The sequence below is a fragment of the Gymnogyps californianus genome, chromosome 3 (genome assembly GCF_018139145.2).
Source record: "Gymnogyps californianus isolate 813 chromosome 3, ASM1813914v2, whole genome shotgun sequence".
Classification (NCBI taxonomy): domain Eukaryota; kingdom Metazoa; phylum Chordata; class Aves; order Accipitriformes; family Cathartidae; genus Gymnogyps; species Gymnogyps californianus.
This window is the reverse complement of record NC_059473.1, coordinates 28,412,872-28,484,960: the sequence shown is the minus strand read 5'-3', so window position 1 is coordinate 28,484,960 and position 72,089 is coordinate 28,412,872.

The following is a 72,089-nucleotide window of genomic DNA, read 5'->3' as shown; positions in this document are numbered from 1 at the left end:
GCACAGCTTATGCTCTTGTGGTTGTAGCCTCTCTGCAGGAGAAAACTTATTTGTGTTGTTTAGTCTTAAGTTTGTCTCTTCTCCTTTCTTTTATAAACTGAAATAAGGACTGTATGCTGTGGTCCTTGCAAAACCATTCCCATTTCCAGGGAATATATGATAACAGAGCTCAGCATTTAGAGTATTCCCCATTCCTTGCTCACACTTGCAGTATGGAGTATTGCACATGCTGTTATCAAGTAAAAAGTAAAGCATCAGCTGAAACGGAATGGCAGGAAAAGAGTTTCATACGTGGCTGTGATAGAAGAGCAGACCCTCATCCTGCTGAAGAGTAGCAGTATTACCAAACACATTTCTGGCTGCATCCATCCTGCTGCACATGAGCAAATGTTGAGGTTGATTTGCCCACTCAGAGACCCTTTAGGGCCAGAAGTTGGGCAACTCACCTGGTCTTTTGGGTGTTTAAAAAAAAAAAAAAAGTCTTGTGCCATTCAACATACTTTTCTTTTTTATTCCTGAACCTGTTGCCTCCGTGCCAACACAGTGGCTTAGAGTCCTTCCCAGAAGGAAGGAGAGGACCAGGCTTACCCCAGACTCCTGAAGAGCAGGCGCTGGGGGTGTCTGACATCAGCCCTAAGCTCCCCTTCCTGGCTGCTCAACTGAGAGAAGAAATGGCCTTTCCAATAGAAGCTTTTCAGGTGACTGTCTGCACCTTTATTGCAGTTTAAAGAAATATACTGGGATCAGGGTGTCAACAAACTGGTGAATTCTGTAGCTTACATTAAATAGATGATCATATGAGATCATCATAAGGATTCATACTAACCATAAAAATTGATGTCTATAAGACTAAAAAAAAATGCTGACTTGTATAGGAAAAAATGAATATGTAACACACAAACATATAAATACACATTATATATACGCATACATAGTGGTAGTAGTAATACCAGTAGTGCAGCAGAAAGCCTTAACTGTGTGTGTGGGGTGGAAGTGATTTAGCAGGCAAACTTTTTTCCCTGCGAAGTAACTTTTAAACCACTTCACATCGCTCAAAGACTGGGAATCAGTATCGGTGGGGAAGGAAAGAAATAAGAAATCTTTAGAAATACCAGTGTTTCCAAACATAAATATTTCCATTTCTGGTTTGATAAATCTGTTTAAATCCTTTCAGGTTCCTGTGGAGGAGTAAAACAGCCTAAAGGTAAGACTTATGATGTAAAAGAGTGTTTTCTGTGACCTTGGCAAACCTATGAGCTGACCAAGAAAGGTGATGGCTCCAGAGTGCACAGTGCATGTTTTGCTTTTCTAATGTCTAGAAGATTCAATACATCTGAAATCCAACAAAAAAATTTCCTGCAGGGCAGTGGAGATGTCCTACTGACAAGAGGGAGCTGTATTCTTTTCTCATCACCTCATAAACAGTGGGGGTCTGACTGAGGATGTTAGGTAATGCTTGCCATATACAGAACTCAAAGGGGGTATTACTTTCATTGTATAACCCTTTGAGATCTGAGGCAGTATTGTTTAACAAAGCATATTGTTTTTCCCTCTTGCTTTTACTGAGCTTTGATGCTGATTTTAGAACTTGACAGCTGTGTTTAGACTTGTCTTACCTCTCTCATACAGGGCCGGGTAAAATATAGATGTTTGGGGCAGCAGGCAACATAAACTGTGTGGAGGGGATGGGAGGGGAGGAATAGAGGCAAGATTTGCCTTGGCAAATTGTGGGATAGGTCCACAATGATGATCTTCTAGCCATCCTCCTTTTGGGAGACTCCTTAGAGCTGAATGGGGTACTGGTCCCTTACGCCCTACCCAGGAGAACTGTGTGCCTCGGAGAGGGACTCATTGCCACCTAACACCATTGTAGAAAGGTGTGAAGTCTGGCGAGGCACCATGCTTCAGAAGGATTTCTGTCTTTGCTTGGGATTGTGATCCAGAAGACCTTAGGAGACCCACAGGACTGTTTGATCTTCTCTGTAGTGCGCTTCATTGTGATAGGATTTAGGTATGAGTATTTTGTGTGGCAAAATAATTAGGGTGAAACAATATCTATTATGAATAGACTGAAAGAAGTCAGAACTTGTTACAGCTATTGTAATAAATGAAAAGAAAATAAACTTTTTATCATCACTTTCAAATCCCTAACATCAAACTAAAGTTAATTCTTGTAGAATATTAAGCTGCTAACCTGTTTAAGTTCATCCTTTATGGCATAAACAGAAGTGTAAAGAGTTCATATTTGTTCAATAGCTGAGTTTTTCAGATGGCCCATCTTTGAATAATTATGAATACCTTATTCAATATCTGAAAACTGTGATGTTCCACCATCTCTACAGATACCTGAGGAGATTGTCTTGAATAAGTCAGTGGGACTGCACACAGGGAACCAGGGATTGGGGCCAAAATAGAAAAAGAGAAGGAATCAAGGGACATTCAAAGCCCTCATAAAATACGTCGGGCACAATCCTGTTCAAGGTCTGAATAGCTCGTTTCTCTTCACTGTCCTATCTAATGATAGAAGACCCAAGAATATTAATTCTTCTCAACTTCTGTAAGACACCATGCAAACAAGGGCTCTTAATGAATTGTGTGTCACAATATTGTTTGTTTGTGTTTGTTTTTCCTTTGGAAGAATGATATTTCCATGGTGTTTGATTAAGTTGTAACACTCTCAGGAGAGGTCTCCTGAGTTTCAGAAAGATTATATCTAAAGGAAGATGCAAAACCCCAGGTCCCTTTAGATGTTTCTCTCAGGGCTGTTTATGTACATTCTTGTTTCCAAGCCGGCGTGAATCTTATGAGCACAGAGCCTTTGTAGCAACTTCTCTGTAGGAATGCCACCTCCCTGGACCATGAGCATGTCTGTTCTGTAAATACACATCCCCCACTCTGATAAGGGATGTCTTCACCTTTGTTTTCTCACCTTCTTTTCAGAATTTGTTTGCCTTTGGCAGCTGAGGGATGGGGCATGAGGAGCAATCAGTGCCACCCATTGCACACACTTTGGATTAATTTTTAACTGGGTATCAGAAGCAAGGATAATTTAATGGCTACCACTATTAACCATTTCACAACTGATCAGTTTAGCAGGAATGTAAAATCAGTATACTTCTAAGCCAATATAATATTGTCTGTCACTGGTTGGTATCATTTGTGTCCTCTATAAATGGAAATTAGCAGTTCATAGGCCTTACTTGGGCACTGAGCACAGAACCTGCATTTATTCTCATAGAATAAAACGTACTACAGGATTGTCACTTCTAACCTAAGATGTCAAACAAATATCCCCATAGCTTAGCCCCCAAATTTGGGTCATCTTAGAGAGGAAAAATCTAAAAGTTCTTCAAGTATTTTGCAATAATTTAGAGCCAGACCCAAACTTCATCGCTTGCGGTGTTCTTCAGTTCCAAACCACTGTGTCTGGTAGAAATGTCTGGAATGTGGAGTATTGTATTTAAAAACAAAGCAAAACAATCCTTAGTAGCCACTCTATCATTTAGCTAAACAAAATCCTGTACCCACACCTTTCTGGAAGGGGGGAGTGGTAAGGATGGGACAAGTAGTAGAAAAAAAAAAAATTGAAGTAAAACTGTGTACACAGTGACCAGAATTAATCACTTTGAGGTTTGGAACAAAGATGAAAACATAAATTAAACAAAACTGCCTTTATCCCATAAAACACTTAAAATGCTAGTTACAGAATTGAGAGGGTCCAGTGTTTAGTTCCAAAGAAAACTGTATGAAAGGCCAGGAAGCCACTTCTGCTTGGTTACCCTTGCACTAAGGATCAAAGCAGAAAGGTATCTCATTTCCATGTATAACTTTGAAGTATTTTATAAAGAAAGTCAGAAAATGGATCTTAAGAGTAGTTCTTACTAGGCTGCCTTGCATCAGAGCAATAAGGAAGAAAATTAAAATATCTCTTTGCTGGAAGATATACCAGTACTGTACTGTACAGCAAACTTCGTCTGTCTCTTGTAATTTTTGGTTTGTAAAGACCACGAAAAAGTCGGACAGGTTTTTTTATTGCCTTGGGATAATTTTTTTTTTTCCCCTCTGCTCTCATAAACCTTCCATATGCTTCTACATCCATGTCTTGTTTTCAATTTTAGTGAAGGTTTTTATTTGGAGTCTCATAAAATTCTAATTTATTGCAGCTTCTTTTTATAAAATGGAGCGAGGAGGAGGAAATATTGAGATAGCATGTGCAAGGCAGTCCCAAGGAATGCATTTGTGAATTTAAAACATCGGTCAGTTTATCAGCCCCTCCTTCAGTTACTGGCAAGTACTTTTCCTCACTCTCTAACCTATGATTGTGTGTTCTTACTGTGTGTATAGAAAGACTAAGTGACTATTTAAGAGTACTAATATACACTCATTTTTGGGGGGTACGGAATTCAAGTGGTGAACTTCTAAAACTCTTAAATAGGCCATACTGATGCATAATGTGTATACTGAGAGACGGTGAGGAGAACCTGCCCTCCCTATGTGCCACATCTGGCACTACTTGGTAATAACTTCTCATGCATTTTTGTGCATTATGGTCCTTGAATTCTACTTAAATCAGGAACAGGAATGTCAACTTATTGAGTAGCTGCTGGTTTCGCCAGCATAAAGGAGTGCATCTCTAGCACAGGGAAAGGCATAGTCTTTCCTCTTGTAGGGCAGAAGCCAGAGTGGAAAGTCCTAAGATGCCAAATAAGCGTACCAAAATCAACATCAAGACAGGTCTGAGGAACATCGAAGAGCACAGTGAACTCCCAGATCTATCTGCTTCTTGTGCACATGGACTCCTGCATACAAAGGGATGTCAAGAGACAGCCTAGCTGGATATGCCTGATGGGGAACAGAGCACCGAGCATGCTTGAATGTACGTGGGCTCATGCATCACTTGAATTGCATTTTTACATTCGCTCTTTACTTGGATAGCAAAACTGGTCTACAAACTCATATCCCTCTGCTTAAATAATAAAGTCTCCTTTTCAGTTGGCAAACTGTCTGCATCCACAGTAGAGTGAGGGGAAATCAGGTAGAAAAACCTCCCCGCTATATGGTGTGCTCCTATAGCAGTCAGTTCTCACTGGCCTGTTGGGGACTGACTTCCATCAGTGCACACCTTTTGTTGAATATTCATAAGAAATACCCTCCAAGATAGCAGTGGTAGATCCCTCTGGAAGTCACTGATGACAGCTGACCCTCTCCTAGGTCAGGAGCAGAGGGTTTGCATCTGAGGGAGCAGGAATACTACCCTGCTCTGTTCAGAATTGGATCGGGGACCAAACTGGGCCAGAAATCTTGTTCTAGAGCAAGATTTCTACACAAGGGAACAAAGTGCATTTCCTGCCAGCATAGTTATTTTTCTTTGCCCTTCTCCAGTGTTAAGTTGACCAACGTAAATGAAAACCTCATACTTCAAATAGTGAAGAATCGGGGCACTAATGTGTTACCATGGTTCAAAGTTACTATGAAATTTCAGGTAGTCCCTGAGTTCAGGAGAATGAGCACATCTTTTTTCAGCAAGGAACTATATCACTTTTACATAACCACATGATGCACTGAGATCACCTGTAAAAACAACTGTCCAGAGTTAATGGTATATTGCACCAGCACAACCTATATAGAAGGTGTTATCAGGCAAAATGAGTAGTTTAAGAATTTTGTGCAAATGACACACATACTTTTGCATATGTTGTATGTTTGATAGACATGTAAACATATATGTACACACACATGCAGGTATTCTCTGAACATATTCTTCTTTGTGAACCCCTTCCCACTCTGTACGCATTATCGTATACATTAAGATATGTCAGTAATACAATATTTGTGTTATTTAAATGTTTGGAGAGAAGACCCTCCTGGAAAAAGTTCATAGGGGTGGGTCAACCTAAGCACTGAAAGAGAAATCCAAGTCCCGTAGCACATTTGAAATCTGTTCTTGCAGAGGCTGTAAGGAAATATGAGAGAAGCTCTGCTGGAGAGAAACTGCTGGGCACTGGACTTTTTTTTCCCTCTAAAGAAAACATAGAATAGGCTTTTAACTGCCTTTTATCCCTAATAGCTACTTAACCCTGTTCACTAACATTAAGGAAAAAGAGAAAATTCCAAGCAAAATTCCTATTCAGAGTAAAAAATATAAATTAAAATGAAGTGCGCAATGCACACCCTTTTCTTTCCTTCCTGTTTTGTTTGGTGTTTTCTAGCTCTGCTTTTTGGACAGCTGAATGGGGGCTGGGAAAGTGTTTACAATATTTTCACATGATTGAGATGGCAGAGTTCTTGCACTCCGTGAAAGGCCTTCTGTTTTCAGATGGCATTGAAAGTTTACCGTCTTTCCAGACAAAAGGAAGAGAGCCCGTTGCCAGCGGATGAGTAATGGGCATGGCCTCCGCACAATACCTCCTATCCAGTCCTAAATCTACATGGTGTTCTTAGGCTTCCCGGCTTCTCCAAAGCAACCTTTGTCTCTGCTCTGGGAGACCAAAACTGCTCGTTGGGCAAGTGGGGATGCAGCCAAGAGGGGAAGGCTCAGTGACAACAGTTGCTCAGTGCTCACTGCCCAGTATCTGCCTTCTTACTATGCTACTATAATAGTTGGAAACCCATCAACAATTGGGCATCTTCTATACAAATATGTTGCAGACCATCTGTATAGTTTTCAGTTCCAGAAGATTCCAGTAACTCACTAAGTTTTAATACTTTTTTTTTTTTCTTTTTCTTGTTAATCTGATGGGCTGCCCTGAGATAAGTGATTAAAGCAAAAGCCTGCCATAATTACTTCGGAGCTAAAACTGCAGAGAAGTTGCCAATTCCTGTATTTGTTTTCTTACAAGCAACTTGAAGCAGGCATTTTCCACTGTTAATAATTTTTACGTTCTATTAAGTAATTCTTTTTTTGTCAGAAAAAATATTTTGGTGAAAATGATTGCTAACACATTCTTTCAAAATATTAGAATAGACAATTCTAAAGTTTTTCCAGAGAATTTGTGCACTTGTTGGCGTTATAGAGACGAGTAGGTAATTTTTTTTCTTGTTTCTCTTATAAAGTTTCCTACAGCTTGTCTGATTGGAATTTATCTATATGCATATATGTAAATGTAGACTACATATGTGTGGGACTTGTGTGTGTGTGAGCATGTCTTTCTGTCTACCTCTCTAAAAGAACTTGCATTTCACTTTCACGTACTTTAAAGCGCACTAAGAGCTTTGTAAGAATTAACTAAGCGTTCATTAACTACACTTAATTTTGACTGTGTGCTCAGCTAAAAATTGCCAGTATTAAGTTCTTATTCTTTCATGCTAATTTGATGTTGCACAGACACTGATTTATTGTTGTCAGGAAAATAGAAGCAAAGACGTAAGAGACACTGGATTTCTTAAGGGTTGGTTGTAGCTGGTATCAGCAATTTACTGATTAACCTGTAGTAACCTGTAGTGCTGACAGTCCTGGGTATACAAGCAATGCATTAAGGTTATTAGCAAAACTATTTTATAAATTACCTGAATAGAGCTTTCAAGCTAACTAATTCTGTTCTTTGGACTTTTTTTTTCTCTTTTTTTTTGAGGAGTTAACTGTTTAAAACAGCATTAAAATAATCTGGCTTCATTTCCTCTGCTGAAAGAGCAAGTCAGCTGAAACTTGGACTTTTTGCTGAAAGTGGGGAAAAAAAAAGAGGTAGTTTTTCTTTTAAAGGGCATGACCGTACACATTCCGCTCTGGTGCCTTTAAAGGGGACTTCCCTGTTTTAAATGCCCTCGAGCACAGAAATACCAACACCTCTTAATTGTTTAATATATTACAGCCTAAAACATTTACAGAAGTGCTTTCCAAGTATTTCACTGTTCCAGGTGCTTGGTCCTGCACCTCCTAAAATAATAGGCTATTTCCCCTCAGTTTTCATGCGCTTGGTGCCACAATGAGACATATGCTCTGTATCAAGGGAAGGGGAAGTGAGGGAAGTAAGTGGGACTGCCTGACATTGGTGCTTGCACTTGCGGCATACACAGACCTCTCTGTCTTGCATCACGCAGCTTGTAAAGAATGAGAAAATAACGTGGCTTGTACTTGGACTGTAAGATCCAAGGAGAAAAATATCATATTGTTAAGCATTTGAATGTCACTCTGCACAAAGACCCCCTATCACTGCGTCCTCTGAGCAGCATCACAAAAAGAATAATAATTCTAGTAATCAGCAGTGCTGAACATACATCAGTCCACGATACAGCCGTCTTGCAGCCATCTTAAAGCCATGCTCCAAACTGTATTCGTTGTTGTGTGGAGGTGACGTGAAGCTGAAGTCTGATGTCTGTCACATGCAACCATGCTTCAGACTGAGGAAAAAAATTTACTCCGAAAAAACCATGACACCTTATTTTGATTCAGTGGGGGCAAAGTAAGATGAAACAATTTGCTTGGCCCATGCTTAACTAATTTATTTTTCAACTTGTTTAGCCAAAATGAACTGGGACTTTTCCCCGCTCGAGAAATAAATCCCTTAACATAGAGCAGTTAGGGCTCCCTAGGCTTCTGTGAGACTCTACCCTGACACAACAGGATCCGAGCTACTCTGTCAATCTTATTGTCACGTTGTACTTCTGCTAAGAGTCTCGGATGCTGCCGGCTCACAAGCTGTGCAGTTCAGACATCCACATGCCACGACCACGGGTAACCTGAACACACTGTGATTCAGTGCATGGGTACTGAGTGAAACTGGGCGGTGAAGGGGACTTTGTCTGGAAATACCTGTTCAAAAAGTCTCCCTTCTTCTTGAAAATCCTCCCTACTCTGCAAATGCAAGCTAACGCAGGTGGTTTAAAGAGTTGGGGTCTCAAGCCCTTCTCCTAATAACTCCCTGTAAGGGAGCAGCAGCTGGACACAGTTTCCAGTAAGGAGCTGGAGGGAGGGTGGCTCTGGCTGGCCCGAGGGAGGAGATAATGCAAAGTTAAACAATTCTGTGAGAGTGGAGGACTGAGTCTTTCCGCGGCTGCAGTTTCAATCATGCACTTCCCCGCTAAGTTGCCTGCCATCCCTTTGAATCCACGTCTCCCATGTGACAGAGCAGTGATCTGGCTGCTGATCCACTAGACTAATATTGTTCTTTTAATCTCACAAAAATGTGTTATAAAAGAGTTTGATTCACATGAGAAATTAAGTATAAGATCTGTCCTCATAAAGACATTATACCATGAATGCTCTCTTTCTGCTGGCTGCAAGAATAGGTGGCTCAAGGGTGAAAGGGTAGCATTTACATTTAAATACACCTATTGGAATCACACAAACAGAAGGCTAAAACTACTGCTCCCTCTCTGAATGCTTTTAGAGTTTGCTGGCTTTTTTGCACAGCAGCATCTTTTTTTTTTTTTACATAATCAAAAATGGGAAACGCGATCCTTAAGATTCCATAAAATAAAACAAAGAAGGTCTTTGTGCAAGCAGGATAGATGGATGAACCTTTTCAAACTAATTATTTTACTTTTCATCTGTACGTGCCACTCAGGAGGCGAAATCCAGATATGAACTGGAGCTTTCTCTGCTGTTATGCTAACTGGTAGTGCTGGCTGGGTGTGATGCTGTTTACATTTCCCAGAGAAAGTGAAATGCACTTTTTTTTTGTGTCTGCCAAACCCAGATGTACCCCATGATAAAACAGAAAGCTCCTTACCACCTAGAGAAAACAGAAACTGAAACAGGGTGGAAAGAGCACTTGGTGCCAGGGTGGCCTGGCAGCCAGGGTGCAAGCTCAGTGAAACCTTTGAAATGTACCCGCTTGACCCAGGCCAGGGCTTCTTCCCTTTCCTCTCCAACATCATCCTCCCCTCCACACAGCGACAGAGGCTTACGGGCTGGAGTTGCAAAAACTCTGGGGTTGCCTTTGCTCTCTGGGACCTCTGATTGCAAAAAAAAAAAAAAAAAAAAAAGGGGGAGCTGTGTATTTTCCTTGAATTTTTCCTCACTTTTTTTGATGGCTCTTTTATCATGATTTTCCACCACCCAAACAAGGGCCAAAACCAAACAGCATGAATAAATGCCTTAAAATTACAATGTAGTTGGAAATCAGAAATCAGGAGCTGCATTCTGAACAATTCTTGCACACACTCCCCAGTTTGTATTAAATTACCACATAACATATAGCTAATAAAACTAATCATTAAATATGTTCCAGATGCCTCTGAACAGTGAAGAACTTAAAATCCAGATCTGGGTGTGGCAGTTTCTTAACATCTAGTTAATATTTTTTCCTTTGAATATGTATGTAAAACTGCTATCTTAATATATAACCTTGGACAGTGGTGAATCTTAAGGCATTTTTTACAAACTTAATGAAATGATATGGACTTTAGAATATCTTCTAAGTGCAGTGAAATGATCAGATCTTCAAAATGCATGCGAAGAAAGAAGAAGAAAGAAGTCCATATCTCCATGTTCAGTAGCCATCTGAGTCTTTTTTTTAGAGTATGTCTAATTGTGTTTTGTTTGGGTTTTTAATAGTTTTGGCCTTTACAACGTTGTGTGGCTGTATAAAACAAAACAGCGTGTCCCTTAGTCTTCCTAGTCTAGCATATTTTAGTCTTCCTAGTATGTCTTCCTAGCTTTTATGACAAATGCTGAATAATTCTTTCCTGTATACTTTCTTCATGATTTTTGTCATTTTATGTCAACTACTCATCAGTCATCTTTCTTCCAAACCAAGGAATCCTCTGCGACCTAAACTTTCCATGTAGAGAAGCTTTTCTACATGTCAGATAATCCTTGTTGCACCCTGTTGTAGCTCTCCTCCTTCTGCTATGCCTTTGTGGAGGTGAGGGGATCAGAGGTGTACTCAGTATTCACCATGAACTTATGAAACAGCAGAATGACATCCTCTGCGTTGTTCTCCCTTCCCTTCCAAAGGACTCCTGACATCCTGTGTGACTGCTACTGAGCATTAGGATGATGTTTTCATGGAGTTTAAAGGTCCCTTGTCAGGAGGAATTATTCTCCTGGCCCATGGATACATAGGGCCACATTACCTGAATTCAGAGGTTTTTATGTCCTCTGCAGAGCAGTTTAGACAACTTAAATTGCATATCTGTGTTTTGATCCTACATTGCAATGAAGGTGCCTCAGTGCTCCTGAGGGAGAAGTCCTTTCCAGCCAGCCAACAGTCAATATTATGCACCTCAGCCCACTGAGAATTTAGGCAAAAATTATCTTCTGAGGAATAAAATGTCAAGTAAAGACCATTTTTAAAAAGTGGAGGGGATGGTAGATGTTCTGAGGTTCTGGTTGTGGCCTCAGTTTCCTGTTTTCAATAATAGTGTAACATAAAATATCAAGTTATCCCCAAGATAAAGAACCAGAATCTATCTACTACCACTATCTGATAGGTAAGTCATCTCGCTTGTTTCCCTGGTGGATACTTAAGTGTTTCTGGGGAAATGTTGTGGGAACTTCCAGGTCAAAGAAGGAAGCCTGTAGTTGCTTTTGGGTTCTCATATCATTAGACTGTGTGGGCAGAAGATGGTCCAAGTTGCTGTTTGAGGTTAGAATCAGACACCTCCATTCCAACCCAGGCAATGCTATTGGATATGGGCCAACAAGTTCATGCTAAAAGTTTAGTATCATTAAGTTATATCAAGCATAGCTCAACTACAATCAAATACTTATTTCCTAGCTTGAGGCTCTCATTTCACACTCTGAATGAATAAAATATAGCCTGACCAAACAGAGGTTGTGAGACAAGTGCAAGCTCTACTTAGAGGTTAACAACCTGATTTCTCTCTCATACCAGTTTTACGGTCATTTAGCTCCATTGACTTTGGTGGAATGAGTCCTGATTTACAGCATTGCTTCAGAGCAGGTTTGAAGCTGTGTTATACAATAGCAATGCTGGTGCCAGGTCTTTGGGAGCAAAGCATGTTTGCATTGTGCATGCCACAGTACTATCAGTTCTGAAGCCCTAAAGAAAATGTTTATTAATTTTTGATCCTCAGAGAACAGATTTTCAAGAAATTATTTAGGTTTCTCATTTGTTGCCTTTTATGATTTACTATCAGTTATGGGGTTTTTTTTTCAGTGATTTGTCATTTACCAAGGTAATCCTGGGGTTTCAAATCAAATATATAGGTTAGAGGTTTACAGAGTCCATATTTGTGTGTATTTTTGGTTGGAACAGACACCCTCAACTTGAAATTAAATCTCAAAAATGCTGTCAAATTTAAAAACAAAAACCCAGCAATAAAACAGATAGAATTAGTTATTTTAGAAACTACTTGGAAATCAGTTTACCTCCTGCCACCTCTTTCGCACACAATAGACTACCATTTCTTCAGAGTTTGACATGCACCACCATAGGAGGTCTCCTGTGCTGCTTCTTACCTCGTATTGATTTCCTAGTGTAGAGCAGATAGGAAAAAACATCTGCGTGAATGCATCAGAGCAAGGAATGAGGATCTGTGTTCTTAGCTTGACTCATGTTGACACAAAATATTTTTACTGTGGGAAAGCTAAGCAAGCCGAACATGATAAACTTGCAATCCGCTTCACCGCTAGGTAGATACAACTACGCCTGCTAGAGCCCTCCTTTAGGAACTTTAGCTTACGTGCACATATGACATGGAAAAGCACATGTGCTTTTAATGTCTCTCTGGTGTGTCTCTTAAATTGCCAGAGCTCACCTTTCACAGTCCTTAGCAGCTGGTCTGTCACTGGGAAGCTGTAGAAGGATCTTACCTTCTTTGTGAGCTAGCCCTTATCTTCTTACCCAGTGCAATGGCCATGTTCTTTGGAGAAGAGATCAGCTAGCCTTCTCCTTTCTCTTTCCCCATAAAATAATCTGAAGTGGGGCAGAAGCATCAGGAGTGCAGTGCAGCGGTGAAAAGAAGGATTTGTTTCCTGAGAGATGTCATTGTTTCTCAGTTCCCAGCAGCAGAAACTTTAAACTAATGATCTTTGCAGAACATGTAAGCCAGCTGAGCCCAAGACTCATGTTCATGTTGTGAAGATCTGATATGGTGTTAGGAGTATTTCTAGCAGGGACAATGTTTTGCAACATCATATTAAGGATAATAATAAATAAAACCGTACTCCCTTGTCTCCCCAAAAAACAACCTCCACCATGGTTATTTATCCAATAGATCTTGAGGGCTTCAAGGTCTTTACAGATGGCAGGGTTAGTGCAAGACAGACTTACTGATGGAACCAGGTGGCTGTGGTGCCACCTTTCTACTTCTCTTCCTTTTCCCCTCAAAATCTTGGCTTTAGGGAGGGGGTAGAAATTTTTTCTTATGTGCCTGGCTTGCTGGGAGAGAGCCGCATAGCTGTGATCTGTTTGCTCAACATTAACTGTGCTGCCCGAGTGTGAAAGTAAGCATGGAGGGTAGATTCTCCCTGACTTCTGTGGTGTCTGGAGCAGATCCATGAAGAATGCTACTGCTTTCAGCGCTTCCCTTGCTCTGCCTAAGACCAGGCACACTGAGATATGAATGTTGTTGCAGCTGCCACATACTACATATAAGCCACATGTTGATGATTATTGCTTTAAATGAGAAGGTCTTCACTTAAAATGTTGTTTTCTTCCATCTAGAACCTACTGGGTTTTGTGTGATACTTGAGGTAAGAGTTTCTATTTTTAGTGTTGTTAACAGTGTACCTGGAATTTACATAATATGACCATTTGTATTTATAAAAAAGACTATCACGATATATATTTACTTATTATGTAGACAGCTTTACAGTAACAGAGATCTAGCCCCTAATTAATTGAAACAAATTGGCCTATTCATTCTTCAATTGTTTGTATCATTTTATGTTGTGGTTTGTTTATTACTTTTAGGTCTGCTTCAGTCCACTCCCCAAATAACAGTGTTTTTCTTTAAAATATAATGAACTGTGTTACATTTATGAGAGCTGCATGGTCAAATCATGTTACTCCTGTCACCCTGCTGAATGCAATGTCACACTGCCAGCATTTGGACTGAGCACTGACTGCTGGCTTCAGCAAAGACTGGAAAGGAAAGGAAGACCTGGACATACTGACTACATCTAAACTATTAAATAAAATTAGTCAGAGACTTTTCCTGGAGGCCAACTGGCATGAAAGAGCTTGCATTCACACAGCTAAACTCTCTTACCCTCCAAATCACAGTGGCCACATCCAAAATACCTATTGCAGATGGTCCCTGACCCAGGTTAATACCCAACCTATGCTTTGGCATTGTCTGGAAGAGCACAAGCATGCTTGGGCCAAAACTATGCCAGGGACCAATTTAGTAGTATGGATGGTTTCAGGCCCATGCCTTGCTGGTTCTGTTTAGTTTATTTTGTGTCAGAGTGAAACCTCAGTAATTCTGCCAGAAGTCAACAGAAAACCCCTATTGGCCCCAGTGACCAGAAGCCACTGAGAAGTATAATCATTAGTTTGTTCACCTCCTTCACATTTGGATTCTTTTTTCTCTCATTCTGTTTTTTACCAAATGAGTACTGAAATGAACATTTAAAAAATCTCATAGAGTAATAAAATTGGGTTGTTGCCTGCTCAAAACTTGTTGTTAGTTTTGAACTACCAAGAGATTTTTCACACAAGCTGAGGTTCTGGAAAAGCCAGCTTCAGCTCTCTTCCCTGATGGAGGTTCTCCTATGGCTTTGAGCAAGTAACTAAGATCTTCTGCGACTCAACACCCCATTTGGATAAAAGGGTTAAAAGCTGCGAGGTGTTGAGATACAAACACACCAGGTGCTCGAGGTCACATAAGCGCACTAAACTGATGTGAACATAAAACTGCCTTTGATTTCTGTGGCAACTTTTTTCACATGTCTGGGAAGGGAATTTATTTTAAACCCTGCAAAATGGACATGAGTGCGTTCACCCCTATATCATGATGTTTTCACAGTCAGAGTACTGGGGGTGGGTTTGGATAAGCCTGAAGTGTCCTATAGTGTGAGACAGTTTGGGGAGCTGGTGCTCTGTGTTTCTAGGGCTAAGTCTGTGCACCGGGTACCCCAATTATTCCATGTAACACTGTCCTTCACAGTACTATGTTATACTTCTGCCTGCAGCAATATAAATAAGAATCAGGCAATTCATGCTATAATCTTTTTCTCTATTCTAAAGATAAACGGCAGTGAAGGCCAAGTAGGTTTAAAAAGCTCATCATACAAAATGATTGTATTAGGCCATGCTGTATTACTGAGATTACAGAAAATTACCTACATGTATTGAATTAAACCATGATTTTCCAATGATCTCAGCAGCAGCAGCAGAATTGGGACATTTTAATCACTGCATTATCAGTTTGGTAGGTAACTACTATACTGAATTGCTGCTCAAAATGAAAAACTGTATTGTTTTATCCAGAAGGTTTCTGGTTTCTAGCACTAGCCTTTACTTTTCTTAGAGCTCAGACGTATGATTGAATTACTGAAGCTGACAAGTACTGATTTCAATGACATTTAAGCTAACGCATATTTTGCCTCAGGTTTGCTACAGGCTGAGAGTGTGCTGTTAATTAATGCGGTCATTTGATGTGCAGCACCTTGCTGAACTATGAGAACTTGATTGTGTGCTTTCACCCAATGTTCCTTTTAGGGTAAAAAGACCCTTTGTTTCTTAATTGACCTATTCATGGATCAGTCTCATAAAAGAGGCTACGGAGCCCGACATGTTCATAGTCATACCTGGCCCAGGCTGTGCGAATCTTATTTAATGAAGATGTTATGAAGACAAGAAGTTGCCCAGAATGATTTAGTTAGAAATCGATAATTTTTTTCTGAGCTGGATTTTGAAAAGCAGGAAGTATGTCAAAGCAGCGGAGAAACATTTGACCTAATCTACCTTTGGCTCCCTTTCCCTTCCCTTTCCGTGTTGCCCCTCAAGCCTGAAGCACTCTCCCACGGATGCTTGCATATGGCAGTGGCTCTACTCAGACCTAGTGAGACCATTGCATCAGTTAAGGTTTGCAAGGCCATAATGTGTTTATTTTTGTAGTCTGATCTTGCGAGAAGCTGAGGAGGGCTTGCATCTCCCTCCTACTGATAACGGAGGTGTTGAAAGTGCTCGGTGCGCTCCTGGGCAAAGCCATGAAGGCAGTGGGTTAGAGAGCTGCTGATGCTCCTTTGGAAGTACATGCAGATTCCATTGATCTTCACTGGGGGCAAGCCTGGCTCTCTATTAAAAAAAAACAAAACAAAAGAAAACAGCAAAAACCCAACACACAAAACCCCAACACAATGGTTGTAGTGGCCCAAATAAAACATAAAAAACCCAGTCTTAGCCCAAGCACCCAGTTTGGGGATCCTCTGGAATTAGACAGAGGCTTGAAGTTTGACCAAGGGACGAGTATCCCCATGGTCTTTTCATGGGCAGAAGGGTGCAGGCTCTGCCCATGTGTGAGTGGGCTGTGGTGTGCGAGGACATAGCCCAGTGGCCCAAACTGGTGTTCCCTGCCTGCTGGCAGAGGGTATCATCACAGGCTTGATGCTTATTTACACTGCACAGGCTCTGAACTGTGCTATGCAGCCATCACCCCAGGCTTCATCTCAGGCTCTTTTTGACCCTCTTTAGCTTTTTTAAAGCTGGATCCTTTCAGCTTATATTCTCTTTCTAACAAGTCTGTCTCTTTTTTTTTTCCTTTCTACTTCCACAACTGAGCTCACTTTGCCAAACGCCCCACTCCACCATCTATCCACCCCATATGTTTATATTTTCCTATTGCTGAGGCACGTTGTGCTGACCTGCCTGGACAGAGCTCCTTTATCACAGAGATAAACATGATGTCCCCCTCACATAGAGTTTCTATCATGTGTGACCTTTCATCTTGAACTGCCATGACCTTTTTTTTATTAATGCTGTACTGTGCTGCTTGCAGAAGCCAGGAAAGAAAATCTTTTGTTTCTAGATAGAATACTGCTAAAGGACATGATACGGTCTTGTTTTTAATCCGGCTAATTAAAATCTGCATGTGCAGTGTAACTGAGAACGCAGCCTTCGCCCACCACTTTCCCACAGGCAGGGAATAAAGGCCTTTAGTGCAGCAGCAGCTAGCCACCCTTGGATAACAGAGAACAGAGCCCACAATTCATCCCAGCTTTCCTTATCATATCCGCGGAGGGCTTTCCCCTCCCTCCCTCCCTCCCTCCCTCCCCCTTTCTCTCCATGGAATCACTTACTGTAGCTATGCGCCTCTATACATCACTTCAGAATGTAATCAAGTTAAAAATATGTTAGCTTGCATTTATCTATGTTCCAGCAAGCTCTGAATATAATTCATTTCTAGTAAAAAAGAGGGGAAAAAGAAAAAGCGAAAGAAAAAAGAGAAAGCGAAGGAAAAAAGAGAAAGAGAAAGAAAAAAGAGAAAGAGAAAGAAGAGAAAGAAAAAGAGAAAGAAAAAGAAAAAAGAGAAAGAAAAAGAAAGAGAAAGAAAAAGTGTCTATTTCTAATCAAATGTCAAACCTATTTATGTTAAAACTGTTCTGCCAAGAACTAACTGAATAACACAGTTTAGCAGTTCACACTTTCGTACGTTCATTATGTAGGCTTTTTTTGGATTTGCTGGATGGTTGTGGTTATTGCTAAGGCTGCCTTTTGTGTGTGTGTGTTGGGGAGACAGTGCCATGGAATTTTTTTTGTGAAACATTTCCTTGGTTAGTTTTTCACTTGTTGCTTTTTGTTGGGTAACTGAAGTGGGGGAGGGAGGAGGAGAAGGAGGGCAGCCGGGTGGGAAGAAGCAGCGAGGGCAGAATGAGAAGCACTAAAATTGAACCTCCACCTGTTTTCTTTTTCTTCAAGTCGTGTTTTATATGATGATGATGAAGTCAACAGGGAGCATAAAAATGTGCCAGGAGATTCAAAACTTGGAAGGAGATTGTACAACATGAGTAGAAAATACATTTCAGTGCATGTAAAGAAGCCCTCCCCCCCCAGTTACCCCAGTAAAGCACACAAACAGGCTTTCTGTGGGCATTCCCTGGTAACCCACACAAAGAGCTGTTCAAACAGCTGTGCCTTCAGCTAAACACCATCCACGGGCTGCTGCGGAAAATGCCAATTTTTGTGCGTTAACTTCCCTAACTCAAATTCAGCGAAATACACTTACAGTTATTAAAGGAAGGGATTTTGAGTCCCGAATAAATATGCAACACCTCGGGAAATGAATTACTTTATTTGTCTGTAATGAATTATTCATATATATGTTGTACTCAGGGAAGCTTATTAGGTGATACCAGTCTAACTAAAGCACCTAACATCACATTTTTTTAATATCTAAGTATTTTAAAAACAGAGAACAGAACGATTAAAAGACATCAGAAATACTGTGCTGCCTATATATTAAAAGATGTTATGTTGATCGAGTACAATACTGCTTTTCATCACAACTTGGTTATCTTATGCTGACCTCTATAAGCACGAATAAAGAGATCTGTACATTTTTCTGCTTTTAGTGCCTATGGAAGGATAACATTAAATAAGAAATAGCTATTAGTAGATTTATATAACTCTGATATATTATATTTATATAACACATCATGAAATTGCAGCAAGCATAATTTTTTATGTACTCTGGAATTAGTGTTTAATCAGTAGAACAGTGATGACCAAGAAGACATTTATCTGTATTTTACGAATTTAAGATTTTCTGTTTTTCATGTTTTGAGGAATATAGTCAATAATTGCTCTTCGATAGTGACATCTGCTTTGACACAATAAAAAGGTTGTTAATATCAAGTCACATATTTTTTATAAAATGAGCATTTGCATATTGCATAAGCAATACACGATTTATGAAGCTTTATGTATTCCTTTTAAGTGTGCTAATCCTAATAAACATGGCATTTTTTTATTGTTACTTAGCAGCCTTCCTTAAGCATTAAAATTAATTTGTATTTTGGGGGGACACTTATAATTTTTATGGGCAGACATGATGTTAAATAATGTCCTGTAATTCCATGTAATTAATAGCATAAATTAGTGTGGTGAGTATTATTTTTGTCACTAATAACTGTTGTTGTAGAGCCCTTCTTATGCAGAGGGCACATAACAAGAGCTGAAAATCAACCACATTTCTATGTTAGTCACACATGACAAGCAGCATGGCATAAATTCCCTCTCAAAGTTACTGAAGGATGCTGAACATCAGGGCATGTTAAAGGTCAGGCTTAATAATAGGGCATAAGTCTCAGTTCCCCACAGTGAACACTTAATGTATTGGAAATCAGGATGCCTTTACCAAGTCCCTAAACCACTTTATGCACTCAAAACTGTATCCAAAATGTTTCGCTTATGATAGGACCCAAAAGTGTTTAGGAGGTTGTTCTCAATATACTTAATGAAAAGGGGATTGAAATGACATTCTTTAGTCTTGCACGTGTGACCTGAACCTGCGCTTTAGATGTTTTGGTTCATCTGTGTCATCAGCAACCATTTACAGGGATTCCTCATTGGGGATACCATGGAAAATAAGACTGCGACGAGAGATTATACCTGAATTTTTGTACTAAACAATTTTCAAAGTTTTCAATTTCCATTTCAAAAGTTTATTTCAAAGTTCTCAAATTTTCATAGTTTGTATCTCTACTTTTTACGTCACTATTAATCTTCTGCACAGCAGATATATACTGATCTGCCAGAATTAAAAGCAAATTCTACGTTAAGTGAAAGTTAAGAAAACTCAAGAGGCTGACATGTCAAAGATGGCAGTTTGTTACTTAAAATGTTGAGCTATGGCTGCAGAAAGATCCCTTTAAAATGACCATTCTTCTTTCCTATACTAACCTCATATCAAAGCAAGTTCTTAAATCAGTGCCAAAAGAAGTGAAAAGAATAATTGTGATTAAATTTCTTTTGACCCTGCAAATGCCTCTCACAATCCAATTCTCAGATTTCACTGCATCCCTTCCAAACAAAAGCCGTCTAGCCCAATTGTGCAAGAATGTTTTATAAGGCTATGAAACGAAGGGTCGGTTAATTACGCCCTTTCTACAAATGATGAAGACCATGGCAGTAATGCTTCATCCAAACTGATGATTCAGGGGGACAGTAGGAGGCAGCTGCTGAATTGCAAACAGAAACATGAGTCACCCTCTCTCTGACTCTTAAATAAAAAAACCAAACCAAACCAAAACAATAATACGACTAGAAATTACTTTCCCTACCCTCAGAGTGGAGGAAGAGAGTGGCAGCTCATCTGTTCTTGCAAAATAACTAGGTAAGTTTATTACTGGTGGTAAATGGTAAATGGTGTAGCCACATAGCTCTGGAAACAGAAGAGTAACGCTGACCAAATAATCACGCCAAAGTCAGGTTTTACCTGCTGAGAATAATTCTGTGTGAATAAAAACTGAGTTGGGAGCTTGGGATTTAGCTTACTGCTAGCATAGTAGTAACAACAATAATCCTAATAAGTAGTTATTAGTAATGGGACCACAGTGACAGCACTTGTTAGTTATAAATAATTAGTTATCAGCAATGGGAAGCCCGTGGTAGCAGCGGGATCCCAGGGCTGGTTGCGCTGCAGGTACCTGGCAAATGGAGTGTGGTGGGAACACCACCGTGTCTCCTCCCCTCAGCAGGCTAAGTGCAAGGTGTAAACTACCGAAACGGAACAGGGGTAACTGCTTATTCATAGCGTTGTAAAGCCTTCTTTCTACTCATTTATCCTGAGTGTGTCAGTAAGGTCCCAGTTTCTCTCTGGGACATGGTTAAGTCCAGAAGGAGCAGGGTGAGCTCCAATTCAGTTCAGCGTAAAACTGAAAATGCAGTGCTTCCAAGCACCACTTCCCCACCTGTATTAAGAAGCCTTAAATCCCTTTAAAAAAAACCACCCTGAAATCTGTTTTTCTAGATTCGAGCCTGATGCTGTTGCCACTCATGTTGGTTGGCTCAGCAGGCCTGCCTACACCAACATCCAGGTTTCCAGCCTTCCCTGCAAGAAATAAAGTCCTGGACTGTACCTTCTACTAACATCAGGAAGACAGTTTTGGACAGGTAGAGTATCTACCGTTTAGTTTTCTGGAATTGTGCCCACTAGCAACTAGCCAGAGTCTGGCCCTCTCAATCTGTTCACTGCCTATGGGGATGGCAGTATTATTACATTTGACATCGATGCAATAATCCAAACAAAAGCAAAATAACATGTTTTGTGCATTTTCTGGTACCAAGGGATTACCATTTACTGCTGTTGTTATTTAGAAAGACATACATACGTATATGTAGCCTTTTTAATTCTCTCAAAAGAAATGGGAGCTGGATAACATCTGAGCAAGCCAGCTAAACAATTATTAATGTAACTAAAATAATTCACGATTCATCCCACTTTTACAACCTTTTTGTATTCTAAAGTTTGATTCATTTCTTTCAGACAGACAAGTACTATGCATGTGCATGGACCAACACTTCTACCTTGCTCCCTATCACCGCAGGAGGATTGGGATAATCTTCATGTTTGCACCAGGTCAGGTAGGACATTGGCAGCAGCAGCTCTTTTGCTGCCACTGCAACACTTTTTGGGTTCCAAACAGCTGAAATGTGGTAGATACATCCCTGGCAGCTTTAACATATTGGGAAAAATGGAACATCTCTGAACGTTTCAGCTCAAAATTTAGCCAGCATCAGATCTGGCATAATTTGCTTTTCAGAGATAAATATGTGAGTTCTCACAAGGAAATACTCCTGAACACACGTAGTTGTTAGCGTTTACCTCTGACAACATCTTTGGGAAACACACCGAAACAACCCACATGTACAAGGCATGCATAAAGCCTACAAGCTCTTTACCAGGTGGAAAAGCCATTCTGTGACAGCTAAGGATGAGATGAAACAAAAAAGACTGAGTTCAACAAAGCACACATATGCACTTTCTGAATGAAGTCGACTAAAAGGTCAAGAGAATAATCTGAGTGATAAGCAATGTAGTGAGGCACACACTAAAAGTCATTTTCAGATGTGCTTCCAATCAGCTTCTTGTTTTGAGAAAACATCATTTCAACCTTACTTTTTGCACCTGCAAGCTAGTTACCTGGATTAGCCTATACTTAACATGTGCCCTGTCACTTCACTGTCTTTCCTGCCAGGGCTGCTTGTGCTGACACGTGGCCTTGGTGCTTAGAGCTTGGGCTCGGGGTGCTGTGTGCTTTGCTTATGCATTACAACATTCACATTCCTATTTCCTTGGCTTTGCTTCCAGAAATCTATCAACAAACCTCTTAATCTTTTTTTTTTTATCATCTGCCATTTTTTCTTCTGTAAAATGAGACCTGTCATGTCTTGAAGTTCGGTAACTGTCCTTTATGTAAACCTGCAAATTCTGCTTAAAATTCTTTGAGCTCTGTTTAATCCCTTTCTCTGAATTAACTACTTTCTTTTGATTTCTAGTTACAGTATTTTCCTCATCTTCTATCTCAAATGCTTTGCTTCAGATAGTAGGATTTTTAATTTCTAACTTTGTTCTCTCTTGTATTTCAAAGTGCTTGAAACTTTCTGATCCCACTTATCACAGCCCTTGCCTTAGACATGCTGTTTCAGAGACTCAGCTTCTCACACCTTGTATTTTCTAAGAGTTTTTTATTTCAGTAATTACTATCCCAACTGATGGAGTTTCTATCTCTTCCATTTGAATCTGGTAAGTAATCTAACAAAAGTTAGGGGGCATTTGTGTCACTTCTGAGTTTAGGATTTCATTTCTTTCTTCTTTTACCAACAGCCAAGATCATCATTGGTTTCTATACTGAAGATGAAAAGTATGAGCCATTCAAGATAAAATGAGGTTCTGGAGGGCCCACAGTCTTAAAAGCAGTGACTTTAGGAGGCAAATGTAAACTTTCTTAGTGTGACGAAACATAATACACTCCTGTGAAGTGTGTTTTAAAAAATGAGAAGTGTTAATTAATCATGCTTTTGAACTTAGTATACGGGTTGACTTTTCAACTCTGACCTTGACTTAATTAGCTGGCAAAATACTATTAATTAAAATACTCTTTTAAAAATTTTTCAAAAAAATTCTTTATATGTTGCCTTGATGAAGATCATAACATAAATTTAAGCAGTTGTAAAACTCTTCCTTCCATTTCTAAGCATTTACTCCTGGAAAAAATGCTGCTGAAGTCCCTGGGAGTAAGGGAGTAAACCACTTGGCCGACGAGCTGGGAGAGTTGCTACTTTCATTCTTACCATAGCTCTGTCTTGCCTGGTATCCTGCTTTGTCTCTGTCAGGTTCATTATGAAAATAAATTATCCTTTGTCAGTATGCTGTTGGTAGATTTAAATAATTCTTAGCAGATTAGTGAGACACAGGTTTTCTCTGCAGAAATCCTGCTGATTAGACTCTGTGGCATACTGAACATCCAGCTGTTTTATTATTTTGCTTTTAATGACCATTTCAAAGTAATGCCCTGAATAACCAGTAGAGACTCTTCTAAATAAAGGTACAGCGCTTGCTACCTCCAGTCTTGTGGAACAGTGGTTGTTTTCATGCAGTTTAAAATTTTAGTTTCTTCACAACTTGTACGCCTTATGGGTCTGGTAAATTTTTTTTTTATATATTGGCAATTCAAAATCTTGAATAGCTGCTCCTCGTTATTACAAAACCAACCAAACAAAAAAACCCAACAAGAAGGTTTGAGATTAGTAATCCCCTGATGTTCTGAGCAAAGAAAACTGATGCAGGAAAATAATTTAGCTCTCCAATAAAATGCCTCAGCTTTTCTAATTGCTTTCTTTAGGCCTTTCTGATCTAACACAATCACTGACTGTTGTGTGAGCCTTTTACTTCTGATGGACTTACTGATTTTTTTTCACTAGCTCTCAGCTTCTGATAAACCCTCCAATTCATGCCCCAGCTTCCTGTTTCTGATATGCAGAACACATGTCAGAACAACTGGCCTAACTAGAGATGAAAAATAGTGAGAGAAACAGTAAGATGTAAGTACAAACACTAATTCAGTATGAACTTTAGGGTGTTAAAATTGAGATTCTAGAGATTCAGTTGTCACGTAAATGAATCTGAGATTTTTGTTGTTGTTGTTGTTAATATAAAATTCTTCGGGTTGTAAAAGATTCAATGAACGCATGGCTGTTTCTCATTAGTGGTGGCTGTCACTAAAATGAATATGTTGCTGAGTGTTCAGTTTCTGGGAAACGTGGTTGAAACATGAGCAGCTCTCTCGATGCAGAGCTCCGAGTCAGATGTTTTCAGAGGGGATGTTCCCCATTAAGTAATGACAGAGAACCATACGGAACACATTACAAATCGAAATACTGATTGATGAAGTGCCTGTGGTCAGCTTTCTACAGAAATGAGAATTTTGAACGTATTATCACATCAGCATGGAACTGAGCTCACGTACAATCACATTCTGTTTTCATTTCTTTTTTGCTTCACAGTCTCACACATGCTGTTCCAGATCACGTTTATAGCGAGCAGAACCTCAGACTGAAGGAAATAAAGCATCAAGTTTGAGCTCTGATGTTTCATTGATTTAGCCCAGTTCACAGAAGCCCAATAAGTCTGAGTTTGTTCACACAGCTGGTAAGCTATAAACTCTTTCTCCCTGTAGCAAACTTCTCCCCTCCTTCCCAAGAGCTGGGAGAGGGGACTCAGAGATTGCTGGAGCATGCTGGTGTTGGGGAGGGAGAAGTGGGGTCACCTGGTAAGGCAGGGTGGGTCCTCTGCAGGACTGAATTTATCAGACTACAAGCTCCACTTTGGCTTCCCAAACGTAGATGCTTTTCTTTTCCCACTTCGCTCATTTGCAGGGGTTCAGTAAGGAAAATCAGCTGGTTCATGCTGACTTCAGGGCAAGATTGCTTGGTTTGTTTGCATTCAAGTTACTTATTACTCTACTTCAAGTTCAGGTTTGTTTCAGATACAGTGACCTTTTCTGTTTTAAACAGAAAGCAAACAGGGCTGGTCATACGAAATGTGTATAGCTATTCACTGTGTACACAGATTGCAAGTGAATGCATGTCTGAGTCACAGCACATTTAAAGAAAAATATATAGTCAAATGGTAAATTTAGAAACTTAGGTCAAAGTATCTAGCTCTTTTTTTGCCAAACAATTCTTAAATGGTGCTTCAGTAAAAGCCTGAGCAGGAATAGACTTAGACACATATTTAGCACAGTGTTATGAACACTTGAGTATTTCTGTTTCTGAGATCCCAGCATGAGATTATTACAGCGCTAAGGCACATCAGGTGTGAGAGCCAAGTCTTGCTTACGCCTTCGCTAATGGAAACTCACTCAAGTGAATAGAGTTGCTCGGTTTACATTAGCACAGCTGAGGCCACAGGTTGGCCCAGGACCTAAAAATTTGAACATAAGGGGAAGTAAAATCAAATGTCTACCGATGCCTAGAAGTGTGAACAGTGGACTGGGTCTAAAATTAAAACCAAGGAGAGAGAAATATCAGATGTTCATGTAAAGCCTGTGGATAAATTTCAGGACCTAATTTTTCATAATCATTGATTTCAGACAATCAGGACCTGATTATTCAGAATTGTAAAGAATGCACAATCCTTAGCTGAATTCTCTTAAAACTAAATCGCTGAGGCTTACAGCAAAAATTATAACAGTCTCCTAGCCTTCTTAAATACATGTGAGGGTTTTTTCTTTTTCAAAGAATTAGCCATGGCAAACTTTTCCAGGGGTCTGGTTTCTGCCCTTCAGACTTCTACAGATGTTCTTGAAAATGCAGAACAAATGTACCTTGCTGATAAGCAATTTGTTAGTTTTCACTTTGTGTTTATTCGTGGCAGAAATCTGTATCGGTATGTATGCAAACACTAGTGTTTTAGTGCTTCATTAATTCAAAGGATAAATAAATGTAGAATAAAATGAGGAAACATGTACAAGCAGCTGTTCAAGGATATCAGATTTTAAGCTATCTGTAACCTTCATAATTATTTCAATATTCTTCCTCTGTTATTAAAAACTATAATGCAGATATTATAATGATAGTAATGATCAGTAATTAGCTGAGATTCTACTACCTTTCAGATATTTAAGTCATGAAGTACTAAAAGTCTTTTTGATAGTGATGGTTAGTCATTGGCAACAGATTCAGGCTTTGAATGGGGCTGAAGGGCTTCACGGCAGGAGGAATGCTGAGAGCACTGCAACCATCATTCAGATCACCTTCCTCATGTACAGTCTTCTTAGCATACAAGAAGACTCTACCAGTCTTCATGGCTTTTCATACCAGAGCCATGAGCTCTGCTCTCAGAAAAGACTGTTGCAATTGTACTTTTGGTACTGTTCAGAATGCAAGTTTGGGCTTAGATGGGGCACAGATCAGAAAAGACTCACTAAGCTGGTATCTTAGTGAGCTTCAGATCTCATGTAAACCTGCTAGTCTTGGAGGATCAAATACTCCAGAGTCCTCGCTGAAACTGATCCCCCAGCCTAAGATGAGCTATAGGAACGATCCTTATCTAGACAGGAGAGCAGCTCAGATAAGGAGAGGGAAATGCTGATGGCATTTTCTCAAATCTTGTGTGAATCTCCAGGAGAACTGTCAGTGTGGGACATTCCCAGAGTACACTGTTTGGCCTGCGATAGACGGTTGAGGCTTTGGTGCCAGAAAGATTAGTACTGGACTGGGTGCCTACTAGCACAGGCACACAACCACATTTCTGACAGTGTAGCCAGAAGATAGGTTTTGTGACTTCTAGATTTGTTCTGCTATGGCATGAAGCAAGGCTGTGGTTCCCTGGCTCTTAAAGCTGCTCCAAGCCAGGGCTGAGCAGGCTTGCTGTTCTGCAAATCCCTGGCCATGCATTTGAGCTGCTCTCCTGAGCTGGAGCTAGCATTGATGTGAATGTGTGGTGAACAAATTTAGAGCTGCAGAGAGAGATCATTAAAATCAGTTATCTGCAGGCTGAGGCCGCCTCTTTTCTTTCCAGCACTAGGCACCCTAAACCTGATAGACTATATCAATGAACCTGAGGTTTTCCCATTGATCAAATAAAATAAGGAAATTGCTCTTTCTCCCTCCACTGAGAGTTTCTAAGCTTCTAGCGGGACCTAAATCAGGGAATTAAGAATCTAGATATTATTGAATTTATCTTCTCCAGGACTCAGTTTGTTCTTGTATACATGAAGATAACAGCATAGTTTTGTCTTGGCTAAAAATGCTCAGACAACATTATATGTGTTGCTATAGCTGTTGTTACCATTTTCCACAAGTATGAGTTATGGAGAGAGAAGACTTGCCAATATAATCAACATTATTACAGATTTCTATTTCCTTTCATTATTGTATCTTCAGAATGGCTTTGTTTGATTCCGTTCCTTTGAGGAGGATTGCTTTATTTTTTAACTTGCCAATTCTTATACATTTCATCAGCCTTAAAAATAATATTTTTAAAATGCTCAAGTAACTTAAGACCTTCTCTCTTTCTCAGATGTGATCTGGCGCTTACATGTGGGCCTGGAAATGCTATTACCTGCCAAAATTATAGTGAAACTGGTGTGATACAGACATCTAAGACTTCTGAGACTTTTGGTCTCCTATAGACGATCTGGCACTAGTACAGCCATTTAAGTTACTGGTATGTGTTTTTATTGAAAAACATCCCAGTACAACCACATTTATAGATATAAAGACATCCTATGTTGTTGCTTCCCTATACTGCTATTTCCTTTCTAGATTGAACTAGGTGATACTGCTAAGAGTACCAGTATACCTGCATCAATATTAAATGCTGTATTAACTATACCTGACATCTTGCTGAAAGTTGTGACATAGGCTCCTAAGTGCTAGTCTGTTTTGAAACCAAGATTTAAGGTCTAATTCCACAAAACTTCTTCACTCTCTTTTTAGATTGGGGTTTTTTTGTCTATTTGGTTCTCTTGAAGGTTTTTACAGTTAGGTTTATGCTGCCAAATCAGATCAGGATTCAGACTTTGGGTAGGACTTTGGGTATTATTATTTCTGTCTCATAATAATGATATGACAAGGATCAGGAACAGTGTGAATGAAGGGTGAGGCTCTAAGCTTTTAGAGCAGAACTAGCTGTCGCCAGAGAAGAGTCCACGCTAATGTTGCACTTCGTTTATGGGGCTTATTTTGAGCTTCCTTAGAATTTTTGAGGCAGTCATCTGAGAACTAAACAGCATAGCTGCCTAAAAAGTAAACAAATACTTTTAGATGTGGTGAGCAGATCAGACTGGATATGAGTTCTAAGAATGTACAAAATTAAGTCAGCTTTATTTAGCAACAGAATGGTTACTGCACAGTGGTAGCACCACACGTGACTCGTCCCCAATGTTGCAACACCATTAACTAGAGAGATTGGACACAGAGATGACTGTTCTTGGCCTTGCTGAGAATACCAGTAAGATGTCTAACCACTGCCAGTCATGCTGTTTCTCAGCTCACGTGTTAGTCATATACAGAAAAAAAAGAAAAAAAAAAAAAATATCAAAATTCTGTTGTTCCCTAAGTCACACTGAGTAGCACCTAACTATTACAGCTGCTGGATTTCCATAGGCCACTCCAGGACTCCTCCCATCAGAACACCACAGCTGGGTGATCACATCTGGCCATCAGGGAGCAACTTTGGGTCTACTGATTCAACAGGAAAACTGGTTTGGACCCGAGCTTCCCTATGACTGTCACAGTCGCAGTGTCAGCCAGTATGTATCAGGTATTGATCTGCAGTCTCTGTCCTATTAGAGTATTGGTTATGTAACATTAATCATTACTTTTTTTTCAGAGTGCCATGAAGTTTCCCCCACCTTTTGCTTTTCTGGAATGATGTGGGACACCCACCCCCCCAAAACTCCCCAAACCCCTTCTTTTTCTGCCCATCTCCTCTGTATGGTGCAATACCACCTTTGGTAGAAGGGCCAGCAGTTGTTGCACACCCCATCATGCATTGTACAGTTTTGCTTCTTCTTATCCCTCTGATTTTTTGCTGAATTGTCTGATTACTGAAAAGCATCAAAGACAAAAGGAGAACATAAAGCAAAGGTAGGACTTCTTTCTTTTTCTCAGGGCCGCTCAGCTCCCAAGAGATCTGAAACAAGAGGGCCCTTCTAAGTCCCACAGCAAGAGCATGTTTTTCTGTAAATGCTCTCTCATTCTCTCTTGCTCTCGCTTCCTTTAAAGCATACATCTGACACAAATTAATCTGCAGGGCTTTTAGTCATTTCCCATCCGCTGCTGGGGCAAATTAGACTTGCTGATGTTGTTTTGGCCTAACCCTGAAGCAGCATGAAAGGAACGGCCCAGAGGGAGAGCGAGCATGTTCTCCTTGGCTCTTCTTCCATGTACTCTCTGGCCCGTTCAACAAAAAAATGAGTTCAATTGGCCTGAAAGGCACTGGGAGATTGAAAACCCCTCTGTAGTACCTTAAAGAACCAAAATTACTTAATTAATGTGGAGGCCATTATGTGCGGTTACCATATGAATGAGTAAGTGGACTGCCTGAGTTACAGAGCAGGAAAGAGGAGAGGATATCTGAGGTCAGCCTTGTCAGGGTAAAGGAATCCTAAACAATGAGGGCATTGGTTTAAGATTTGAGGAAGAATTTGAAAAAGAGCCCTGAGAGTGAAATTAAATGAAGCATGGGAGAGTATTAGTGGAGATTAGCAGTGCTGTGAAGGAACCCAGAGCAGACTGCCAATCGCCCCTAAGCACAGGCAGCTTTAACTGGGCTGCTGCAGACAGGAATTAGGCAGTACGCTGCTGGAGTTTGACTGAAAAGTATTTTCTTGAGCAACATTAAAGAGTTTCTCTTCCACACCCCCTCTCTTTCATTGACTTCTGAAAGTGAACATGCCCCTTTCAGCTGCTTTTTTTTTTTTTTTTTTTTGCCAGGCAGACTTGTGACAGAAGTAGAAAAAACAGAGTCAAGATTTTAAAAGCACTCTGGCACTCTCAGTGTAAATGTGAGATTCACTTAGTAACACAGGGTTGTCATCGCGAACGTACTGCTTCAGATGAGGACAAAGCCTAGTGAAACTAAGGAAATTAATGGCTGTGTTTATAGTTGAAGTCAGTGAAGAAACTGATGAGATGCATTTGCTCACATAGAATGAAAGGGATGGATACTGGTCTAGTGCACATATAGAATGAAAGGGTTGGATACTGGTTTAGTGAAAACTAGATTATTTTTCCAAAATATGAATGCTCACAGTGATCTGAATTTTTCGGAGTCCTTTGAGGCCATTTCAAGATTTTTATCTCTGGATTTTTTCTTATTAGCCATAATTTCCAGAAAGCACTACCTCTGATAGAACAAGCGTCCATAGGACAAGAAACAGCTGAAGTATTTTGGAAGATGTTGGCTACATTATTTCTTTTCTTGGCGTTGGTTTCATTGGCTGTCTTTTTGAAACAGTATTCACTTACATGTTCTGGAGTAACAATCCTGACTGCTGATAGCCGTTCTAGCACTTACTTTTCCTACCAGCTATAAACAGACTTGTTGCTAAAAGCAAGGGGAGAGAAAGTGAATCATCTCTCTGAAAATACTTTTATTATGTGTAAGTTTTCCAGAAGACAATGGACTAGATCTTGACTAACATTTGCAAAACTATCCACTGAACCCCAAGGTGAGACCTGCCAGAGCCTGTAGGAAGTCAGGGATCATATTTAGACCATATTCTTCAGTTATAACTAATGATCCCGATTGACTGTATGGATTGGTAGCACCTAACAGCCTTGGAGAATAGTCATTCAGTGCTTTGGTGTTAAATGCTGCTGTACTGTGATACCCAATAGCTGGTTGTATGGACATAATCTTAATATCCATCTTTGGAAAGCTGCATTGTGTCCTTCTCTACGTCTTTGTTCCTAAAGACTGTAGGTGATCTTGTATTTTACAACTGTAAGTCTCAGTCACTGGGGCTTAGCTTTCCAAGGCAGCTCCTGCATGCTCGTGAGGCGCGAAGGGAACCCATGTGCCTAAACTGCCTCCAAGGAATGAACTGAAATGCTTAAGTTGCCTTGTGAAGAAACATACTTAAAACTTCACTGGCTTATGTCCCTAAAACATTTAGGTGCTTCTGGGAAGGGGGTGGGAGTGGAGCCCTGACTGTTAATAATCCTAACAGTTTTCAAGTAACACCGAAACTGGAGTCTGACTGGTGTTTTAAATTTGAGTGAATTAGTGGAATTCACACAAATGGTGCTTCATTGCATAAACTGCATTTCAGAAGCAGATTAGATGACATTTTCCAATGTTCCCTCTGCAGCAATTGTTTCATTCCTCTGCAAAAGAACAATTTAAGTAATTGAATTTTCCCTCAGGGTAGGAAAAAATTACCCCCCTCCCAGCCTTTTCTTTTTTTATTTTCCCTTCTATTAATTTAATTGAAACCAAAATTGTTTGAAATATTAAATACCATTGGAGGCCTCCCATTACTAAGGCTAGAGCTGTGTGGGAAATACTTTTCTAACCTGCAAAACTTTTGTGTTTTCCTAAACATTCCTGTTCTGCTCTGAGATAAAACCAACCCCCTTTAAAGGCAGGAGTACATGTGCTTGTGTTTATGTATGAGTGTTAGCATTATGAGTGGTATGTAACCCCCCAGAAGTTTCAACTTCAAAATACCTCCTTTTTTTTCCTGACCAAAGAAAAGAAAAAGTTGCCAAAAAAAAAGTGAATTGTTCCATGATTTCATTCTCCACCCAGAGCTTGAGCAGGCTTGCTAGCAGGGCACTGCCTTTTGTCCGAGTGCTCTGCAGGTTAATATGAAGGCAATCTGAAGTCTGAAATTAGTAGGAATCAGCACAGAGCATGGCCCCACAAGTACTTAGCCAGACTGCCTTCAAAACATACCTTGCAGCCTGGCTGAACAAAAATTAGATTCCCTTTGGAATGCAATGTTGCTTTAGGAGACTTGTGACTCACTAGTCACCCGCTCTATAGCTGTCATGCAGGACTTCACTGGTAGTTTTCCAAGCTAGGCCTGACTAACATGTTCCACCTAGTCTAATGGAGTGTATACAAGTGGCTTAAGCTGGACTTAGCAGTGAAGCAGAAGAGGTGCGTTCAGGCAGTCGGCTGCAGGCCCAGCTGGGAGGTAGAACTACCTGTTGTGCCACAGACGAGGCCAGGCCCTGATGGCATGTGAATTTGGACACAGCAGAAACAGGTCAGGAAGCCCTCCAGACAAAACCCCTGACCAAACCTCTTGTGTGTTTCTGCATTTATTTATTTATTTTTTTTACATAAAAAGAAAATCACACCATATAAATGAGAAGCAAAGATGAAGCTAGGGGTTTTTTTTGTTGTTGTTTAACTCTGGAGCTAAAAAAGCTAACAGAGGAATTGCAAACCCTCTAAGCAGCCTGCATTGCTTCTGGTAACAATAACATATGTGATGCTCCTGTTAATTCTGAATTGACCATGGAGTTACTCAACATATCCTCCTGCACTGCAGCACTGATTGCTCAACATATGGCCTAAATAGAGTTCACAGCTGAGTGTGACTTTCTGTTAACGTAATGTATAAGGACCAGATTTTGCCAAGTATTAATCTAATCAGCACTGGAAGACATGTTTAGTTAAGAATGCTTTTTCTACTAAACATGTTGCAGGCAATATATTCCTGAACCATAAACTATCCCCGCTTCTCCACTCCCATCTGAATAAAACACAGTAACTTTTTATTGAAAGATTTTTGTGTTACTTCAAACAGACTTTAACCCTGACACTGCTTCTTAATGAAATCTAATTACAGAAATGTGATTTTATTTTAAGAGGTTTTTCTCTGTCCTTGCCAGTTCATAGCAATTAGAAATCCTTTGCCTTAGAGCTCGCACAGAAGAGAGACTCATATTACTTAAACTTTCAAGTCGTCTTTTTCATGTGAACCACAAATATATTAACTTTCAATGATTCACAAATTAAGCTAATAAAAATAAAGGCAGGGAGGCTGGTAGCTTCATACTTTCTAAGAGTTTGGGAAGGGTTTTTTTAAATTTTAAAAAACTGAAAAACAGCTGAAGTCTCAAGAAAAAAACAAGTGATACATGAGATCAAAAACTACATAGTTCTTTTAAAGGATTCTGAATAACTAATCCATTATTAAGATTCCTTTTAATGGCTGGTGCTCCTTCTAATTGGTTAAACTACTTAAGGAAGTATTTCAGTGCAATCATTAGCATAGAAAGCCTGATTGTTTATGCCTTTTGATCGCTGATGCTATCAAGGAGGAAGTTGGATTTTAATATTCTTGAGAAGGATGAGTAGAGTTCTGACTGCCATCCATGCTTCTTGGTTGTAACATTATATGTCTAAGATCCTTAAGTTGCATATAGATATCATCTTATTTCCTCTCATCAAATGTTTTCATAATAAATGCCCTTTTTGTCCTATTTATTATACGCTATCCAGTGAGCTCCTTGGGAATCAAATAACTTAGAAGCAAGGGGGAGAGAACACATTCTCCTTTTTGTAGGCCGTGTGGATATATTGTGCCCTGGAGATAAACACTAGCGTTGAGATTTTTAATGAAGTATCTGACTTTCTATGATTCAGTGTGAGTAGTTGTAGAGGCTAAGTCATCTACCATCTGGATTTCATCTGTTCATATTTGACCTAGGTCAACAAGGTCTACCAGAATAGGGATAAAGGCATTTATGCAAAGAAATGTATCAGCTAGTTTTGGTTTGGCAAGTTTACCAACATGTTCTTTTGCTCTGAAAATTGAGAAGGAATCCTCTCAGGTGAAGATTTCCTACAACATTTCTAGTGCTTCCAGCCTTGAGATACTGTTGCCTTACTGGGTTTTGCTTTTGGTTCTTTCAAATCAGCCCAGAGGCGAGATGCACGCCATGAATAATGTCAAATTAAAAGCTGCCTGGTCTGAGGACATATTGAAAATACCCAAAACAGTCCATGGCATTTGTCATGGGCTAAATTCATTCTTAGCGTCAGCAGGTACGCTAACAGTGCTTGGTCCTTAGTGACACCTGGTAGTAGAAATCAAAGGATTAGCAACTTCAGCCTAAACTGCTTAGAAACTATAATTATACTGTCAGGGATACGTAGTTGTACCTTTTCTGGACTGAAACCAGTGAGAACTTCATACGAAAGAAATCCATTATGGGTGCACATATAAAGCTGAAATTTTGATCTAGTGAGAAACCATACCAGTTGTACAGTCCTGCTGCCTTGGATAGTGGCCAACAGTAAAGCTGATTTTAAAAAGTCTGTCAAAGCTAGTGTCAAAACATTCTTTGTTAGGTAGGTAGATAGGGGCATTTTATGTTAATCTGCTTCAAAGTGAGGCTAGAGAGCAGTTTTTAAAAACACGCTTGTTACTGAATTCAAAACTGTGTTTCGTGAATCATTAGCTCACATTGTGCTCATAGGTAGGCTCCATTATTTGGGCTGACTTTCAAAATGCTGATGGGAGCACACCCACATAAGTAGAGCTGAGTGAATAATGAAATAGCGAATAATTTATCTGATACACTTTGGTTAGGTTCAGGATGTTTGCAAGAAAATTGATTTGGGGGGTAATATTTCACACTGATGAGCAACTACCAAGTCCTGGAAATAAAAGCTGTGCTGTCTAGCTGCTCTCTGCCTACATGTGCGCACATGCAGCTCTGGCATGCAGGTTGGTGGATGCAAACGAAACTTTCAGTTCTGGAAAGCCACGTCTGCCACTCTCCCCCTCCCCCAAACCCTACTTTCTGCTGATATGTTTGCCAGTAAAACCCAACCCTGTGAACATTTGCAGACACCAGTCATAAAAACAGGCCAGGCACAACAACAGTTAAAGATTAATAAAAAAATATTAAGAGTCACAGAAAATAGGTGTTTTTTGTTGGGTTCTCCCCCGCCTCCAGCTGTCCCCTTAGGAGAATTTCACTGGGAAGGAAAATAATTCAGTTATCAAGACTGCTATTATAGGTTGCTGAATGTTTGATTTAGGCAAAACTTAAAAATTCGATTCCTTATTTCTGCTTACACAGACTTTATAATGTCTTTTGGAAAATACTTTTTAAAAGGTCTTTGAATCATTGTAGCTTAATTGCATTGAAAATTTCAGCCACAATCATTCAGTTTCCAGTCATGGCCATTGCAATTTAGACCCTAAAGGAAAAGAAACCTGAGGAGGGAGGCTGTTTCAGAATGAAAAGCGTGATGGCTGCCTAGTCTCAGCTATTTAGTCAGAAGTCTTATTTAACACTGTCCTGAGTTACAGGAATTCTGCATTTAGCAGCCTGTTGTCCCCACCATGTATGCGGGAAGCCTCTGTCAGCAATCATGGGGAGAAGTTTCATGAGGTGAGTGGGAGGTTATCCCTAATTATAAATGTATTATACTAGCATTTTATTTCAAACCCTTCTGCTCAAATGCATGATTCATTCAATATGCTACATGACTCTCTACCTGACTTGTGAACTTATGTGGTGAGGAGGAAATTCCTAGCTTGGGGAAGTGGCTGTGGTATTAATTCATATGAAGTTCCTATGTTCATCAGAACAAAAGATAATGCTTAACTTGCTGACTGCTCAGGTCCCCAATTCTGTGATGTACAGAAAAGTAGATACGCACACTGCACACTTATCAGAGAAGGATTAAAGTTGAGTATCTAAAGCGTTTGGGCAATCCTCTCTGGACTCAGATGCATCAGTTACCATCAGTATAGGCACAAATAGGTTTTTTAATATAGATAAGAAAATGCTAGAAATCTCTACTACACCTTGAAAACTCATTTGTGGGCCTAAAAGGTTTCTTCTGTCTATGCCAACTGGCCTAAAAGGTTTCTTTCTCGCTGTACAAACCCTGCCTCAGAAGTATCACAGGTTATCACCTATTTCCAAATTCTCCTTTCAGAGCAGAGCATATGTCTCTGTGTTTCAGCACTGTAAAGCCCCAGTTTTCAGTGGGATCCATAATTAACACTACTACAACTAAATCTCAACAGCTTTCTGTGCAAGGGAACCCAAACACTGTCTTTAGTTCACTCTTGATTCCTGTGCCTAAATTAAGGGCTAACATTAATTTAGATCCAGACTGAACGTGGTTATCTTACCCTCATCAACAAATTTCAAACAGTAACAGCTCTCCATTACTTTCCTGGGTAACCTGATATATAACTTTCCTGTTTATTTATCGTTCCTCCCAAAAGTATAAGAGGAAGAAGTTAAACAGAGTTCTTCAGAATAAACTCTGGAATTCTACACAGTCTGAAGCATTACAGCTTCAAATTATAAAAATGGTTTGCCCTTTTTGTGGCCTGAGCTTAAAGAGCATATACCTGTCCAGCTTACTTACAAAAAGGAGGCTAGACTGCAGATGTGTTACTTGGAAGAAACATAACGGTCTGAAAACATGCAGAGAGTGTCCTGTCCATAAAGTGCTTGTCCTAAAGCAGCAGATCTGGCATCTTAAAAGGCAGCATGTGAATTTTCTGAATTTGACATGTTTCTTTGTTTAATTAAAGGAAATTATTTAGCTAAATTGTAAGTTTTCTGGCTGATAGAGCTGCAGCCATCACACAAGAATTTCTGCCTAATGGCTATTTTAAGTAGATGTTGAATTACATTGTGTTCTTATTTCAGTGTAGGAGATTTCTATTTGTAAGAAATGATTAGACAGTGGTTACATTCTGTACCATTATATTTATTACCACTTTAAAACTTTGACTTAATCGAATTTTTGTAGTCTCATAGGAATTATCATGGTGATTTACGCTGGTTTATATTCTGTAACTAGTAACAGACACTGGTCCCCATCTCCCTTTTGTGTTCTGAGCACTTGATATGTGGTGCTTTTTTATCTGGCTTAGTTTTGTGCTGTCCTGAACAAATATTTCCATAGTTTTCTATCACTGGATTTAACACCATCAGTGTAGCACCTGACACTGTCCTGACTTGCAAGGATCACTTTCAAGGCTTAGAGTCCCTGGCTGTTTTGCTCTCACAGCTTACTGGGCCATTTTTGTAATATGGGTCTTGGAAACTAGTCTGGAACCACCAGCTTCTTTTCAGACACTTTTGAGTAGTCCCAGTGATGAGCTGGCACAAGCAATCACACTGTGTGGTAGAAAATCAGTCCAGAAGGTGCATTTGACAAACTGCTGTTTTAAAAAATTCTCCTTTTCCCCTGTCCAGCTGCCTGGTCACATCAGTTTGGCTACATCCTTGTAATCTAATGAAACTGATAGATTAAATGTTTGCAATGAATAATTCAAACCCCTCTGAATTCCCCAGCTCTTTACTTTCCCCATAGATTTCCAAGTGATTTGAAGAAATAGATTTACCCCATGGTACTGTTTAGCAATCCAGATGTACCAATCCAGAGCTGAAATGGTTATGTTTTAGAAGGAATGGAACTGTTGAAAGTACACTATTAATCTTTTCAGTGAGAATCCATATTTCATTCAGGATGAAGGGATTAAATTTGGGTTTATATTTTGAGTTATGTATGAGGCTTAAAAATTAACAGGGAAAGTTGTGAATCTGGTTAATATCACAGTTTCTAAAGGGTCTGTGTCAGGATCTTTTCAAACAAGTCATAGCTAAAATTATTATCACGTTCATTGCTCTTCTGTTATAGCTTTTCCATGTCTCTGAGTGTAACAAGAATAGGCTGACAGTTGCATTTCATTTTGCATTGTGTTTCACATTTCCTAAAATCTGCCATTGTCTGCTTCCCCTAAAAGACACGCAGAAGAATCCCATGTCTCCTTTCCAGTCTGTGTACATATTTAATAGACATGCTTCATCACCAAAAACTCTTTTCTGTTTACAGACTCAAGGTATAAAACACAATGCACAAATTGCTACCCATAGAATAAATTCGGGCATGTACGTTGTATAATTAACTCCAAGAGTTCCAAATTGCGTATTGTACTAATTACATATAAAGAAGCTAATTACATGGCTAGAGTTGCTTGTTGCTGCTTGTGCACGTTCACAAAGTGCAGAACCTCCTTTATCTATACCATGATTCTACAGCTATCAACCTACTGAGGTTTGATGATTCAGAAGCAACTATTCCTAGGGTCAAAACAGGTCATTGGAGTATCCTCAGAGATTTAAGTTGTGGCTTTTTTATATCCTGACTCAGCTAGGTTTCTGATTCTAGGTTCAGACTCGCGACCTCCCTTTGTTTTCCTCATTAGACCACGGAAGTTGCAAAACACTGGTGGAAAGTACACATGAGAGAACCACATTTTCCATATAGTTTTATTGCAGTCACTGAGATTGTTTTGGTACTAGTGCATTTCATCAGAAGTTTGGATAGTTTCTGTTACTAAAATAATGGAGTGATATGAGGGGAACAAAGATGAAAGTCAGTATTTTCAACAGGATATCTTGATGAAGCTGAAAAAAAAATTTACACATTTCAGGTGATAATTGTCCCTTTTATTTTCTAACCAGCACTTACCCAGGTTACTGTCTGGAATCTGGATATCACAACACTTAGAGGGAGACAACAAACAACTTCTGCAGGAGTGTCCAAATTGAAGTGCAAAAGCAAATATATGCCTTTGTGCATATCTCCTTGATCTTAACACCACAGAATCTAAACATCTTAACATTATCTAAAACACCATACCTTTCCAACCCCAAAGTTGGAAACATTGCAAAGGGATGAATTACAGAAAATTCTTGCCTTGTACCGTCACTGCAATCCTGTACCTTGCAAATTTTCATCTCTCATCTATGCTTTGCCTCATGGGGAATGAAACTCTGATATGATGCTTACCTCTATAGAGTAGAGGGCAGATCTAAAGCAAGGATAATTGCAGTGAGCAATATATATTTTCTTCAAAAGAACAGTAACACTTTTGGTAGAAATTAAGCAGCATGGAAAGAAGTAATAGGTTGGAGAGACACGCATAAAGGAGATCTCTTGTATTTGTTCAGCCTGCATTCAAGTTAATCTCCCTAAGCAATGAAATGTATGTATGTAACATTTGTCTGAGTATGGACTCACTGTATAGCATGTCTAGTATGCTCAGCGGTCATCCCTGTGTTATGGCAACTGGTTATTAGAGACTCCTTTAAAAACTGAGGATCTGGGCCCTCAACCCTATGACCACACAGGAGAAGACAGGATTGCCTAAATGAAGTTTGAATAAATAGCAAGTAAGTGTGCTAGACTAGGGGCCATCAATGATCCGACTCCTTTCTCGTAAAAAAAGCCAGCATCATTGTGTTAGCATTAGAACATCCTTCTGTGATTGAAAACACTTGTAAGGCGGTGCCAGCATGTTGCTGTTTGCATCCAAACAATAATCAAGATCTCACACAGTGATGATTTGTTGTCAGCTATTTTTCCTGCACTAAACAAGTCTGACACTAGCAGCCCACAAGCTAATTAACTCAAGTATCTGGCATGGGAATCTACATTATAGCTATCAGCAGAATATCCACAGAACTGAAATAACCAGCCAATTGGACTGATGTTCCGGGGAGATGAGGAGTGTCTCCTTGAGGTAGAAAAGAAGAAAGATGAATGTTGATAAACAGGATTTCCACTCCCACCTCCCCCCCCTCCCCGCCCCCCGAAGAAATTTATTTCTCAGGTTTTTTTTTTTAAACAAAACCTTGAAAGAAAATTTTCCATATTCACTGAGCTGAATGCTTCAGACTGATTATTGGTCACTTGTACTTTTAATTCCTTATTACATTCTATGCCTCTTTTCAACCTTTCTGGTTTACCTTTAGCCTGTTCTTAACACACAGAACTGGGTTCTGGCATCAGTTTACTCTTAGTATCTGCCCAGGTTCCTTGATGAGACAAGATTGTGGGATGCCTTGCTGTTCAAACACTTTTTGTTGCTCCCTCAGGGTACTGTTGGCATCACATGCTCATGGGGCAATCAGAATTCAGAAACAGCAAAAGTTTTAGGAATTCAGCACTGTTGGTAAAGCATTGCAGTAGGCTGGAAGAGTTGAGTTGTCCAAGATGAAAAGGTAACAAGAGCAAACTGAATGAACAGGACATTAATATTTTGACACCTTGTCAAGTTGCCCATATTTCTTTTTTTTTTTTTCTGTATGTCTTACAGAATTAGAAGAACACTCATCTGGTTTGCTATCACTCACTCCCACTGTGTTCAAGCAGAGCTATGGATTCTCAGTCCCTTTAAGAGTGGAGCCTGAGTTGTCTTCTAAGCAAGGAAAAATGCTGCAATAGTATCCTCTCGCCACTGCAACACTGAAAGTGAACTTCTCTTTTTTTTAAAAAAAGACACGATCATGTGCCTCATAATGAGCAAGAAATATAAATAGATAGGTCTATACAGAAAGCCTAGTTTAGTAACTATAGACAGGTCCCAGGAGAGCTAATGGAGACATATATTTTTTAATTAAAGCAAATTAGATCCCTTCTGAGCAGACAGGCAAGAGCTGTTGGGTCCATATCCATTAAGGAATTCAAGCATTTGGCTCACAGGGTCATATTTACACACCAAAATTAAATACTTATGAGTACTATTTGGTAGAGAGTCGCTTTACTCAGTAAGAGGCTCTTGAGAATCACAGGTCAGACAGAAACTATGCAGAAGAGAGGGCTGCTTCTGAAAACTTGCCACTTTGCTAAGTGTGTCTCCGCAAAGCCAGGTGTTTTTTACCAAAGTTGTGGTGCAGCAATCTGTTCCCATCTATCTGTTGTACAGCAGATATTGGCACAGAATAAGAGTTCAAAAAGATATTTCTTACCTTCACAGCCAGAAGAGTTAGAGGTGAATCATTCTGTTAAAACTGAATTTATTGTGTAGAAAGGGAATACAAGATTCATTAGCTCCCAAGCGAGTATAAGCAGAGGGATAATGACTCCTCAGACCTGCAAGGAACGTACTCCTTTGGAGCAGGGGAAGCCTGAATAGCTGTTTAAATCAGTAACGAGCATATCCCAAATTATAATACCATTGGCTAGATTAAGAATTCTGTTTTGGGGCTTAGACCACTCATCAGTTATTAAGGAGGGAGTCTCCGCTGTCGTTCAAAAGCACCATTACATCAAACAACGTGTCAACTTGCTGTCAGTTGAACTAACTCCAGTTACAATAATGTAACTGCAGCAGCATTAAGCTCATCTCAGCATATTTTGCTGAAATCCGTGCTGTGGTGGGCTAGAAGGGAAGAGAGTTAGTCCCCCCTTTGCCTACTCTTGAGCTCTTAAACTGCCATGAGTGGTCTGGTATAGATAGCCCCCAGAAATCTGGTGCTAAACTCTGTATGTTTTGGGTCTGTTCCATTATGGCCAGTCCAGTTTTCCTTCAAGGGAAGCTGGATGTAAATGGTTATGTGAAGTTGCACCTTTTGCAAGTCAGAAGTAGACTTGAGGCTGGCTTTACCCATTCACCCTCTCCAGATTCAAAATTATCTCGGCTTCTTGGCCAATTTCAAACAATGACTAAACAAAGAAGGGGAAAAAAACCCAAACCCAACCCCAAAACAAACCACCATAAACTTGAACTCTTGTTGTCTTGCCACTGTTTAATTGGGGGTTGACATGAAAATTTAGTTGTACATCTGTGGCAGTGTTAAATTACATTTATTAAGAAATAACTTTTGCAGCAATGTGTATGCTTTCTCTTGCTCACTTTTGCACTGAGCTATAAGGTTTCACTACAGCATTCCTTTCCAGGTTGCTGCTGTGCAATCTGAGTGTTAATTATCAAGTGAATTTATGCTTCTGTTGGGCCTCCCACAGTATTTTCACTTTTTTGTTTTTATTTCCCAAGCATTGCTTTCATCCTGCCTTGGGTCATTTACTATTATTCAGTTAATCCACTCTAGCAGAGTGGCAAACGAGACTGGCACCGAAGGTATGCCTGCTGCTGATTCCCAGCATTTTTTAATGTCATAATTGCACCAGAGGACACTGTGAAAGTGAAGTTCGTCCTTGTAACACAGTATGTCTGTAAGCTATATGGAAAGTGATCATAGTAAGTCCGCATCAGGTACAGGTCATTAAAATAAAGGATTTAATTAAAGGAAGTTAGTTTATGTGGAGTCTGTCAGTTACATGTGTCAAACTTGAAATGATCAAGTTCATCAAAGCCTGGCGCTGTTATATTTTTATAGATATTTTTCATTAGAGGATAACTTCTGAAAACAGCAACAAAAAGAAATGTTGCATTCAACAGTGATTTCAGAAGGTCCCATTGTTCCCATTTGCCCTTGCTTGCTCTCTCCCTTGTACATGTCGTAGCCTACACATTTAAAAGTTCCTAACTAGATTCTGCAAGTCCATGTATAGGAGAGACAAAGGCCTCTCCTATAGGTGCAAGTGTCCTAAAACTCAGAGGCACAAACTCCTCTGAAAGAGATACTGCCCAGTTTCAGACTAGCCACATTTGGTAACTATTTGGGCTAGGTCTATTAAAGCCTCCAAAGAAATGTCTTTAGGAATTGCACATCCTGATTGCAGTGTGGACATAATGTGAGACAGTCATGAGACACCCTGCATGTATTATGAAACTACACAAGGATTCAGATCAGTATGCACATCAGGGTAGTAAGTGCAATCACGCCTTAATGCATGTCTGTGCCCAGAGATGTGTTGTGAAGTGTCTTCAACAAGAAGACCCCACCAATATTTTTACAGCTTATGTTAAGTTCTCTAACAGGCTGCTGAATGATTTAATAAAGTTTTTTTAAGATGACATAACCATTCTGCAAACAAAGTGCCACATACTTAATAGTTTAATACTAAGGAAGGCAAGACGAGGGCATGTCAGTAAAGATCTTCCCATTTTGTTTTGATTTAAAGTTGATTCCTGTCACAAAGTGTATTCTGGTACTTTGCTGGAAGCATGATTTTGTCAGATTCCCCCAATCTCCAGGAAAAGGTACTCTAAGATATGCTGTTAACTTCATCCAGAGAGAGAAATAAAATCAGTTAGAGTAAGGATGAAGCAGCACAACCCTCTTGTGAACCTATGATTGTCATTGTATTTATTGTGTCTCATTGTACATACGTGAGTACTGCATTATAGTAATTCCCAGAGTTAACAGATCAGAATCCAACACGTGTCGACATCTTTTATATCTCTACACTCAGGTTTCTGCAAATGCAGGACTCCAGATAGATGAGCTGAATCAATTAGTTTATTCATGAAAAAAACAAAGAAAATGCTAATTCAAGCGTTCCTATACTCTGCAGTGAGAGCACATGGACAAATGGAAACGCCCCTGTCTTGCTAACTTGATTGTGTGTAGTGCTTATAAATGTTTTAACCACAGTTCCTCAAAAGGAGCAGAACGCACAGTTCTCCATGTTAGCTGTTCCTCGGGGGAAAATGACTGTGCTGAGCAAAAGTAGTGTTGGTAGGGCCCAAGGAGTGAGACGTGTTGCAGTCTCAGCACCAGCTTTGCATACAGGGAAGTCAGTGGGAGTGCAAGCAGTTTAAATATAGGAAAAATCTAATTGCCAGTAATCATGCAATTACTTACAATTACTTAATATAGCTCTGAAATTAAAAATTAAAAATATATCACGTTCAGGCACTGATATATAACCTTGGCATAAGGAGGTACTTTTGGCAGAAGTATACTGTAAACACATAGTAAATGGAAAGCCACTGCCTTAAGGAGCTATCAGTCTTGGGTTTGTTACAAGATGCAATCAGAGAAGGAAACAAACAAATGGATAGGAGCTAAAACAGAGAAGGATGTGGGAAGAATAGTGCAAGCACACTTTTTCATAGACATGCTGTGTGCGTAATATCACAGTGAGCAAGGGGGCCCTGGGAGTCTCCCGCTTCATGTTGCGGCTTATTTAGGCACAACTCCCATAGACTTCAGAAAGAGTTTTGTCTTAAACAGAACCAAGGAGGGGAAACTGGAGCTCGTCACAAAATGATGATCAGGTAGGTACAAATGAGTCGATGTGCTTCCCACTATGCTGGCTTAGTGTTGCAAAGAAAAGCAAAGCTTGGGAGGAACAAAAAAGCAGCTTTTTATAATTATAGATCTTTTTGAGTTAGCCTGAGCCCTCCCCTTTCCTTCCTTTACCTTCCGCTTCTCCTCCCAAAATAATAACACATTTTGCCAATAATTTTGAGGAAGTCTCAGTGGGCTAGATGGAATTTGGAGAGAGGGATCTAACAGAGTTTCATTTCTTTCTTCTTTCTCCTTCTTTTTCCCCCTCCCCTGATTTTCTACTTGTGATTTCTTTCTTTGGCTTATTGCATGACATGGAGGCGGTGAGGCAAAAATAGAAGTTAATGGTACTACCACTGTTTGTTTCTATTAGCGTTTACATGTGAAATGAAGGCATCTTGGAAGAGAACCAGACTGGCCAGTAAAACCTTTCACCCTTATAAAGTGTACATTTGGTTTGACTTTGGCTTAGATCCCAGAACTTGTCACAAGCTTTATTATAAAGCTGTAGTTCAGCTAGAGTTTTGTTAGCTTTATTACAACAGCTCCCCTCCTCCTCCTCAAAAAAAAAAAAAAAGAAGAAGAAAGAAAGAAAAGAAAAAGCAAGCAAGAAAAGCTTCTGTTCATTCTGAATGCTTTTCAAATTCTGGAGAAAATATACTAGAAAATGCAATTAGCCAGATAACTGGTCAGCATCAATCATCAGAAAATAAATGAAGTTTATCTAAAATTTACAAAAATTATACATCACCTCCTTAAAATAGCCCAAGAGTGACTAATCATATAAACAATAAGGCAGCCACCAACATTCAAGCATGTTACAACTTCTGAGAAAGCACAGGCCTAGCACTGCCAAAGAAGAGTCTACAGATCGACTGGAGAATGATATGGACATCTGGAGAGAAGATGCATGCTACACTTCAAGAGGAGATTTTTTTTTATATGCTTTCCCGAAGGGGTAATTTAGCTCTGCGTGAATTCACTCAGGGAATATATAAGGAAAAAAAGAAGAGGACAAAAAGGAATGTGTCACACAATACACAATTATAAAACTATTGGTCTCATCCTGTTTTCATGCACCCTGTGTCTCTCATGCACAGGACCCCCCTTGGTTCAGGACCAAGTACACATGACAGCAGTATAGGATTTACACAGTGGTAATGGGATTTAAGGGGACTGCTTTACACCATAACCATTAATGAATTTTTAAAACCTATTACTGCAGATTGAACAGTTACCGAGAGGATATGTAGAACTGCTCTGAAAGATCAGTTGGTTCATAGCACTTGGTTGGAATTTGAAACATGGTCTTGTAGCTAAGGGACTAATTTGAGACACAGAAGATCTAAGTTTGACTCTTGCTCCTGTTGGTCAATTCCTATGTGATTCTTGAGTAAGTGACTTACACTACCTATATTTCAATTCCCTGTTGAGGAAATGGCAACCAGAAATTCTTATTTGAGTCTAGTTTAGACTAATCTAAAAAGTTTAGATTGGTCTTTTAGTGTAGAAATTTTTACTCTTTTAAAACTTCTTGGGTCAGGAACTGTTAATTGGCTATGAGGCCTTGATTTTGATTGGAATTTATAGAAACCAGATTCTTAAAAAGTATTTGATACCTCAAAAATGCAAACAGGCACATCAACTCAATTTTTTCACAATACTTTGGTGTCTATTTCCAACAGAAATAATTACAACCCTGCACTTTTCAATGTAACACCTTACTGATGGTGATTCCTTGTTCTCCCATTGGAAAATTCAAATTCACAAAATCTTGAAGTTCCCTGAGAATCTATTGAATTGAGTCCCATGTCTCCTTCAGTAGTTGCTGTCCAGGGCTGTCTGGAACCAGGACTACTTGAAAAATCTCTCTTCTCATGCAAAATGTTTAGTGTTTGGATGTGAGCAGTATTTTTTGTGGGGGAAGGAAGTACATTTTCTTATTACTACTCTCGGAAAGGAAGCAATTTGGCTCACCAGCAGTTAAGCCTGGCTCCCCTGCCAAGGCCAGGATTGGTAACGGCGGCAGGCTGCCTTGGTACTGTCTGAATCCTCCCTGTGGAGCTGGGCTGAAAGCTTCACCTTGCTGGGACCAAATATGGGCCTGGTAGAATCGTTGTCATCACTGGTGAGTAAATCACTCCCAGAACTTGTCCTCCACTCCTTCCTGGAGAACAACATTGTCTGGTGGTGCTTTGCTATGGGTCATCTAATGGAAAGTTAGCCACTCTGCTATACTAGTGCATTAGTGATGTCCATCAGCAACCTATTGAAGTGCGAATTTGTGTAGCAGATGAAGGTTGTATGCAAATGATCATTAGCTTTAGTCAAGTAGGAAAATCAGTGATGTACAAAGTGCCATGTAATACATTGCTACTGAATTTAAGTTCGCAAGCAATACGTGCAACTCTCAAGAAGTCTTTGGTAAACATTGACTTGCAAATTTTAATCTGATAATCGGGAATTTTCAAACTATACTTGAAAGTTTGCTTGAATTACAAGTAAAGAATATAAAAGCAAAATTATGAAGGACTTGCATCTATCAATAAGAGGAAATCAAAATGCAGGATGAAACTAAGGGCCCACTGCTGTGTGGTGTAGCACGTATTCTGTGAAGTGTTGAGGATGAGATTGTTTTAACAGTCAGCGCAAGTCAGAGTCTCAATACCTCTAAAAATCTGTCTCTCTGTGCTTTACATTCTTATTGCTTTCTTTGAGGGGGAGGGAGGTTTCAAGGTCACAGAATCGGGCCATTTGCATAACCAGAACCAGATGATTAATTACTTTTTTGGAGATTTTGTTCCTCTGAAAATTTTATCCTAGAAAAGCACGAGGACACACAAAGTCTGTGGTTGAAAGAAAATTATATTAAGATTACAGAAATATTGTACGTCACAGTTCTATGGGAAGTGGCTTTTCATTGTTTAGCATAAGAAAAAGAAATACTAACGAGTCAGGCTACACAGCTGGGGTTTGTGCTGTGTAATAAGCTCCAAATAAAAGAGTTTTATAACAAACCTTTAAATATTGCACCCAAGCTGAAAGTACATATATTGGAAAGTCTCAGACTGAAAAGAAATCAGTTAGCACAATTAACATTCAAACTAGATTAACTGTCATTTTAGCTTAAAAAAACTCCCACCCCATTCTTTCATGCCCCCTCCTCCAAAAAATTTGGAACTCATCACTGGAAATGCCACCTCAAAAATCTTTTTCTGCTTTCTATTATTTAAACCAGAGACGTATGTACTCACTTGAGCAAAACAAGAATGAATCTAATTTTTTTCTTAAATCAGAAACAGATCCAGATGAGGATTTCAAAATTATGAGAACACTTTTTTATTTAGATTTCTGTGCGTTTAACTGGTATGTTCTAGGGAAAATGCTGATTATTGTCAAATGTTGAAGACTAGGTCGCAAAGCCCATTGAAACTGCTGGGAAAACTGCAAACAATTTTGATGTGCTTTGAATCAGGCCCTTTCTGGAACAGTCCCTGGACATAATGCATGGGATGGGCTGAAACATACCTCATTATGCTGCTCCAAAGGCTCTGTTTATCATGGCAAACTGACAGGCTTGAGCACTGTCACACAGTCTGTTTCCCTCTTTGCACTTTGTTTGGCCCAGTTTTGCCCTGGGCTGACCAGCTTCTCCCAGTTAATGACCGAACGTCATTTGGGTGACTATTGCGGACCTAAGGCTCTTCCCAAGAGGTAGCATGGGTGTGGCAACTGGATTTAGGTACAAAGAGGAGGGCTGGTTGTGTGAGTCCAGACCATGCTAATGCCGTTCATCCTCAGAGCTGGAGAGTGGTGCTGGACACATTAACAGGCCAAAGGTTTAGCAGAAGGGAGGCCTCTGTCAACTCATCCAAAAATCACTTTTTTCAATGAAGTGTCTCTGTTTTCAGCTGGGTTTACTCCGGAACACTATTTTTGTAGTTTCTCATTTCCCCTCTCATTTCCCCTAACCTTGTTCGGCATGTGAGTTGGTCACGACAGCAAATGGGTATGGAGAGAGCTAAACAATACTGCAATGGACAGAATTATGAAGAGTTCATGCTGTCTTCTGCAGGTCCTCTTCTGTGTGTATCAAATCCCATCCGTGAGTATGTTTCCAGGAGCCAGCCACACTGAACCTGGATGAGGAAACACAAAGGGGCTGATGCCATACCAGGCATTTGCTTCTCCAGAGCTTGGCTGACCTTGGCTGAACGCTGCTTTGCAGCCTACCGTCCGGGCTGGGAGAGAGGGGACGAGCAGCAGTGCCGTGTCCTCCAGGCTGAAATGCTTCACAACTCCCTTCGAAGAAAGCAAATCCTCAGCTACTTTTCTTCTGGACTGCTTTCTGATGGTTTTGTCTTGCCCTTCCTCAGCACCAGGAGCTGGTTGAGCCCAGTACTTCTAAAAGCCCCATTCTTCATGAATGGGCTTTTTACAAGGTAAAGTTTGACCTAAGGCTTTTGATATTCTGAAAGGAATCCCTTTACAATGAGCGGCATTACATTAAAAGGCCAATTCTGTTCTCTCACTGGAGTGAGATCAGAATTGGGGTTTCTGCAATTTTTCTGTCCACTGTAGCTTTGATATAGCACAACCCCCCTGATGCTTTTGGTGCCAATAAATAAATGTATTTATATGTTGTGCTCTTACATTCTTGGTACTAACTGAGGAAACAGAACAATAACATACTCTTGTCAATACAAGCACTGCCCTGGGAATTGACTAATTAACATAAAACTCAGCCCTGCAGGGACATTTCCAGGTTCATTTTTTGCTGCCTCAGCAAACTATAGGGTTTGGGCTGTTAACTACTTTCAGATGCTCTTTGTCTTTCAAGAAAGAAATAAAGAACATCCACATTGCTTTAGGCAAGTTAATGATTCTACAGAACACTTACCTTTTTACCATATGCTTCACAGCAGATTAAAATCCTGAAGGAGCTAAGGATTATATACCGTGTATAGTCCTTTGGCAGCAAAACATGTATTCTGAACTAAAAGTGAATGGCTGAATGTGACATTTATATTCATCGTTTTTCCAGAACTGCATACTGAGGATGTTTGATTTTACTCAAAATAATCCCAAAGCAGAGGTTTTGTAGGTGCTTTGATTTCTCAGGGTCTCTTAAGGTTATGACAAGCAGTTCACAGTGGCTACTGAGAAAATTGGAGAAACTTGCATAACCACTTCTGTAAAATTAGAAGGAAATCTGGCCTAACTTCGCAAAGAGGAGATGTGTCTAAAATTTTGAGAAACTCATGCTACTTGTCTTTTGTGTGTGAGCACATTTGTTTATGTGAATTACTTACTTTTCATTCACATTCTTTTCCTTGGACCACAAAACAAAAGTTTCTTGTCTACAGGAAAAATATGAGAGAAAAGAGAAAGAAATTCAAATGAAATGAAATTTGAATCTCACAGGTAAAGAAAACCTCATTGTTTTTATTCATTTTCTCTAGATCTCTAGAGCAAATTTCTCTCCTCCTTGTACTGTTTGCCTGTTATTATTAATTATTATTATTATTCTATTATTAATGGACATGTCTGCCCATTGCTGCTATTTATGAATGAACAAAATCACATTCTGCGGTTCATAGAAATCATCTGTAGAAAAGAATAATTTTCTATCAGACGGTTGAAAACTGTTTGATAGGTCCTCAAGTGCTACAGCTAAAAGGACTCAGAAGTTATATTTGAATGAGCACAAATACTTTCAAAGTGTTTTATAAGAGCAGAAAAATAAGCATATGTGCAAAGTGCACATTTGAGAAAGCTGACACCACAGTACATGCAGATACATGCAATATTCCTAGTTCTGTTTTGTACACACATTTGCTTGTTGGTGCATGAGTACGCTTATTTTGTAAGCGCACTTCAGGCATGATTATCAGAAGACCGCGTGTGTATATATGACTGTGTGTGCCTATTGGCACAAGTTATTAAGGTTACCCAAACCTATCTGATCCTGGTGTATAGGCTTCACAAACTTTACCCATTTGGAACAAAATTTTACATGACGTATGTCTGCCTGCACTTTTTTTGCTGCAAATTTCAAACATAACAGTTCAACGTTTGCTAAAAAAGGAAGAAAAAACCCTAAGAAAACACATACTGTTTCACTCTTAATCAGACATCTTGGAAAGGTTTAATTTGTGTCACTGTGGCTTTTAGGTTTCAGAATAGCAAAAAGTGGATTGAGGGGAACTTCACACTGAACTAGGAGAACTTAAATAAATCAGGAAGGTGGGGGAAAGTGAAACCTGATATGGAGCCAGCAGGTAGCCAGGACTATCTGGGCAAGGTGACTCCCAAGAAAAGGAGAGACTCCCTGTGAGAGATGAACGACCATAGGATGAGGAGTCAGAGGCAGGGAAAAGGAAAGATGGCTACAGCAGTATTTTGAAGAGGACGAGGCAGCAAGTGTCAGTCTTGGGGTGACCAGAAAAAAAACGGCCTTTGTGCCCCTCTAGCACTTGGAACTGCACCAAGTGTCTGTGAAAGTCACTGAACGTCTTTATTTCCTCTTATCCCCATCCACACGAGGACTGGCAATTTACTACTGCCGCCATCTACTACGACAACTGTCGTGCTAGTCGCAGAGATCTGTGCGATGGATTTCAGTGTTTCCAGCACTGCTGATTCTATCAGTCAGCAAACGCAAAGATGACAAAAATACGCTGATGAAATCTTAGTATTCTTCTTTATTTCCATGCAATTATGTACCACTCTTATGATCAGTATAGTAACTTTTCAGTAGTTTAGTCTGCCTTTACTATCCTGAAAAGCTTAAGGAAAGCTAGGCATAGGCAACTAGGTTTTATTTAACTTTTCCCTGGAGATTCTTCCCTGCACGCAGCAACAGTGGCTGTCTGTCATACAGCTACAGTATGCTAAAACAGAGGGAACACTGCATTTTGCCTTTTTTGTCAGGAAGTGTCAAAAGTATTAATAGCATAAATTTTGCTAGCTAGCTAAAATTCTCACACTGCAATCTTATGCATCAGCATTTTTTTTAACGCAGATGGTCATTTATGTAACACTGTTGGAAATTGTGGCTGTGTTCCACAGCAACAGGAAAATGGGATACATCTGCACTGTGTGGGGAAAAATACAAATGAACTAGAAGCTATGCAAACATTTAAATTACAGGGAAACGGGACTGCGATAAGCCCTGGACTGCATGAGCAGGAAGAGAGTGTCAGCCTCACCCATGCCCTGAAAAAACGGTCACATTTATGGGCTACTCTATTGTACTGAGTGGAAGTTTGTTTATGCGGGACCTTCCTTCCCTCAGGACTTCCTCTGAGAGGAAATGTCGTCACTATTCAGTAGGGGTCAATTGTTATGCATTCAAAACTCAAACATAAAATAGTATCGCTGAATGCAACAAAGTAGAAAGGAACAAATAAGATTTCTCCATTTACATATTTAGAAACATTTACAACAGTTATTCTTGCTCACCAATACTTTCAGAGAGCTGAGAAAAATCATACAAGTCGAGCAGCTAGAATAATACTGTTTTACAGGTACCCCAAACACTACTCAGTATTTGATGAATCTCACTTTTTTCAGCCCTGCTACTTCTCTATGGCTGATGTGGGAATATGTTTTAAATGGAAGAAGGCTAAAAAGACTGCAGCTTTAAAACCGGGGTCGTGCTCTTATGGGAATACTCGGCCAAGTCTGGTCCGTGTCTTGGACCAAACTGCTCTGAATCTGAATTGCTCTGGATGAGCACTTTTCTGAGGCCGTATTTGCAGCTTAGATGTTCCTTGTGTTTTATTTTTTTATCGTGATAAAACAGGAATATTGTTTGAGATAAAAGAGCTAATACTGGTGTTGCTTTCCCTTTGCCATTGTCATTGTGTTGTCAGTCGAATGAAATAACTCTGGAACAGGCTTGTGGGTGGGGAATACGCTGAGCTCTTGGAGTGACAGAATGACAGAATGGCTGAGGTTGGAAGAGCCCTCTGCAGATCACCTCATCCAACCCACTGCTCAGGCAGGGTCAGCTAAAGCAGCTTGTCCAGGACATTGTCCAGCTGGGTTTTGAGTATCTCCGAAGGGTGGAGACTCCACAACCTCTCTGAGCAACCTGCTCCGGTGTTTGGTCACCCTCATGGTAAAAAAGTTTTTTCCTTATATTTAAATGGAATCTTCTGTATTTCAGTTTGTGCCCATTGTCCGTGTGCTTTTGTCAAGCTCATGGTAACTGTTCTGTTTTGACACCAGCCATACTGGAAAGGTGCTGAGCACCAACTGGACAACGGCACAGTCACAAGAGTGGTTAGTAAACCCTGGTCTGTTCCCCACTCACGAGAGGTGGTTAGTGAACTTGTCTCTAAGGTGAGTAGACTTTGCCTCCAGGTATGTATTGGCTCACACTTCTATATCTCTTTTGCATTAGGCTATGGAATACCTGAAAATAAAGGAACGCTGGGAACTGACCAGGGTCCAGAGCAGTCTGCAGGGCACATTTGTGTCCAGAAGAGGCACCACAACCATGACCAGTGTTGAAGTCTCTTGACAGCCTGTCCCTTGAAGTTTCAACGTCCATGAAGTCTTCTTCTCTGTTGCATGGTCTATACTAAAAGTAAGTTGCCTGTCCTCTCTCAGACAAATTTTCCTGAGGGTTCAGTAAAACAATTAAGCGGGCAAGAAGATGTCATCTAGTCTTTCCAGTGGAGCATTTAAGAACTCTCCTCCAAGGACAATACATAAAATAAAGCACATCACAACATCACAAACTGGTGTCAACCTGATTAAAGCTCTGTTAGATAAAGCACCGTAGTCTACAAGCTGATTTTATCGCGGCTAGACACCTGGTCCAACACGTTTAAGCCAATTGCTCCCTCCTTCCTCCTTGTCTCTGCCTCTCTCCCTCCCTCCCTCCCTCCCTCACACACACGCAGGGATTCCCCAGGTTTTCAGCCTCAGTGAAGGAGCAAGTGGAGGGGCTTTCATCTCGCACATGTACGTGCAACCTTTCTGCCAAGCCGTGCGGTCGGTGCAGCCCCGGCTCCGGGCCGTGTCCAGGCCACCAGCCCCTTGCATCACATCTGAAAGAATGTCGCCTGTGAGGCAGAAATTCCCACCATGAGAGTCGCGCCTCTGTGTTGCACAACAAAGGCCCACCGCATTGTCTCCCTGTTAAGCGGGTGTTAAAATGCGCATATGTTGCCAGGGCTATTGCATATGAGGGTCCATTTAGGAAGCAGTGGGTTTTCCTGACCGCTGACTGCTCTGAATCCCCTCATATTAGCACATTAGCACACATGCGGGCCGCCTTATCAGATTAGCTACAGTTGTCACAGATTAGTTCACCCTGTGAAGGAGCCGCAAAGGTACCTTTCACCATTCATTCAAAAGAGCCAGAAAGGATTTTTTCTTGTCTTCAACCATCAGAGTGCAAAGCACATTAAAGGGGAAGTCTCTTTCTCTCTGTCTCTCTCTCATTTTGGTAACAGGATGACTAAAGGATAGGTGTTAGGGTGGACTACACAGAGACATTAATGGATACCTAATATTCATCTCGAAAATATTTATTTAACCCCTTAAAAACATATATGTGTTTTCTTTCCTCACCAATGTCAATAGTCTTTTGAGAAATGACCTTTCTGAAGCTCAAAGTTGCTTTTTCTATGTTTTGCTTCTCCTTCCCTCCCCCCCCCCGCCCCTCCTTTTTTATTACAGTTAATTTGCAGTGTGGTTCAGTGATCACTATTCTGCAGATCGGGGGTGGGAGAGAGGAAAAGACTTGCTAGTAGCTCCTTACATTATTTATTTAACCCATCTTGCTCCTTAAAAGGTTGTGATAGCTGGTAAAATAAACAATGACTCAAAATACCTTCGGCATGACTTGCAGTCTACACAGGCATTAAGACTGAGCCTAGAGAAGACATAACACCTTGGAAGTGTAGTGACAGCAGAGATTTCAACAGTCATCTCTGAATGAACTTGGTGGTAAAGGAAGCCTAGAAAGTTACAAAAACATATAGCTGAAATTGCTGGTTAGCATTCACACCTTTGGCACAAAAAAAATTACAGAAGGAAACTGTGGTGAGGAAGGAATGCAGCAATTCCTTACACCTTGGTGCTTTCTAGGGGAGGTGTTCCACATCCTTGCTGCCAGGTGTAGCATTACTCTGCTCAGTTTGAGCTTGTCCACCTCTGCAGATTAGCTGCGCTGCCTGTATATGGGAGACAGAGGGGACAAACCCAAGACTAAAGTGCTTTTCCAGGACTGGTGTTCCCTTTGTCATGCAGGTGGGCTGTGAGAGTAGACCTGCAATCTCCACTCATGGATCTAGTGCAGAATATTTTATCTAGGAAAAGAAGAAGGAATCAAAAACTGAACTGTGACTTTTTTCTGATTGCAGGTAACCAAACTGCATTATCATTAGTAGGATTTTAATTGGTAACTCTTCATTCATCTTCTCCCACAAATACTGGAGCACAATCTTAGCAATATTGTTTACCAGTCTGTTTCTCCGCACAGGCTTAAACCTGGCTGGTTCAATGTGCTCTGTTTGTAAACAGTAGAAAGTACAATAGATCATTTGTAAGGGCACTAGCGCACTACCAGAGGCTGGACTTTCGGTGCTTCTGAGCAAACAGCCTGACCATGTGTTCTCAAGTGCATGCAATCATACTCTTCTAAGACTACAAGTTTAGGCTCAGAGCATGGACTTTTTGGTCCTGGAATCATTTCTGACAGCTAAACCCTAAAATACTCCCAACCTAGTTGTGACTCACTTTTTGTAGATCCTGTTGAAATGCAACCATATTTCTACTACAGTAATTTTTTATTTTATTGTTTTCAAATCATAGTGCCACACCAGTAAGAGAGGGCTGTGAAGAATGTGGCAAAACCATCCCTTAGAGCCCTATGTCAAGAATACTTACGTCACTGATGGTTGATGAAAACAGCCTCCATGCTATAAAGTTACCAGAAGAGTTCATTGTGACATCTGTTTCTTCTTTTGTCAGATAGGATGGTAAAACCTAACATTATTAATTTCCGGTGTTGTTTTCTGATAAAAAACATCAGTGTTTATATTTTTATATTTCCACATGCATCTAGTTCAGTATGGTCATTTTAAAATTCTATTTCTCTATATATAAAAATATATATATATATAGTGTTAACTGATTTGTTCCAGTTTTTAATTTCTCTTTTGAAAGGGTGTGATATGAAAAGGAGCAGTGAAAGTAGAATTGTAGTTCTCAAATCAATTATTTCCCTAGCAATCTAGAAATGATTTTCTGTGTTTCTGTGAAAAATAGTTTTTCAGTCCTCCACCGACACCTTTCAAATGCACCCACTGTGAGTCTATGTATCTTATGCAGTGACTTCAGTCATTAATCTGAATTTAGCAAAGCCGTTTCGTTGATGATCCTTCTGTCTTTATCCCAAAGCAAGAAAATAGCTGCAGAGCTAAAAGCCTAAATTCACAGTAATTACATCTTTTTCTTCCTTAAATAAACACATAGGAGTCTGGGTCAGAGTATGAATCTTCTGTTTCCATTAGTTATTGTTACTATGTTGTCCCAATTGTCACCTGTCTTGCCAGTGTGAGTAAAGAGTCCCAGTTCGAGAGACCCTGTTGAATGTGAAAGTGCTGATTTTCACACAGTCCTCTTCACTTAATTAAGTGAAGTGAGTGTTGTCTGCAGCAATGCATTTTCGTGCTGAGGATGTAAATTAGAGTATTTTCCAGAACCCCGATTCAAATCCAAACATGCCCCTAAAGCAAAATTTAAGCTCAGTCTACTAAGTGTTTGATTTTGAGTCTAAATGATAAAACAGTCTGTCTTGCTTGCCTTGAGCAAAAGAGACTAGAATTGAGACCTGTGGCATTTTATGCTTTGATTCATGTAGCTGAGTCCCTGGCAGCTAACCCTGCATCTCATTTCTCTTATGACATTACAGCTTTCTCTCCTTCCACAATCCCAGGCAGTGTGGCAGCCTGATCTGTGAGTTACCGATGCAGTCGTGACATATAGCATGTGGGGTCAGAAAACGGTGGGGAGGCAATGCCATTGGGGATGGAGATGGAGAGCTGCTGCCTGCTGTGATCTGTGCGTGGAGAAAGTGCAAGGCTGGGCAGCATGCTCCCTGGCAGGAGCCGAGCATCACTGCCTCCCTCCCCCCGGCCCTGTCACCTACCCGCTTGCTTTTGTCACCTCAAGCAGTCTGGCACACTGGCAGTGAAGCAACTTGACATGTCTGCATGACACACAGCTTTGACTTTTCTTCAGTTCCTTGGTGCAGCTCATAGAAGAAACTTCTTGGCTTTGGTTATTTTATGACCTAGTCAAAAGCAACGCACAATTTTATTTGAAATATTCATGAACTTTAAAAAAATCATTTCTATCAAAATACCAACAACACGTTATTGAATTTTTTGAGTTGCCCTCACTTGTTTCAACAAGCATCTCCTTATTTTAACACACTGAATTAAACTCAGGCTTCACCAAACATGAATAGTAAATCGATTATTTTAAATACAGGAGAGCTGCTTCACTTACAACAAGTCTTTCCCATGCTGATGAACTCCTGCAGGCTCCATGGCTGCTGACCTGGTCTGGGGAGCCTTGTTCTAATTGCTAATGTTGCTTATTGTGAGAACACTGGCAACGCAAATCCTGGCGCTTGGTGTGCAGATTTGCATTCCAATACTCGGAGCACTCTGTAAGGGTGCGCAGGGCTGGTATGCTGGCTCTCGAAGCACAATGGGAATTATGGATATGTGTCTCTGGGCCAACAATTATTACCATGTGCTTGCTGAATGAGTGCAGGGACGGAAGACTTTCCTCTTGTTTAGTCTCTATCACTGTCTTTGGTGCTGTATTGCATTTTAATATAAACCTCCCCCATCACCACTACCTCCACCCAGCCCTGTTAGATATTTGCCTGGCTTTCATTAAAACACTAGTGCATGAATAGCTTTAAGTTCACAGAGCTGGAGGGCATCTTTGCTGAAGCTGGAATCTTTGGTAAATAACTTGCTGCACTTTTGGAAGTGTTAAAAGTAACTAAGCACCTAATGAATGAGTACCTGAACAATAGAGTTAGTCAAACTACTCTCACTATTCTTTCTTGCTAGTAGAAGTAAATAAATACTAAATGTTTTTTCAACCACTATACATTGTTGGCAGCTCAGACTCCCTATCATATGTGTGTAGGTTCACAGGGCTAAAGAATATCATACCAGTGTATAGTGCCCTTTCTAGCTATCAAAAGCAACAGGTCTGTAGGCAGACTTAGGCTTTTCCTTCTGTCAGAATAGATTGGGCTGCAAAAATCACAGTATTGGAGCAACAGCTGGCATAGTCACATCATGCTCTGCTATATAGTCTGGATTTCTTGTTTTCATTTCACTTTCCTTTGTTTTAGAGACAAAAAAGGAAGCCCTTTGGGGAAAATACTTCCAAGTTTATTGCTTGACCAAAGTTAGCTGACTCCGACATCAGCAGCTTTTATTAACTGGAGCTTTAACATTTCTTTCTCTGAATGTAACGTTGACAGTGGCACCTCTGTTCAGGCACAGAACCAGTACCAAACAGGCCCCGGTGCAGGGCAGCAGGCTTTCTCACGCTGCTTTTCCAACTGTTGTAGTGTCGTCTGCCATGGACTATCCCTAGGGTTAATAGATAATCACTCTGTACATTCATAAGCATCCTAGACTCTGCCCTTAGACTGCCCAATTAGGTATCATTCTGCTGTGTGGCTTCTATTTTAGGAAATGGTTTGAGATCACCAAACTGTTCTTCACATGGAAGCAACAAGCGCTTGCCAGTGCCAGCTCTACTATAATTTGAAATCTGTGGCCTGTATCAGGGACTGATGGAGCTACCGTATGGATGGGAAAGGGGTAGAGCTGGACTGTGCAGTGGCAGCTCCTCTGTCAAGTGACAAGTCCTCCTACTTATGCCACTCCTGCTACACTGGACTGTGCTAGTTGAGGGCAGTCCAGTTACTGAGCCAGCTGCACCAGCCATCTCTTTTCAGTGCACTGTTCTTACGGAAAAGAAACAGTGATCTCCTGATCAGCCATATCAATATGTGAAGCGAGATAAAGCTGTAGTGAAGAAAATACTCCCTGCACATACAGAGCAACTTAAAAATTATTGCCGAAAAGGACTCTTTTTAGTTAATAATACTGGCCCCAAATTAGACTGTATTGCTCTTGCTAAAAGGGCCATTTCTATTGCTTCAGTCCTTTGATGGAAGATCACATAAAAAGTTCACATAAAAGAAGAATGGAATGAAGAATAACACTAGAAATTTTATCCAAGGTGCCTGTAATACTGTATATTGGTGATGGATGACTAAATATTTTTAAGTCTTCATGGCATTATGCAGCTCAGCAGAGTATGGTACGCTGTCTTCTTTCTTTTGCTTTTTATGCTGAGCTATATGAACAGCCGTCTGGGTTCCTGAAGCAGCAAGTTAAATATTTGGTCTATAAGGTCACTTTTGTTATCACATATGGTGTTGCAAGGAAATTTCCAACTTAGTTTCAAAATAGCTTTGGCAGAACATAAGATTCAAGCCAAGAAAGTCTCCTCCTCCTTTTCCCAGCTTCTGTCAACACCCGATCAAGGGTCGGCAACCTAAAGCCGGCTCATATGTAGTTGGCTAGCTCATTTTTTTATTTCTCCAGGGACAAAAGCAGACTTCGTCACTAAGATAATGGCCCTCCCTTCCTGCGGTGATTGAGGTCTAGAAACCCTCTTCTTAGGTGCATCGCATAATCTAGATTTTTGCTTTCTGTACTTGGGTTAGGCATGCAGCATATATTTCAGTTAAAACAAACACTGCTCCCAACATGTCTGGCTTGTTCTTTTGACATAGTTCCTTGAACAGGATTTTACTTGCCAGCTAGCTGTCAAAATGTTGGAGGAAAGATAAATCTTTATGTGGGTAAGCTGTACTGTGTTAGATACTTAAGTGAGTGGAGCTCACCTTTTGTAATAACCAGTTTATGTTTTTCTCATACTATATCTAATGAGTTTTGCTATAAATTTGTCCTTACAGGTTTTTTTGTGTGTCTGAGTCTGTGTCAAAAATAGAAACAGGGATTGTGTTCTCTGTCCTGCTTCCTCCCTTTGAAGAATCTGTATAGACTGAAGGATCACTAATATTCAGGAACAGGTATATTCAGGACAGGTATCGATCATTGCCCCTATGGATCTGGTCACCAACAAACTGCAAGTAAGTCTTCATGCAAGATCACAGATCAGGCTCCTCTTCCCCACTCAGCAGGCAGCTGAATCTGGATACAAGTACTGGATCTATGAGCCTTGAAGTTTCCCTGTGTCTGGTCAGGCTCAAACAGCTTTCTTTGGCCTCTCAAAGACTTCTTGAAGATCTACCTTTTTTTTTTCCCCCTAGACTTCAGTCATGCTACTGTTTAAGGTGTCCTTATTTGGAGAGACAGCTCTTCATTGATTTTCAGGTTTTCTCTTCTCTGTTGATAACAACAAGCTGATTAATTTTACTCTGACACCTTCAGAGTACAGCAGTTTCATCAGATATATGAGATTCAAACCATTTCACAGAGTATCTACTTTTCATTCACAAGTGCCCCCTCACTCGACTAGAGGGTCATAGAGACAAAGCCTAGTTTTCAGAGAAACTGAGTATCAAAGTGATCAAGAGGAGCCCTGAATTTTCTAATTTGACATTTTACTGATATTGCAGGATAAAGAGCACCACGTTCTTGTCCTTGCTCAGTTCTGTAAAAAACCAAATCTATATGTAAGCTGCAGTGCAGAAGCTGAATGTTGAATAAAACTGAACTGAAACTCGCTGCACTAGTGGAGGAAGTTTGGGAAGAGAAAGGATAGAAGGTGTTAGGGAAGATAATAGGTAGTGGTAGAGCTAATTTATAAAGCATCTTCTTTTTAAAAACAAAGAACAAATAAAAAAAAAAACAGGAAAAAAAAAAGGATTGTAGTGGAGAGGGTTGCTATAGTGAGAGTAATCTTACCACCTAATGTGTGAGTGCTCTCAAAAGACTGGATGTTCCAGTTCAGTGAAGCAAGATGGCCCCCTGCAGTATTGTTAGCCCCCTCACAAAGAAATTTTGCTTCTGATCTAGGAACATCACTGTACAAAACACTAACAGATCTGCCGTGGTTTACCATTAGTTTCACTCAAAACACAAGGTAAACATTCTTTACTTTAAAACATCAGTCAAAAATAGAAGTCCTCAGTTACCAACTTTGCTCCCTATGCTTCCGAACGCCTCCTGCATGGTTCTGATGTGAGACTGAAACAAAATTGGTTTTAGAGTAATACCTCTGAACCCCCAGGAAACAAAAATACTCTCTCAAACTCATGTGGTAAAGATTGCAATAGGGACACAGTGAAGACTGAAAAGAAAGTCTTGCCAGAGTTGTGAAGCCAGGAGAGAAGTAAAACTTCTTTGTGAATGAGAAGGTAAACTTCAGAAAAAAAAGCACTGTGCTCTATATGCATTCGGAATAGGAACGTTGATGTGTATTGTGTGCATGAAAAGCTTTTTATTTCTCCCATCCTATTACATTTCCCTGACAGTAATGAGAATGGGATAGCATACTTTTTTGAAAAGAAAAGAAGTTTTCATAATATATTGGTATTTTGGCAACATTTGGGGCTTTCAGGTTATCAAATTCTTTTCACTGACACAAAAAATCACTATAAATTACGTGCTTTGTAACAGTACAACAATTTCATGCTTTAGAACTTGTACATATCATGGAGTTGTATATGTATAATCAATATACATCTGTAACCTGTGCCTGATAATATGCAGCAAAATGCAGAATTTACTGTTTATTTAGTAGTTATGCAGGGATATGCAGTTAGCTTCCCTCTGAAGTACATGAGACTTCTTTGACTGCCATCTGCAACTTAAAGCATCCATCCAGGTCACACATTGCAAAAGCTAGGAAAAGGAAAGGAGGACCAGATAAAAAGGGACTCAAATATTTTCTCAGCAATTAAATACAATGGTTCATAAGGTTCATGAAGTCAAATAATTTCCTTTCCTAGTCCTGTTTCCTCTCCTCCCTGCCCCTGCTTTGTATACCTCTATGATTTCTATCACTATTATTTGCAAGGCAGTAATGCTATGCCCAGTGCTTGACAGAGAGATGTGCCAGACGACCAGAAGTAAAAGCATTAGAAAAGAAGGCTGTCTCATAATAATTCTAATTCATGCTTTAGCTTGTTCCCATCAGATTTCCAACCTGCCTCAGAAAATTAAAAACGGACTTGGGAAGTTTGAATGAGTGTAAACTTTAATAAAAATTAATTTCCTCTCTACCTCCCAATGCTGAACTTAACACATCACTTGCAAAAACCCACCCAAGCTCTAAAGAATCAGTGTTGTGAGGTCTGTGTGGCCTTCTACAGACTGCTTTGGTGTGGGAGCTTGGATTGTTTTTGACCCTGTGACACTGAATGGCCAAGAGCTTCCATGCAAGCACAATGGTGCTGTTAGTGCCCATTACTAAAAGCCTTCTTGTTTCTTTCAACTGCTCACAGGCCTCCTAAACAATGAAAGAAATCCATACATCATTAATAAGGAGATTTAATTTAAATTCTGCTCTAAGAGAATTCTCAGATATCCTCCTCACTTTTTTTTTTTTAAGTGAAAATTGCTGAAGTCTGATGTAAGGCAGAATCTTAATGCAAAGAAGTGTTGGGCCTTATTTAGGAATGCCTGGAAACTAGTGGGAATTGTAATCATGGAGCAAACTGGAAAACAGTACTGGCACACCAGTGAGCAGCTCCCACGGAATGAAAGCTCGCTGAGCATGGGGATATGAGCTAGTGAAAAAAAGTCTGTGAGCCTTCCCATAAAATGATCTCTTTTGACTCGAGGGATTTTCTGACTTTTACATTTCTAATGATGGTAACTTTATTTTTATTGGGACTACATGTATTCAGAATTTCTAGCAGCCATTTGTCACTCAAAATGGACTCATTTTCACTAGAAAAGGGAATTGCTAAATTCCGACAGAAAGTTGACGTGAAAGAAAATGGAACAGGATAGCCCATATTCACCTTTGTAGTGAAAGGTCGTTAATATACACATCAATAATTTTACTTCTAATTGTGAACACCTGACACAGTTAAAAATCAGCCAGTACAAAAGAATCAGGGTTATTTGTCACATGAAAATAATGTGAATTAACTTTGCCTCAGCTCTATCGCTACTGTCTTCAGTGGAAGTAATTACATGAGGAATGAATGCTGATTAGGGATTTCAAAAGGTTTTATTCTGCTGTCACTTTGAATCTGAAACCATTTACTCATTTTGATATTTTTTAGGAAAATAAATAACAACAACAGAAGATTTCACAGAAACTTCTAAGTTGAACTGTATTGCGTGAGAGATTGGTTTATATTGCTAAGATCTGCCAGAGTAAGGCCAGAAACAACTAATGCTGCCTTCAGTGTAGATATATGTAACATCTTCAAATGTCTAAAACAGATTCTAGTGCAAACATAATCCAGAATGAGCCAGCATACTTATGATTAGGTGGAGAACAACAATTGTATCATACTCATTCTTCACAGGTTCCAATAAACATGCTCAATTCCTCATTGAGTGTGTTTTGGTAACATAGCAGATACCTATCTATCTATGTACCTATCCATCTATGTATCTATCTATACATGCACGTGTGCGCACACACACACACACAAATATATATAAATATATGTAGAGAGAGATAGAGAAAACTTGGAAGAGAAATTCTTCTCCTCATGCCATTAAATCTAATTGAATGTCTTTGAATTAGATGATAGAGTTATTCTTTAGTTACACTAGACTAGCTCAGAGCAGAATTTGTATTTTGGCAGATAGAAATTTTGTTATATAAACTGAATTCTCACTTTAAATGCACTCCCCGTACAGCTCATGCATAAGTCTTTTTAAGTTAGGTGAATCAAACTGGCTCATAAAAAGGTTATATATATAAATATATATATATAATTACATAGAAATAAATAAATCAAAAATATATAAATTTGGATATAGATATCTCTCCAAGTCTGCTCCCTATGTGTGGTATGGCTTCCAATGAAGGCTGCTGCAAAAATATTCCAGAGACCTCTCTAAGGCACATTCAGTGATTCTTTTACCCCAGGCCCCCTGATCTCTGTAAACCTGAGCAGGGTCTTATCAAAGATGTCACACTGAGTTTAAAGATTCTTACATTCTTTTGCAGCTATTCCTAACAAGACTTGAGGAAGACACAACCTCGGGCCTCTGTGGAAAGCTTTCTGTTTTGAGGGGATTCTGGAGCTTGTCTCTATGTCAGGTTTTCACACTATACTTACTTAGCAAGTACATGATTGCTTTACAGAGCAGTGAAATACGATTTCTTTGCCATAAATGTTTAGGCAACAATACCAAACATCAGCTTAAAACAGGAAATTAAGGACACTTTTTTGATTTAATTTGTTTTGGTAATTTAGGATAGGAAGAAGCATATATGCTTCTGAGAATGAAATAATTCTTTGGAATACGAATACATCTGTGTTAGCATTTCAGTGTGGGTCAGGACTGTGCTTTTAAAGTGAATCTCTTGCTTGTCGCCAGCTACCATGTGTTGGTTCACATCAGAGATACCACAAACTGGATTCTTTTAGGATGTCATTAAGCCAGAAGATGCAAACATAATACACTCCAAACCACCAACTGGCGAATCAGTTCACACTTGAATATTCCTTTGAATGTGTAAATAAGTTCATGTTGAGCATGTAGAAGTCCTTTCTATGTTTGTTTTCACAAATATTTGAGCAACTGAGCCTCATTAGCTAGAACAGTATCAGAGCCTCGATCACAAACTCACTTGAATGAATATGCATGAAATCACCATTAGTTTTGCATTTAGAGTAATTATTCTGCACACATATTTAACCAGGAAATGGACAGCAAAGAAACCACTCAACTCATTCCCTTGACCACAAGTGAGAAAGGTATTTCAGGCCTGATTTTCTACTGCTTTGCCTCTTGTATATTTCTGCAAAATGAGTGAAACATTATTGATTCTGTTTTGAAAACATTTCACAACAATAAAAAATACTGATTCAGTAAGTAGTTATGTTATTCATCTGTCTATATCTAATTCTTGCTTATGGTTAGAATGTAAACTTTTGAGAACAGGGACACACCATACTGGTACTATGCAGAGCAGAGTAGGATCTTGTTCAATGTCTGGAACTCCTATGCACTGCTGCAATATTACAGTGTAGTTTTGCAATGTTCAAGATGCTGGAGACTCAGTCATCTCATATTTAGAATCTTGTAAATTGTAGAGAATATATGTAATCAAAATATGTGTTAATATAAGAGTCAAGAGAATACTGATCACTACGATGTACAAAGGGCAATCACAGATATTAATTCCATGAGCAGAAATTTACCGAATAAGAGAGGAGTTAGGAATTATTACCTACGCTCTAGTAAATACATATAAGGGACGACATTATGATCTTGTCATACCAAGACCAAAAATGGAGATTCTAGTATGGGAAACATTATTTTCTGCTCCCTCCCTTCCTCCCCTCCTTTTCCACCCCCACTCTTTTGTTCTTTGCCATTCAGTGTTTTGGTTCAAGTTAATTAAAGATTCCTGTTGCAGCCTCCTGGAGTGAAATTCTGGCAATATGCCCAGTGCCGCCATAGTCATGTGTAAGCAGCCCCTCCAGTGAGCTCCATAATGTCTCTAAGAAACTATACAAAGAGGAAGAAAGAAACTGAATCCAGATGGAATGGGAAATCAGATATTTCTTCCATTTGTGCTGAAATCTGTGAAGGCTGCCCCATAGGTTGAAAGAGAAGGCAATTCACACACTCTGCAGTCTCAGGGAAAAGCATGTTTTCTCCCCCACCCCTCCGCCCTTCATTGAAGATGAATCTGTGAGAAAGCTTACAGTGAGACTGCAAACTCAGTAATGCAAAACATGTTTTCCTAACTCTGCTTTACTCTGCTAGCTATAGAAAGGTGTAGGATAGACCTGTCAGGGGAACACAAAAAACAAAACAAAAGAATCAAAAGAGTGACTCAGGCAGACAAAGACTCTTCCTAATGACAGGGTTACAAGAGAATTTGATATCCAAACCAACATTTTGACACACAATTCATAGTGAAAAGAGGACTTAAGGCATTTTAAATGCCCAACAGGAGAGTAAACATGTCTAACACACCAAGCAATAACCACATCCTGAACTGCTTGTTGTTAAAAGGCACATTAAAAAGATTACAAAAATGTATAGTACATAGTAATTTCTTGGATCTCACATGCATAACAAAAATCAGCAATATCCCTGGAGAAGCAGAGACGTGGTGTATTTTGTGCTTGTGAGTCTTTGTCAACTTCAGTGCTTGGTTCTTAAAACAGCGCTACACTTGGTTGGTAATTACTGAAGAATTCTCCTGTGGATTAACGACAGTATCATTAGAAATCAAAACTGTGGATATTTGTAGGTATATTTTATATATAAATTACAGTTTGCTTCATGGCAGATTCTGTGCTCCCTAGGGATATTCTGGAATTTGGTGGGGGAAAGGAATAAATCATGAAACTATCTGCAGTATTGCTTCTTTTCTCTATGCATTTCATTTTACTGTCGGCACCATGTGATTTTGTTGCTCTCCGATGGCCTTTTTGGTTTTTCAGGGTTTTGGTTGTTTGGGAGTGGGAGGTGTTACATGAAGATTAAACTTTGGCCAGGGCAATTATGGAAAAGAAGTCTTAAACTTAACAGCTGATTTCTATGTCAAAGGACTAACTTTTAATTTTAAAATATCAGGGCAGAGTGATTTCTTGGCAGAAAGAACAACCTGTTGTAACACAAGAGATGCCCATTTGAGGTGCAGACTTTGGGCAGAGGTTATGATTCAAGGTAGCAGAGTTTTAGCTGACGGTTTAGGGCAATACTTCAGGTGAAATGAACCCGATAATTGCAGTGCAGATTTCCCCAAATAGCAGGTTGACTGGAATAGCTCTGGTTCCCTGTGACTAATTGGATGTTTTGTTACCACTCTTTTTTAAAGCAACAAAAATGGTCCAAAAAGCTGTCCACGTGAAAGGGGTAATAGATGTATGCTGATACGAGTATGTGTGTTTCTTGCCCTTTCAAACCTTTGAAGCCAGGCTGGGGTCAAATTACTCAAGCAGAACAGCTCTGTTGACAAACATGTGGTCTTCAAAAAACAATCCCAGTATGAGAGGTGCTGCTAATTTAAAATAACAGAGGGGGTGGGGGGGGAGGAAAAAAAAAGGAAAAAAAAAGAGAGGGAAAACCAGCACCAGTCTACATGAAATTCAACCCAACTGCCACCTTCCCTGCTAGCCTCCTTTTGTGAGCCTGCCTTCCCTGCCGCGTGAATCAGCCATGGTTGGGGTTAAATGGGTAGCTTTTGTCTCCTCACAATGGCCAAGAGTGACAGGTTGAGCTAAATGATTTACTGGTGGAGATGATTTGAAGGACAGAGCCGGGCAGCCTTGGGAACACACGCACAAGAAAAGGACAGTAGCGAATCAGCCTCTCCTCCCCCTCCCGCTTTCATGGTTTTGACTGAAAGATCACAGAGTGAGACTCTGACAGACACAAGGACCATTGAGAAGCTATTTTTATTACTTATCCATGGCAGCCTTGCTTTGCTGAGAACAGACCTAAGGTTAATTAACCTTTACTTTTTTTTTTCTTTTCTTTTTTTTTAAAAAGTTGTTGTTTTTCTTATTGGGCATGCAAGCCTGTAAGTTGGCAGGGTCACATGCCATGGGCAAAGGGAAAGTCTCTGTGTGAGACTTCAGTGCAAGAAAGCTCAACAAACCCATCCCTAGCCAAAACAAAGCTTTCCACACAGAATGGCGATGCAGTGGGGCCGCAGTGAAGGCAGCTGCTCAGAGCGGAGCCGTCCCAGCTGTTGTCAATTGGAATGTGCTAGAAACAGTGTCCCTCCCCACCCCGTTAAACTGCCCCGGCGGCGATGGTACCGAGCGCTAATATGGATTCCCAGATTGTTTCCTGAACACTGTTTGATCTTGCTATGTGGGCGGGAATGAACCGGTTTGCCGGGATGCGGGGCATACTGGAGCGCTGGCGCGCTGCGTTTTGCCCATCTCCTCATGAGCAGGCCAGGCACGTGGGGACAAGATGGCGGGCTGGCTGCGGGCCCTCAGCACCCACTCAGGGAAAGGCATCTCCGAGCCTCCTCTCTGCCTGCAAAGTGGGGAGCAGGGCGGTTCGAGAAATCAGCCGGCAGAGCCCCTAACATGGCTGAGGCTGGCAGGGAAGGGGCATGGCAGAGAGCGGCTGGGAAGCACCTGTTGGCCATCATGCCCACCCTCACCTTGCTGGGGCGCCTGTCGGGTCCTGCGTGCGGCCGACCGGTCCAGCAACCCCGAGCACCATCCCCGGGGAGCTCACCCTCCTCCACGCACCCACGACCCTGCTGGTTCGGTGGGACCAGCTGCAGGGCAAGAACTACTCACCATCCAAGGCAGCGGGCAGAATGGGGCCCAGCCTATAAAGGGGAGCAGGAGATGGCAGCCCTGTGGCCTCTCAGTAAATGTATTGCAATCCTTTCTTCAGAAGCTGCCCCTCCAAAAGTTTGCGAGGAAAAGTGAAAACTTTTCTTAATAGGAAAAGGACCTTTTCGGACAGTTGCAGTGAATTAGTCTGAAAAAACCCAGAAGGCAGGCCATAGAAGATATTAAGGTTGGGTTTATGGAGAAATCAGAACTCATAAGAGCCATATTACTTGAAAGAGGCAATGCTCTCTTTCTATTCCGTATTTCATTTGGTCTATGATTTGTGAGCTATTCCTCAAGTGCAGTGGAATAATACGTCCTGTCACAGGTTATAACCTGTAATTGTCATGTCATTATTTGGTTCTGAGAAACAGATAGCAACAACAAAAATTCTTCAAGTACTACTGCAAAAATGTAATTTCTCTAGTGCCTAACACCTAATGACATCCAAAATCCTGTGAATCGCATCCTGTGAATGTGCAGCAAAGCTTTATTCTGATATATTCAGCTAACTTCAAAAAAGGTCACAACAAATATCTCAGACGTCTTAACTAGTTAGGGAAGAAGTTTGGAACAGTAATCCCACTGTGTGCAATAACAAACAGCTTTTTGCTGGCTAGCTTTCAATCATATTCTCATTTTTATAGTAATTTTAATGAAATCTTGTAGTTATTCAGAAGAAACAATATGAACATGTGAACATGATGGCAAAGCAGCATTTCATATCAGCAAGTTTGAAAGACAGGACTTGATTTAATGGAAAAGTGAAAGGATCTATACAATGGCAACTTTAGAGAACAGAAGTGTTTACTGTTAGTTAATCTGTAGTACTGTGGAGTTGCAGTACTGTAGAGTTGCAGTAGGCTGTCACATGATACATTTCTAACGGCCTCTTGAATGCTCAGTTGCGAATAAACACTTCTGTTTTAAAATACAAAGAGCAAAACAAACTAAATCTAAAAATACAAGAAGGAACTATGGTATTTTTTTTTTCTGTGAAAGAGAGCAGTGTTTGCAAAAGATGAAGCAACTCCAAAAAAAGCTTACCCGACAGGCTTCCAAATATGGATTTGCCACTGTAAGGATTATGGCAGATGAAAATAGAAGAAGAAAACTTTCTCTTCCATATCCTTCCAGCCATAATCACTGTCACTCTCCCAGTGTGCATGGGGGCAGTTGGGATTACTTTCTTTTTGAAATTCCAGAAGAGTAAGTGTACTTTAGTACACGCTGAGTAGTTCAAGGGATGGGTTTCATAAGTCTTATTCTTGACTGGCTCTGTATTAACAAACCTTGTCAGAAAGATTTTGCAATTATATTTTGCATCTGTTTCTGTCCAGGCTGACTTTCTGATGCTTCTCCAAGCACTCCTCTCTCTCAATTTCTGCCTCCACACCTCAAGTCCTAGTAATGCTGCTATAAACATCATCATCTCCAGAACTGGGTACACAGTACTCTTGCAGGACCAGGATACAATCCTTTGCATGTTGAGCCCTGCTTTATAAAGTGTCTCCTGTAAGTGATAAAGTTAATAGAATGCTTTAAAAAATAAAGGAAAACATCTTATATATTGCACAGGATGAAAGATATGATTTGAGGCTCAAGAGTGGCCCTTCTAAATCCAGGACTGCACAATAACAGTTATGCTTACTTGAAGTTACCAATGTCACTTACATTAGGTTCTCACTTTACCCCTCTAGTTTGCATGAAATTAGTGTAAAATTCCGACAACTTTTAAAGTCTTTACTATGGATGATATGTCCTGTCCCTTCTTTTTCTGTGATTTTTCTCCTTACCTTCACTTTTTTTTGTTTCCTGCACTTTTCCCAGCCCTAGTTCTGAAGCCAGAGGGTCTGAGATAGTTGGCTTTAAAGGTAAAGATGGAAAAACTATGTAAGGGTGGGAAAGGAACACCTGTAGGATGCAGGGTCCCCATTTCATTCCTTATTATCATGCTATGCCAGTAGCATCAGTTTTCCTGCCTCTCTCCTGTTTGTCTGTGCCTGATGAATGCCTTGGCTGACCCCAGCTGAGTGACTAGATATAATCTGTTGGCAAAAAAAAAGCATGGAATAGGGCTGTGTTGAGTCACCCAAAGGAGGAGCGAGACGGAGTCCCCACAGTCAGGGGAGCAGAGGACAGTACAGGTTGCGTGGGCTCTGTACTGCAGCTTTCCCCAGACAGCTGGGGAACAGAGTCCCCTCCAGCTGCTTGGCACTCTCTCCAGTGGCATTGGGTGGCCTCTGATGCTGACATGGGACATGTGGCTTGGTCTGTTCTTTCCAGCAGGGCACAACCCTGGAGCACTGCTTGGAGCCAGCACTTAGTGCTTGGGTAACACCAGCCACTTAGTTTCTTCCCATGCTCAACAATTATTTCCTTCTAGCAGATCTTTCAAAAGCCTTTCTTTACATTACAATTCTTTCATTGCTTTGTAAGAGGTTACGTCACATCACAAGACCAAAAAGCACAGTGCAGCTTAGTGTAACTTGACCCTGATCTGGCATTTCTTTGTGATGTGTCATGTCAGAAATGTAAAGAAAACAACATTGTCCTTTTCCTATTAGTTTGGGCAGCAGTGGCCACTACAGGTTGCCTTACCTTCTGCCTGGAAGATGCGTGTTGTTTATGAGACTAATGAGGATTCTGTACTGGAAGTAGGAAAAATTGTGTTAATGAACCTGTACATACTTTCTGGAGAGCTGCATGTGAGCTTAGCAGAAAGTGGGCTCTGAGCTAGTGCTGCTGGGGTGGTTGCAGAGAAGCTGGCAAGAAAGGCCAGCATTTACAATTGCTGCTACTCGAGAATGAAGAGTGATGAGGGAAAATATGAAAATGCACTGTTTTGTCATTTCTGTAGATTTTCTTTTTTGGCCTGCTGAATTTCAACTTCTTTAAATATACATTTTCCAAAAGGGATTTGAGACAGCCAGGAAAGGCTGAAATTACCTTTAAAAATTTGAAGAAATTCTAGAGCATCCTAGACCCAGCAACAAAGTTCCTCCTTGTACTGAGCCTAAGCAAGAGCTGACAAACAGGGCCTGTTGTAGCCTAGACCCAGGCCTGATCACATTAAAAGGAATCACATCTGTATTAGTTTTTTCATGTGTACACAGGAAATTATAATCCTGACTCCCATTGCACAGTGTGCTGACCTATTGTTGCTTACTGTGAGGAGTCTGTCTTTTATGTTCTCATAGCTACAGCCTATTTGCATTGAAATATCACACTCTCAAGAGCCTTGCTGCTCCCCCTGCAAGGATCAAGTACTTCTTGTTTTTAAAAGAAGACTTATCACTTTATCACCTTGGGGAGATAAGCATGAAGCCCTGATTTAAAAGGCTTATGTGATAGTAGGAATTGAGGATGGTTTGCAGATAAAGCATTCTAGGGGGGCCTCAAGTGCTCAATTTCCAGTCCTGCTACTAACCTGTTGAGTCACCTTGAGCAACTCACTTCACATTGCTGCAGCTCTGTTTTCCCCTTGATTTTTTTTGTTTATTTGTTTAACTTGCAATATGCTGGAAGCCTTTCTATAGCACCCTGTGACATGAGTCCTGATCTCATTTTGGTTGTTAAATGCTGGTACCTTGAAAACAGTAAAAATAGTTTTAAGCAGATTATTAACCCTTTCCCAGGCCCCTCCATCTTAGCAGACCACAGTACCTTACTGAAGCATGTGGCCATTTTTCTTGAAATATTCTAGCAGCACATCAGTCATTCGGGGTTTCTGCTGACAGAAAAGCCTTAGGTCAGTCACATCCGTCACAAAACTACAATGTAGTTGTATATACATTTTACAGCTTGAAGTCATAGGTAGTTGGATCAGTACAACCAAGGTACTAGTAAGGCAGTGGCAGAAAGAAGTAGCTGGCACAGGGGAGAGAATTTCTGTGGAGGAGCTCATAGGGAAAATACCCAAGCATGTATGTAGCATAGCTATACTCTGTGGATCTTTAGAGGCGAGGAGAGTTGGAATGGGATGAGTTAGGGGAAACAAACACAGAGTCTATTAAAATAATATTTTGAAAGGTGTACAATAGTGGAAATTGTTCAGAGTTTCCATAATTACTTTCTCTTCAGGGAGGAAATATTCCCATACTGTAGGTCCAATGTATAGGGTTAGCAGTTCTTCAGCTATCAATCAATCAGGCCTCATGCTTTTGCAGAAGCAATTATGCTCTGTATCATACTCTTGTCTTGCCATCCATACTTTCTCAGGAAGTTCAGGTGCATAAGTGTACCTGAGTCACATCGCAGCTTACAATGGTACTATTAATTGAAATGTCTTGCTTCCAGTGATGTTTTGCCTTTCTCTGTGGAAAAAAGGTGAGACCTTTGTGATTGATTGCTACATATTACAAAAAACATTTGAATGACTAGGACTGTTGTCATTTTGAATCTCACGTCTAACGAACACTGGGTGTTTTATTTGGTGGCTCTCTTTGCCAGAAGAGGGAAAAAACAAAAAAAAAAAAACCCCAACCCCTTACATAATGATAAAAAAAAAAAAAATTACAAAAAGCACCTGCAAGATTGCTTGTGAGTCCAGAGTATATAAAAAAAGTATTTTTAATTTAATTTACAATATTTCAAGTTTACCTCATTCATTTAAAGATCTTTCTTTTCCTCAGAATTTTGATTAAATTAATGTCACTAACTGTAAGAGCCATCTCAAATATTTTAAAAGGTTTCCTATGTAGCTACCTAGGTCTGACTTTTGTCCCTGGAGAAAACAGGCACCT